General features: G+C 35.9%; 4 protein-coding genes and 2 pseudogenes across 4 annotated transcripts; 1 reads left to right on the top strand and 5 right to left on the bottom strand.

Annotated features, from left to right (window-relative positions):
* Window positions 1–8,150: 8,150 nt before the first annotated feature.
* On the top strand, window positions 8,151–9,077 carry LOC113195114 (olfactory receptor 5B3-like; annotated as a pseudogene).
* A 4,825-nt stretch (window positions 9,078–13,902) lies between these two features.
* On the bottom strand, window positions 13,903–14,844 carry LOC113195092 (olfactory receptor 5B3-like). Its single transcript, XM_026406507.2, has one exon. It carries the CDS (start codon window positions 14,839–14,841, stop codon window positions 13,903–13,905), a length of 939 nt encoding a protein of 312 aa, XP_026262292.2. The 5' UTR covers window positions 14,842–14,844.
* A 10,197-nt stretch (window positions 14,845–25,041) lies between these two features.
* Window positions 25,042–32,119, bottom strand: LOC144254187 (olfactory receptor 5B3-like). Its single transcript, XM_077797206.1, has 2 exons — window positions 32,080–32,119; window positions 25,042–25,931 (listed from the first exon to the last, which is right to left on the bottom strand). Exons 1-2 carry the CDS (start codon window positions 32,117–32,119, stop codon window positions 25,042–25,044), a joined length of 930 nt encoding a protein of 309 aa, XP_077653332.1.
* A 1,268-nt stretch (window positions 32,120–33,387) lies between these two features.
* On the bottom strand, window positions 33,388–40,277 carry LOC113195113 (large ribosomal subunit protein uL30-like 1 pseudogene; annotated as a pseudogene).
* Window positions 40,278–55,516: 15,239 nt separating this feature from the next.
* On the bottom strand, window positions 55,517–58,428 carry LOC113195112 (olfactory receptor 5B2-like). The gene is made up of 2 exons (XM_026406527.2): window positions 58,412–58,428; window positions 55,517–56,483 (listed from the first exon to the last, which is right to left on the bottom strand). The coding sequence occupies exons 1-2, from the start codon at window positions 58,426–58,428 to the stop codon at window positions 55,517–55,519; spliced, it is 984 nt and encodes a 327-aa protein (XP_026262312.2).
* Window positions 58,429–66,389: 7,961 nt separating this feature from the next.
* On the bottom strand, window positions 66,390–67,334 carry LOC113195148 (olfactory receptor 5B17-like). Its single transcript, XM_026406569.2, has one exon. The coding sequence runs from the start codon at window positions 67,329–67,331 to the stop codon at window positions 66,390–66,392; it is 942 nt and encodes a 313-aa protein (XP_026262354.2). The 5' UTR covers window positions 67,332–67,334.
* Window positions 67,335–72,089: the final 4,755 nt, after the last annotated feature.

The raw sequence follows: 72,089 nt of genomic DNA, 5'->3' as shown, positions 1-72,089 counted from the left end.
TTCTCTTCCTTTCTTTTTGTTTCTTTTTTTTTTGGTCCTTTATGGGTTTTTTGTTTGTTTGGGGGTATTTTGTTTGTGTTCTTGTTATTGTTTGGGGCTAGGGCCTCTGGTCTGATAGCCACGTACTGAGGTTCTCTACCACTGAGCTCCATCCCCAACTTTGCCATTTGTATATATTCTTTAAAGAAATGTTCACTTAAATCTTTTGCCCATGTTTTGGTTGGGTTGCAAGTATTTTTCTTGTTCCTTTGTGGAGGTTCTTTATATATTCTAGACATTAAAACCTTTCAGAGATGAGAGCTACAAATAGTTTCCCTTATTTTGTAGGCTGTCTTTGCTATGCTTGATACCCAGTGATGAACAGAAGTTTTGAGTCTGGATGAAGTCCAAGTCATCATATTTTATCTTTTGGTTCTTACTATTTTTTAAAATGTTTTTATGAGTGCATTATAGTTATATGTAACAGTGAGGCTGATTGTGACGTAATCATAGATGCATATAACACAGCTTTTTCCATATACCAGAGAAAACATTTGGCATTTGTTTTTTGGGATTGGCTAACTTCACTTAGTATTATCTTTTCTAACTCCATCCATTTACCTGCAAATGCCAGGATTTTATTCTCTTTTATTGCTGAGTAATATTCCATTGTGTATATATGCCACATTTTTTATACATTCATCTATTTAAGGGCATCTAGGTTGGTTCCACAATTTAGCTATTGTGAATTGTATTACTATAAACATTGATGTGGATGTGTCCCTGTAGTATGCTGTTTTTAAGTCCTTTGGGTATAGACCAAGGAGAGGGATAGCTGTGTCAAATGGTGGTTCCATTTCTAATTTTCCCAGAAATCTCCATACTGCTTTCCATATTGCTGCACCAATTTGCAGTCCCACCATCAGTGTATGAGTGTACCTTTTCCCTCGAATTCTCGCCAAAACTTATTGTTGTTTGTTTTCAAAATAGCTGCCATTCTGACTGGAGTGAGATGAAATCTTAGAGTAGTTTTGATTTGCATTTCTTTAATTGCTAGTGATGATGAACATTTTTTTCATGTGTTTGTTGATTGATTGCACCTCATCTTCTGAGAAGTGTCTCTTCAGATCCTTGGCCCATTATTGATTGGGTTATTTGGTTTTTTGGTGCTTAGCTTTTTGAGTTCTTTACATACCCTAGTGATTAGTGCTCTATCTGATATGTGAGGGGTAAAGATTTTCTCCTAAAAATGTAGGCTCTCTATTTACCCCACAGATTGTTTCTTTTGCTGAGAAGAAACTTTTTAAATTTGAGTCCATCTCATTTATTGATTCTTGATTTTAATTCTTGTGCCACAGGAGTCTTATTAAGGAAGTTGGGGCCTAATCCCACAAGATGGAGATTAAGGCCTCCTTTTTCTTCTATTAGACGTGGGGTCTCTGGTTTTATTCCTAAGTCCTTGATCTATTTTGAGTTGAGTTTTGTGCATGGTGAGAGATAGGGGTTTAATTTCATTTTGTTGCCTATGGATTTTCCAGCACCATTTGTTGAAGATTCTATCTTTTCTCCAATGGTGTTTTTGGCACCTTTGTCTAATATAAGATAACTGTAATTTTGTGGATTAGTTTCTGTGTCCTCTATCCTGTACCATTGGTCTACTAGTCTGTTCTGGTACCAATACCATGCTGTTTTTGTTACTATTGCTCTTTAGTATAGTTTAAATTCTGATATAGCAATGCCACCTGCTTCACTCTTCCTGCTAAGGACTGCTTTAGCTCTTCTGGTTCTCTTAGTTTTCCAGATGAATTTCATGGCTGCTTTTTCTATTCCTATGATTCATAGGGGGTTAGTGATAGGGAACATGGGATGAATAGACAAACTAGATAGAGCAGAGGGGTGGGAGGGGAAGTGAGGGGGCATGGGGTTAGAAATGATGGTAAAATATGATGAAAATTATTATCCAAAGTGCATGTATGAAGACACAAGTTGGTCTGAATATACTTTGTAAACAACCAGAGATATGAAAAATTGTACTCTATATGTGTAATAAGAGTTGTAATGCATTCCACTGTCATATATAAATAAAAATTAATTTAAAAAAGATTACAAGCATAATAATAAAAAATAACACAGCTTGCTTTTTTCCCTCCCAGTACTTTCCCTGTTCTTCATTTCTCCAATCAGCTTACTCTATTCTATTGGTATTCCTTCTATTTATTTTTAAAAGTGTTTAATTATACTTGTATATAAAATCAGAATGCATTGTCATATATTCATACATGGACACAGAAAAATATGGTCAACTTCATTCCCCAGTTTGTCCCCTTTCCTCCACTCCTTCGTCTCCCTTGCTTGTATTCTCTATGATTTTACAATTTTAGGAATGTAATTTCCTGTTTTAACCACTTGATACATTATCAGCATTACTCCATCATATGTGGTAAAGTGCTAGCCTCCAGCCAGTAAAAAAATGGATTTCTACACATTCAGGGACCTCTAAAAATTTTCTGTTGGAAACAGTCAGACACCTCCCCTCCCTTAAAACTGAAGCTGTAATAAAGTAATTAAGAATATTCAGGGGGCTTGGGGTGGGGCTCAGCAGTGGACCACTCGCCTAGCATGTGCGAGGCGCTGGGTTCGATCCTTAGCACCACATAAAAATAAATTTTAAAAAATAAAGGTATAAAAAAATCACAATATTAAAAAAAAAGAAAAAGCTCCAGCAACATTGCTGAGGTTTCATCTCTGAAACAGCACAACCACATCTCCCATAGCAGAGGTCATTGTGATACACTGTTGGGGTTGGTTCTTATCATTTTAGTTTGTATCCTAGAATCCATTACTAAATCCAAAGTCATGAATTTTATCCATGGTTTCTTCTAGCAGTTTTATGGTTTTAACTTATTTTTTTCTTTCCTGATATATTTTGAGTTGATCTGGTATTTCCACTTGTCCTAATGCTATTTGCTAATGAGAATGTTTTTCTCCATTGAGTAAACTTGTTACTCTTGTCAAAATCCAATTGACCATGAACATGTACTTTCCTGGACTCAGTTCCATTCCATGGGTTCTATTAAGCCAATCCACATTGCAATGACCATGGTGGTTGAGGAATACATTTTGAATTTTTTTTTTTCGAGAGAATTTGTTTTTAATATTTACTTTTTAGTTTTTGGTGGACACAACATCTTTATCTTATTTGTATGTGGTGCTGAGGATAGAACCCAGCGACTCGCACATGCCAGGTGATTTGCTTCCGCTTGAGCCACATCCCCAGCCCCTACATTTTGAATTTTTAATAGTTATATGCACCTACTTTGTTTTTCTGCAAGTTTACTTTAGTTGTGGAGCATTCATTGAAATTCAATATAGCTTTTTGTATTGGCTTTTACATTTCTGAAAACAAGCCATTAGGATCTTGGTAGGGATTTCCTTAAATCTATAGTTACCTTTGGAAAGTATTGCTATATTGCTGCAGTCTGTCTGGGCACAATTCAGGAGCCACTTGTCAAAAGAAACTAACTTTATTTTTAGAACTACAAACGCCAAACAAAACAGCTCCTCAGGAAAAAACCCTCAGAGCCCAACTGCCACCACTGGCTTCCACAAGCCTCTCACCCACACCAACCTCCCCACCTCCCACAATCCTCCTGCTCTTGAGGCAGATTGGCTGGGTCCCATGGGCGGAGCCAAAGAAGTCCCCCAATGAGCAGCTCCGTGGTCTGAAAGGGCAGGGAAACAGCCCAATGAGCAGCTCCATGGAGGAGCCAATCAGCTAGATGTTGCTGGGGCCGCTGTGAGCCAATCATCAGCTGGCAGTCTGAAGGGCAGGGAAACAGCCCAATAAACATCACCGCAGAGGAGCCAATCAGCTAGATGTTGCTGGGGGCTGTGAGCCAATCATCAGCTGGCAGCTGGAAGTTTGCTGGCAGCTGGAAGTTTGCTGGGGCCCCTTTGGCTGTGGCTCTCAACACTATATGAAAATCTAACTCTTAAAGCCCATGAAAATTTAAAGCGTAGGGGTTTTGAATTTCAGCAATTTTTCTTTTGTATGTTCAAGATACATGTGTGTAACTTTGGGGCAAAATCCATTTCTGAATATTTGATTGGCTTAGATGCTGCTATAATTGTTTTCTATTTCCCTGTAAAATTTTTTATTGCCTGTATGTAGAAGTGCAAAAGAATTTGGTTGATGATCTTCAATCCTGTGACATTACTTATTATGTTTATTAGGGAACACTTTTTACATACACACTTAAATATTTTTGTTATAGAATTTCATGTCATCAGAGAATAGACATAGATTTCTTTCTTTCCAATTTGGTATCTTTTATTTCCCTGACCCTTGGCCTGCCTTCAACTTCTGGTACAATTTTGAACATGAGTGATGAGAGCAGCAATCCTTGTATCTGATGTTTGGGGAAGTCTTTAGCTGTGGTTTCTACAAGTTCTCTTTAGTTTGTGGATGTTCTCTTCAGTTCCTAGCCTTCTGAGTATTCTTTTCAAGAAAGAATTAAAACTTCAGCAGGTGCTTATTCCAGATTACAGAAATGATCTTGTTGTTCTCTTCACTATAATAATATGGTTAATTACATGGCTTTCTTTTTCTTTACCTAAGCATCTTTACATTCTTGGAGTAAATACAACACAGTCATGATTTATAGTTATGTTAATTTATGGATTTGTCCTGTGAGTGTTTTTAACATCACTATATTAAAAAGGGGTATTGGTCTATAGTTTTATTTATTAATTTTTTTGGTCTAGCTTTGCTGTGAGGTTACGCTGACCTCACAGGACGAGTGAGGCAGTGTTTCCTATGTATTTGCTCAATTAAATGAAACATATCTTCAAAACAAAACAAAATAAAAGAAAATAAAACAAAAAACTCTTAGGGAAAATAAAAGTAAGAAGTCCTTTATTTTTAACCTCCCAAACTGGAAACAGCATTAATGTCCCTCAACTAGGGAATGTAAATAAAACTCAATATGCGTAATGAAAATTACTGATATACATAATAGTATGAATAGTCCTTGGTTGCATTACACTAATTGAATGAAATATAGGTAATATATTCTAGAGGTCTAGGTTAGGACATTCTTGAAAAGGCAAAACCAAAAGGAAAAAATTGATGGTGTTTTCCAGGGCAGTAGGTGGGTGATATAATTGACCATCATGGTTAAGAAAATTTATTATGGTTGATTGTGATAGTAGTTTTACTATACATTTGGAAAATAATTAAAGCTCGATATTAACAATTGTGCATACTGGTCTTTCATTTATATACTAAAGATTGAAAATGAAATATAATAATATAATAATACTTGTGCACACTTAAACTATTCAGCTGATTCCAAAGATAGTTTAATTGCTTTTTTCCTTAAAAAGTGAGAGAAGCACTGAAGGTTCCCTCGTGGGAGGACATCCCAGGAGAGCTCTGTGTATGCATTGTTCCCTGCTGATGTACATGCATTCGTCTCTGAAGTCTGACATAATGCCAGGTGTTTATTTTAGAGAGAGAGGATGGCATGCACTGTCATTATTAATTCATCTGTATATTAATATCTGTTAGTGCCTTGCTGTGAGTGCACTACTGTAGTCAAGAGAATTACCCCAAGACTGAATTCTATTGATTTGACTCTGAAATCATGACCACTAAGCTAGCTGTGTTTAAATTTTATTATTTGCAAGCATACTACTGTAGATGATGTAGGAGATGTAACATTGTAATGTTTCTTTTACAAATCAGGAGGAGATGAATCCTCCATAGACACAGTAAGAATACATTGAAATCAGGACCCAAATGCTTACTGGTCTTTTCTCCACATGGGACCTTAGAATATGTTGTTCACTCCCCACAAGAGAGCTGCTCCCACCATGTGTTATTCAATGGAAGAATTTCTGGTTTCAGATTCTCTGTTCAGGACTGACTATCATTTGGGTTTGAAGAGCAAGGTAAGCTTCTATAATCAATGTGAAAGTTTATTGAAAATTGCTGTTCATGAAAGGTAGTGGGACAGCTGAAGCTTCCATGAGTTACGTGAGCACAGAAGTTGGGGTTCTGACCGTTTTTCTAAAACACTGAAGTGAGGCTGGAGTATAAATATCAAAAGGTCATCAGGACAAAATTTAGTGATATTTATCAAAGATCATCTTGCTGCTTTTTAAAAATATGTTTTAAAGGTTAGATCAAACTCTGAATAAATAGATGGTAATTTCAATTTGTTCACAACCTGGTGGTTTCTCACTAGAGATTAAAAGGCACAAACAGAGAGTTCAGTGGCCCTTCTTTAAACAGGAAGGGACCTAATGAATTAGCAAAATGTGAACTTCATTTTAACATTCTGCCCATAATCCCATTCTTATTCTTATTACTAGCGGCAGGTCTACAAATACTGATGGGGATATAGCTAAAGTTGTGAGCTTTTAACTAATATTCAACTCAGTTTAAGTATTGATTCTTGAATCTTTTCAATATACTTTTGGAATTTTAGAATATTGTTTAAATTCTTAAGTTATCATTTGTCTTAATAGTAAGAAAAAAAAAGAAATCCTACATATACAGAGGCACAAATGCACACACAGTCACACAGGTACTTATATCTAAATCTCCTGTCGCATACTGGAGAAAACTCTGAGTTAAAAATATATGGATATTAACATCAGTAATCATAAAGCCTACCTGGGCTGAACTTGTAAAGTTGCCAAGAAAATGATGGGAATAGTAGGGAATCATTGTTAGGAGGAAATTAGTGTCTTCAAATGTCTCAAATTAAAATTAAAAGATTTGAAAAACATGGTTGATATGCTTCACCAAATAAAAATATTTAAAGTTGGAGTTTTCCACCAAAACAGATCTGCAGGCTAAAGTAACCCTGAAAATACGAATATCTGACCACTAATATCTGTGATTCAACTATAGATTTACAGTGATGAGAAAATGAACACACTTCAACTCAAGAGAAAATATAGGGACTTCAAAGAAATTAAACAGAAGAGGGGCTCGATGGAATGCCTTCAATTTTATGGGCAGATCATGGACAGAGTGTGAACAGAAGGCACACAAAATAGCAGTGGACTTGGGGGACTAGTAAGAAAAAGAAACTTAAGGAAGAGGCTTTTAGATGACTGACCTGACCCAAGTTTGAAGCCCCCCATGTTGGTACCCACCTTTCTCAAACCACAGTGAGACCCTAAGTCCATCCTTTTAATAATAGTATAGATAGCACTTTTCAGGTTGTTTTAAACACTCTGCATTCACTTGTTTTTCATGTATTATCTCAATTATCACAATGATGACTTGAGGGAGGGTCAATACCATCTTCATTTTGTAAGTAAGAAAATCTGGTACAGGGAAGTTAGGTTATAGCAGTGATTCTTAGCTTGTAGATGTAGGGTTGATGTGCACCTCTGCCCAGAGACCAGCCCTGCACTGATGCTGTGCCCTCTCCTACCAGAACTGTCTCCATGGTCCCCGTTATCTCACCGCCTCCACCATGCATATATCTCAGGAAACTGCTGCAAAATCCAAACACTGAGCTTGGACCAATGGAGACAATGAGTAACTGTAAATTGCAACTCACTTCAAGTTTAATTTAGGCCATCAGTCATGGTAACCATTATGTATGAGACCAAAGCTTTCCAATTAATACTTCTATAAACACACATACATTACTCAGCCTCTGGTGTCACACAATCTAAATTAAATTAACAACTGTCCAACGTCATAAACCTTTTGAGAAAATCAGGGACTATAGATATAATGTCCAGAATCCAGACAAATTCCTGACACATGAGCTATACAGAAGGAATTTGTGAGTTCACCAAGACAGGAAAACAGGAACTGATTGAATTATTAATTCCAACACTGTCAAGTATAACCTACTAAATTTTCAAAAAGCTCTCACAGATATCAAATTCATAAATCATGAACATGATCCATGTAGACTCCTCATTCAACATTCTGGAGCTGTAGAGATAAGTAATACACTCAATTATATTGTTAAGCTCATTTTAAGTGATGAGAAATTTGAAGTACATAGTGTGGCTACAGTAATAAAATAATGCACATGGTACATAAACATTCCGATCTCACTGCAGTCTCTACTATGTTCAGTGCCTCATTTTTATTCCTCTCTGCTACAGTGCATCTCCTGATTTCCCCAGCAACATTGATGGAGAACAGAACAGAAGTGACCGAGTTCATCCTCCTAGGACTCACCAGTGCCCCAGAACTACAGGTGGCCCTCTTTATCATGATCATCCTCATCTACTTCATCAATGTGGTTGGGAACCTGGGGAATGATCATACTGATCCTCTTGGACTCTCGTCTCCACACTCCCATGTACTTTTTCCTGGGTAACCTGTCTCTGGCAGATTTCTGTTGCTCCTCAGCAGTCACTCCCACAGTCATGGCTGGACTCATTTTAGGAAATTGCCAAATTTCCTACAATGCCTGTGTTGCTCAGGCCTTCTTGTTTGGAGGATTTGCCAGTGTGGAAAATTTATTCTTGGCCGCAATGGCCTATGACCGCTATGCTGCAGTGTGTAAGCCCCTGCACTACACCACCACCATGACAACACATGTGTGTGCGTGTCTGGCTGCAGGCTGCTACCTGGGAGGTTTCCTGAATGTCTCCATCCATGTTGGGGAATCATTCAGTCTCTCCTTCTGTAAGTCCAATGTGGTCCATCACTTTTCTGTGGTGTTCCAGCAGTCATGGCTCTGTCTTGCTCTGATAGACACGTCAATGAGCTGGTTCTTGTTTATGTAGCCAGCTTCAATGTTCTTTTTGCCCTTCTAGTCGTCTTGGTATCCTACTTATTCATATTCATCACCATCCTAAAGATGCACTCAGTTGCAGGATATCAGAAGGCTCTGTCCACCTGTGCCTCCCACTTCACTGCAGTCTCCATCTTCTATGGGACAATTATCTTCATGTACTTACAGCCCAGCTCCAGTCACTCCATGGATACGGACAAATTTGCCTCTGTCTTTTATACGATGGTCATCCCCATGCTGAATCCAGTGGTCTATAGCCTCAGGAACAAGGAGGTCAAGAGTGCATTCGAAAAAGTTATTGGAAGCACCATTTATTGAAGAGGATGTTCCTTTGGCCATATGATCTTTGCACCTTTGTCAAAAATTGGCTCTGGGTATACATATGACTTAATTTCAGAGTTCCCAGGTTCTGACCCATTGGTCTACATGTAATGCCAGGAACATGATAATCTGCTAACTATCACCAAAGTTTTAGTTGTAACTTACATATTTTGAAGTCAGTTATTGTGATAGCTCCAACTTTTTAAACCCCCACCACCAAAGCTCAGGATTGTTTTGATTGTTCTGTTTCTTTTGTGGTTCTATCACATTGTTAGTTTTGAAGTCTAATTATTTATGCATATTAATTATGCAAACTTATGTTTTTTACCATGATATTTCAATAAATGCATATGTCGTGCTTTCATCTTACTCCTGCTACTCTTCTATATTCTCCTTACTCACCAGTCCTTTTTCTCTTCCCTAAGAGTCTCTCTACTGCTTTCAGGCTGTCTCCCCCGCCACCTCCCAGACTTCCACATTAAAAGAAAACAAGTATTTTTTTGTTTTCTCTTTCTGATTTATTTTGCTGACATGATAATCTCTTATTCTATCCATTTTTTTTTCTGCAAATGGCATGATTTCATTTATTGGTGGATAACACTCCTGTTTGTGCATGTGTCTATCATGTTTTCTTATTCATCTTTGATGGAACGTAGATCCTGATTCCATAACTTGGTAATTGTTAAAAGTCCACAGGAGACATGGATACGCAGGTACCTCTTTTGCATGGTGACTTTCCTTTGGGTATATACTGAGATGTTGTATAGCTGCATCATATGGTAGATCTATTTTTATTTTTCTGAGAAACAACTCACTCTACAGTTTTCCAGTTTTCGTACTGTTTTGCATTCTCACCAAAAATGTGTGAGAATTTCTTTTTCTCTAAATTTTTCTAGACTTCGTTGTTGTTACTATTATTATTTGTTCTAAGATATTCATGACTGTAGAATGCATTTTAACGTATTATACATACATGGAGTATAACATTCTTATTAGGATCCATTATTGTGGCTCTATGTGATGTCACTTGTGGAATATTCATATATGAACACAGGAAAGTTATGAACAATTTTTCATATCTGTTTATATATAAAGTATGTTGACATCCAATTCGAGTCTTCATACATGTACTTTGGATAATGATGGCCATCACATTCCACTGCCCTTTATGCAAAAGCTCTTTAACTTGGTGTAATCTCATTTTTCAGTTCTTGCTTTTATTTCCAGAACTATTAGTCCTGTCCAGGAAATATCGGCCTATATCAATAATTTGGGTCTTTCCTGTGTGTTTTCTTGTCATAATTTCAGAGTTTCAGATCTTACATTAAGGTTTTTGATCTAGTTTGAATTGATTTTTTGTACAGGATGAGACCTAGGGATCTAGATTCAAAATTGTGCAAGTGAATATACAATTTTCCCAGCACTAATTTTTGAAGACGGTGTCTTTAATCCAATGTATGTTTTTGTCACCTCAGTTGAGAAACAAATGGCTGTAGATTCTTGGGTTTATGTCTGTTACTTCTATTCTAGTCCATTAATCTACACATCTATTGTATGCCAATGTTATGCTATTTTGTTTTATGCCTTTATAGTATATTTGAAGTCAGGTATTGAGATGCTTCCAGCATTGCTCTTCATCTGTGTGGGATTGCTGTAGTCATTTGGCATCTCTTGTGCATCGGCACATTTCAAAGACTGTCATTGGTATTTTGATGGTAATTTCATTGATTTATTGATTCCTGTTGACAATATGATCATATGAGCAATATTAATCCTTCCCATTCATGAATAAAGGAGATCTTTCCATCTTCATTTATTCTTTCATTGTTTTGCAATTTTCTTAATTTTCATTGTGGTGGTCTCCCACATCCTTGATTAGGTTTATTCTTAGGTAGTATTGCTTTTTTGGAACAATTGTGAATGGGATTGTTTTCCTTACTCATTTCTCAGTCTCATTCACAGTTGGCATATGGACCAGCTTCAAATATTTATATGTTGATATTATCCTGCGACTTTGCTGAATTTGTTTATTATCTACAAGAGTCTTTTGGAGGAGTCTTTAGAGTCCTCTAAACACAGAATCATATTATCTGCAAACAGGGATAATTTACTACTTACTTTACAATTTATCTCCCCTCTATTTCTTTTTCAAGCCTCATGGGCTCTGTTTAAAATTTCGAGTATGATATTGTATAAGAGTGGTGAGAGTGGGGACTTTGTCTTGTTCCTGATATTAGAGGAAATGCTTTCAGGTTTTCTCCATTCAACATGATGACGGCTCTGGGGTTGGTCATATCACAGCCTTTTTTTATGTTAAGGTGTGATACTTCTATACTTAGTTTCTTCAGGGTTTTTCAGTATGGATGGAATTGTCAATAATTATGATAAGTACAATAAACAAAGCACAGAAAGACACATATCACTGGATATACTTGTATTCCATTTATATATGAAACCCCAAACTGTTGATCTCCTAGAAATTGATAGTGGAGTGTTAACTACTAGATGCTGGGGTGAGTGGGGAGGAGGGAGAGAGAAAGAGAGGTTAATCAGTGGGCACTAAGTTGCAGTTAGATGACAGCAAGAGCAGGTGACCATACAGAACAGTGATGTGCTGTACATCCCAAGAATCTAGAAGAATGGACTTTGAATGTTTATACTATAAAGAAATGACAAAATGTGGAGGAGGTGTGTTTAACCTGATTTAAACATTATACAGTGAATATATGTATCACAGCATCATGGCACTCATTAATATGTACACTTTTCATGTTTTTATTCATCATTTAAAAGTAAATGTAATTTATGAAAAAGATAAACACACTATATACTGTAAATTTGTGCAATTAAAAAAATTTATAATAAAGAAATGAAAAGACAGTTATTACAGCTAGTGAAAGATCACCATACAGACAGTAGTGAATATTTGTGTCATATCACACGGCATAAGAAGTACCAACCTCAGCACTTTAGCACATTCAAATGTCATCTTACAAGTACTGAGTAGTAAAAGGTACTGTGCAGAGAATGTAAATTAGACATGAGTGCCCATTCCCTTGAATCGTTTTGTGGTTTATAGGTTTTGTGCTATATAGAGCTCTCTGATGATTAAAAATTACAAATATTGTTCCCTACGTTAGCATATGGAATGTATGTTATTGATACAGCTGACAGATATTGTTATGCTCTGTTTTTCATGAATATTTGAAATAATTTCACTTGTTTAATTTATATGTATGAAGTAATTTTACAATGTGATCAGGTATTAAGCCTTTAATTTTATAATTCATATTTTTCTAAACAATTACCTAATAGTCATGTTACTTGTCAGTTAATGAGATCATTTCTAAATACAAATTATGAGATAGTTTCAAATGAATTAATTGAGGAGGAGATTTCCAAAAAAAAAAAAAATCACCATTTCAAAATGTGGGAAGGGAAAGAGGGGCTGGAAATGCAAATAACAATATTGCCACAAAACAGAAAAATCAATGTGCCTCCTGAACTTTTCTAGAAGTATACCTACATGGCTTTTCTTATTGCTGATAGCATATAACCATAAATGTTCAAAGATTTAAAAATATTGATACAATTGAATTCAAAGTTTAATTATTTTATTCATTTAACAGGTATTTGCTGAGAATCTACTATGAAACAAACATTCATTTAAGTTTTGAGAATAATGTAAATGGAACAGATAAAACCACCGTACTCATAGGATTTTAATTGTAGTGGGAGAAATAAACAATAGAACAAATAAACAGATACAATGTGTGAGAACTGTTAAGGATTATTAAGATAAATGTAGGGAGAAGGGACAGCTTACATGGTGAACAGAAAATGACGATTTATAAAGGTGGTTAGAGGAGGACTCTATGGTGAGGCAATATTTTAAAAGACCCAAGTGGAATAAGAACATTCCATGCAGTAACTGCAAAAGCCTTGTAGTGGTACATGGTTGGAGTTGTGAAGAAATAGCAAGGTTGGCAGTGAGAATAACATGAGGAAATAGAAGACTGGAGGAGTGTCAAAAGATTTGTAACTCAACTAAGTATAAATGAATGAACATCATTACCAAAGTGAAGTCATTTGGAAAGAAAAAAATGTCTAGCATTATCAATATCCAGTGTATTTTTTGAATAGTGTGAAAGTTGGTGTTTATATGAATATGTTGAAAATATTTTTATTTTCCTCCAATTTTCTGGCAATCTGGCTATTTTGATTTTGAAAATTAAACTTGAGTAGGTTGGTTATATAAAATGACTCAGTCAAGACAGAAAAATTAATTCATTTAATATATAATAGTTTTGAATCTCTAGGTAAAATGTCAATTTTATTCTTACACTTACTTAACTAAATGAATAAATAATATTAGTCAAATTAATTCGCTAATACCTCAGTTACTTAAATTTTTTTACCAAAATTAGTCACATTTCATTTATGTCTGGTAAATTTTCTCCTCATTTATATGTGCTCATATCAGTATATTTATGAATTAATAAACATAAATTTATGTTCACAGCCACAAGTTTGTTCTGGTAGAGTAAGTGAATACAGAACAAGTGAATTAACCAAATATACTTAATAAGATTTTTTTGATAAGCCAGAACCAAAACAACTTGTGACTCCTCTCACCATTGCTGTACAGGTATTATATTTCTGGATATATTTCCTTCTTTCTACACAATAAACTGACTTTTGAGGAGGTAAGTATTTGACTTCAGGAACTTGACTTCCATACACACCTTAATATGTGGTTCAGCACATGGAGCAGATCTGAGAAGCAAGATATTAAGTTATTATACATCCTACAATTTTAAAATCAAAATCTTAGAAATACTTTTCCCTTTAAAACTATCTTTTTGAGAGCACTCTTAACCTCCTTGTTCCTGAGGCTGTAGACCACAGGGTTCAGCATGGGGATGACCATAGTATAAAAGATAGAGGCAACTTTGTCTGTGTCCATGGAGTGACTGGAGCTGGGCTGTAAGTACATGAAGATAATCGTCCCATAGAAAATGGAGACTGCAGTGAGGTGGGAGGCACAGGTGGACAGAGCTTTCTGATATCCTGTAGCTGATCGCATCTTTAGGATGGTGATGAATATGAATAGGTAGGACACCAAGATAATTAGAAGAGCAAAAAAGACATTGAAGCTGGCTACATAAACAAGAACCAGCTCATTGACTTGTCTATCAGAGCAAGACAGAGCCATGACTGCTGGAACATCACAGAAAAAGTGATGGACCACATTGGACTGACAGAAGGAGAGACTGAACGTTTCCCCAACATGGATGGAGGCATTCAGGAGACCACAGACATGGCAGCCTATGACCAGACGGGCACACACACTTGTCGTCATGGTGGTGGAATAATGAAGGGGTTTGCACACAGCGGCAAAGCGGTCATAAGCCATAGAGGCCAAGAGGAAATTTTCCATAGTGGCGAAGGCTGCAAAAAAGAACATCTGAGCAGCACAGGCATTGTAGGAGATGACCTTGTGTCCTAGAAGGAGCCCAGCCACGACTGTAGGAGTGACAGCTGAGGAGTAGCCAAAGTCCACCAGAGACAAATTGCTGAGGAAAAAGTACATGGGAGTGTGGAGACGAGAATCAGTGAGAATCAAAACAATCATCCCCAGGTTTCCAACAACATTAATGAAGTAGATGAGGATGATCATGATAAAGAGGGCCACTTGGAGTTCTGGGGCACTGGTGAGTCCTAGGAGCATGAACTCTGTCACTTCTGTCCTGTTCTCCATCCGTGTTATTTGGGAGTCAGGAGATGCTCTTTAGCAAAGAGAATTGGAGGCCAAAATTGTGAAGAGTTTTGTGAAATAGATATTGCCTTGAAACTGAACCATGTATATATCATGTGAATTATTTTATTAGCATAATTATACACATTTCAAGATTTACTACATGTAAATGTAAGCTTAACCACAAATTTTAAAGCATTGATTATTTATGTAGTTACAAACTTTTGAACTTAAACCTTCAACCCAATTTAAACCCTATTTGTCAAATTTTATATAAGTTAATTTAACATTTGCTAAATTTTATGAATCTTATGACATGAGGGCAAGCATGTATATAATTAAACATACATAATTATAATATATATATAATATAGTATAGTATGTATCAGGCTTCACACACACATGTGTACACACACAGAGACACATATACAATTGTCCGCCAATTCTGTTTTCTTGCTCTAACTAAAGCTTATACTTTTGAATTGCTCACTTGATAGGATTGCTCTAGATCCTTTATATTGAATTCTTGTTTTAATAATTTAGTTATGTTTACATTGTGTTAATAACAAGTCAATCTTCGAATCCAGGCAGAGTGTTTCCCAAGTAAAATTGTCATAATCACATATGAATCTAATTTTTTTTTTAGCTGAATTTATAGTTACTCATTGTCTTCATTAGCGTAACTCAGCGTTTGGGGTTTCACAGTGTAGTCACTGAGGTATGTGCACAGTTCATGTCATCAGGCAACTGGGGCAGTAGGAGCATGCACAACCAGCAGAAGACGTGGCATCTGATGGATGTGTGGGTTCTAGAAAAAGTTACAAATTGGACCTGCTATTTACCACCTATGAGTCAATTTTCCTAATCCAACTCTGCTAAGCTCATCCTCTCAATGTGCAAAATAAAGAAGTGAATGGTATTTAACTCAAAATAGTATTGTGAGAATTAAATGTGAAAATACACAAAAATAACATCTCAATTCTGGGTGATTATGATTTTGTAAGTGTCAGCTATAATAATATTCAAATGCAATGATAGACTGTATGTATATGTTGGCTTAGAAGTAGGTGGTCATTTGCCAAGGTTCAGCGGTGGGTGATCTCTGTAGTCTTGGGGTCTCCCTCTTGATTTGTATTTTCTCTCACAGAGGTTGGCTGAGATTTTCAATCCTTCTAGTAACTCTTTCTCTGTTATTCTGCCATCCATATGATTGGCTGCCCTAGCACTATGACATAGATGGCTTTTCTGTTGGTGTTCAATTTCTTCCTTGAAACCCATATTTTAGCTTAAGCTGAAAGAATATCCATTTCTTATACCAATTCTTTATCTCTATGGTGTATTCACATAGTTGAATCACTGAGATTGAGGGTTGAAAGTTCATAGTTTTGTCTTGATGTCAACCTGCAGAGCTTTTTTTTGTAGCAAATTGAATGTTGTAAATTAAAGCACCTCATGTACTCCTTAATTTGTACACAGTTATATGTTCATTAAAATAAAATTTTAAAGAATATGCAAACTTTAAAGAATGTTCTTTGAATCTCTTTCATGTAGGAGCAATGTTTTAATTCTTTGTATTTAAATATAAAATCTTTGGAAGGTAACCACCCAATGCTAACTAGTATTCCCTACCATCTTCTTCTTAACCTTCAGCAAACTTACTGCATCAACTAAACACTTGAAGGCATTGTGTTTGCCAGTTTTAACACATGTGACCACTCTTTAGCATAAGTTTTGTTCTATGACAAGTGAGGGGGTCTTTTTACAGGAGTGTGTGTGTGTGTGTGTGTGTGTGTGTGTGTTGTGTTGTGTGTTATGCATGTGCAAGTACTTTTATTTTACAAGTAAGGCAAAAGTATATTTGTGCAATTTTGTGATGTGAGGCTCTATTATTATATATCTGGAATGAGGAAGATTTAAGATTTAACCCAGTTTGGACCTAATCATCAGTCTGTTGTTTTAGTCACATCAATGTCAATGTGTATAGATGTGTTAGAAATAATGACAGTTATGGAGAATATATTAAAACTAAAAACACAACTTACTTAATTTGTCTGGCTTCTTCTGTAGATAAAATAGGAGCCATTTCACTTGTCTATTTTTTGTTTATCTCCAATAATAAACTTACATACACTGAAAATGAAATTACCACCTAATTATCCAGAGCATCATTCTATACTAATGTTTATGACTCAAATTTCTTAGTACAGAAAAAATAATGATATATCCCAAGTATCACAAATCTCTACCAATGTGACTTTTGACACATATACCCTACATCCACATCAGTTTTAAAGAAAAGCATTCAAAATCCATTTCTGTGTCAGTAAGTCATAGTGAGTATAGGTGTCCTATGATTTTGTTAGAATTACAGTTTTTGCTGAGTCTTTATTGAATATAGAAGCTTACCTTCCTCCTTGGAAACATGCAAGAATCTTGAACAGGGAGCTTGAAATCTGAAATTCAACCACAGATTAATGCTTCCATTAAGTTAGAGAAGCTCTCTGTCTCAGGTAATGGTTAATGGTCCCAAGCTGCCTAAGGCAGGAAGGAAACAATGGAAGCAATGGTATTAACAGGGATTCAAGTCCTGAGTCTCCTATGCATTTTTTCTAGGTTTTTGGAGGAGTCCTTACGTCCTTCTCAATTGTAAAATAAATGCACTAAAATGACCTCTTCCACAAAATTCATGGAATTGTGCTTTTAAGTAGAAAAGAAGGAGCTGTTTATAAAATAACTTACCATTTCAAGTCATTTAATATAATTTTTATTTTGAGGTATTCCCTTAGTCATGTTGCAGGCTCATAGAGGATCCCCAAATTAGGATAAGGCCTATGTGCATGAGAAACTGTCAACATTAAGATAGATAAATAATGGATGGTCACAGGCAGTAGAATTGGAATCTAGTCCCCCTGAAATGAAGTCACCTGAAGTCATGTTGAATTTCAGAAACTAATATACAGGGACCAAGAGTAAAATATGAACACATGGATGTCTCAGAGGATGCCCCTCAGGGAGCATTTGTAACTCCTCTTTCCTCTTTCCTAGGGAAGAAACAATTAAACTGTCTGTGGGGACCAATTTGGATTTTTGAGCATGCACCTGAGTTTTCTATTACGCCTTAATGTATCAATAAACGTGATATGCATGCTTTTTAGCATAGAGTTTGTACTTTTTGTTAAATATATAGTTATGTTACCACTACCCAAATCACCTGAACTAATTCTCCAAGCTTCTTGGTGGCCAACCTCTCCTTTCACCCAGTGTCCTGGAAACCACTCAACAAATTTTCCATCTGATTTTTCTTTTGCAAGAATGTCTTTCGCTAGAACACGTGGGTTTTGATTCTGGCATCTTTCACTTAGCAGAAATTCATTTGGAGGTCCATGAATGTTGTTGACTATATCTTTAGTGGCACTTTTAACTTTTATGGACTTATGTTTCATAAGATCAACTGTGCACATTGTTTTTATCATTTCCTGATGCAGGACCATTTTTGTTGATTCCACTGTTTAGTGATTATGAATGAAGTTGATCTAAACATTTGCTGACCTTTCTTGTGCAAGCATAGGCTTTTATTTCATTAGGGAAAATACCTAGGATTTGGATCTCTTCATCATATGGTAAATATATTTAATTGAATTTCAATTATTAGCATTCAGATAAATGAAGGATGGTCGAAGGGAGGGGAATTGAAATCTAGTCCTTCTGAAATGAAGTCACCTGGAGTCATGTTGAATTCCAGAAGCTAATACATAGGGACTAAGAATGTTTACAGAAAACCCCAAATAGTTTAACTGGACTGTTTCTATCAGTTTTAATTCTCAAGGGCAATTCACTCCAATTTCATCATATCTTTTTTTGCACTTAATTTAGTTTTTATTTCACTTTCGTGTTTTTTGTTTCTCAAAGATGGCTCAAGCTTTCCCAGAAAAATCTTTATTTTGTGTCTTTTTATTTTTTATTTGACAGATCATAGCTGAATATCATTTGGGGTATGTAGTGTGATGTTTATATTTAGACATTGTGTCTCAAACTTATAACATTTAAAATAATTGTTATTTCTTTGTGAAGGGTAATATGCAAAATATCTTCTACTAATTATTTTTGTATTTTTATTTGTTCTAAATTAGTAATATGACAGTAGAATGCACTATGATACATCATACATAAATGGACTGTAATTTCCCATTCTTCTGCTTGTACACATGTAGACTCACACCAGTCGTGTACTCATATATGTACATAGGGTAATAATGTCTGATTCATTCTACTGTCTTCTACTGCTATACCCCTTCCCCTCCCTTCACTCCCTTTTCCCTCATCTAAAGTAACCCTCTTCTTCCCTAGTCCCCCACCACTTATTGTGAATCAGCAGCCGCATATCAGAGAAAACATTTGGACTTCGTTTTTGGGGGATTGGCTTATTTCACTTAGCATGCTATTCTCTAGCTCCATCCATTTACTAGCCCTGCCATCATTTCATACTTCTTTCAGGCTGAGTTATATTACCTTGTGTACATAAGTCAAATGACACGATTCTGTATTTAGAAGATCCGAAAATTTTCACTAGGAAACTCCTGGAACTAGTAAATGAATTCAGCAAAGTGGAAGGATATAAAATCAACACCCATAAATAAAATGCATTTCTATACATTAGTGAATGTCATTCTTCAACTCTACTGGTCTTCCTTCTGCATATTTATAGTTTTTTTTTTAATTAGTGCCTTTTAGACACACAAAAGGTGAAACTCTCTGTGGTATATTCATATACGTACATAGGATTGCTGGGTCTGCATCATTACACTCTTCCTCCCTTGTCTCTTCCCCCCTCCCTTTTTCTATCTCTCAACCCTCCTCTGGATCCCCTTCCTCAGCTCCACTGGTGTTCTTTGTAGTTTCATGGGAGTCCCTTGCCCTTTCCCCCTATTTTGGTTTAGTTCCTTATATAAAAAAAATTGACCCTTGACTTTCTTTCTTTTTTTCAGACAATCTTAGTTGTCTTTTATTGATTTACATTTACAAAAATAATTTTAAGCAAATCTATTTGTTACATTTATGTGAGTCATAAAGCTATAAATCTAACAAAAAAATCTCATGTTCATGTTTCTTAAATATCAGACCATTTCATTAAAAATGTGATATCATCTCACTTCAGTTCAGAAGAATGCAATATATTGTGGAATCTAGAACCAGTGGAGTCCTGCACTTCTTCTTATTAGGGGACTGTAGTTAACACATAATACTGGGGTTCATTTTGAGATAATCATACCAGCATGGAATATGATTTGCTCCAATTCAGCCCCCACTATTTTCACTTTCTCTCTTCTCTATATAGTAAATAATATAGAACATATATAATAATATATAAATAATAGAGACTTATATAATAAAAATTATAGAACCCTGGAGTGAGATGGAATCTCAGTGTAGTTTTAATTTGTGTTTCTCTAATGTGTGTTAAACTTTTTGTGTTCTTTGTATATCCTGTAAATCAATACCCTCTCTGAGGTGCAGGTGGCATAGATTATCTCTGATTGTGTAGACTCTTTCTTCATGCATTTGATTGTATCTTTTGCTGTGAAGAAGCTTTTTTGTTTGATGCCATACCATTTGTTGATTTTTATTTTATCTTTTGCTTTAGGAGTCTTATTCAGGAAGTCATTTCCTGTGTCATATGTTGAAGCATTGGTCCTAGCTTTTGATCTAATAGGTGCAGTATTTCTGGTCTAATTCCTAGTCTAATTCACTAATGCATAGTGATGCCACCATTATGCCCAATCACAATAATGGTATCCTAATTAGTATAAGATATTTTCCATGCTTATATAATTTTATCAAAGTGGATTCAACCAATAAGGAATCTCCACACTTAATGGCTCGCTGGTGTTACTTCACAAACCACTCCCTCTGGCAAAATGCCAGGCGCCATCCAGACTTGTTTACAGACTCTAACATTTGCCAGGTGCCATCCTGACTTGTTTACAGACCCTAACAAATTTTGGTGCCAATACCGTGCTGTTTTTGTTACTGTACCTCTGTAGTGCAATATAAAGTTTGGGATTGTGATACCTCCTGCTTTATATTTCTCACTAAGAATTGCTTTGACTATTCAGGGCCTCTTATTTTCCAAATGAATTTGATGACTGCTCTTTCTACTTCTATGAAGCATGTCATTGCAAGTTTGATGGAAGTTGAGCATTGAATCAGCAACCCCTCTGGAAAGAAGCATGGATATTCCTCAAAAAACTAGGAATGGATCTACCAATTGACCTGGTTATCCCATTCCTTGGCATATATCCAAAAGATTTAAAATCAGTGTAGTACAGTGACCAGCTTGTTTATATCAATGTTTATAGCAGCACAGTTCACAATAACTAAACTATGAAATCAACCTAGATGCCCAGCAACACATGAATGGAAAAAGGTATTGTGGTATATATACAGAATGGAATATTACTTATCCATAAAGGAGAATGACTTTATGACATTTCCAGTAAATGGATGAAACTGGAGTCTATTATGCAAGTAAAATTAGCCAATCCCCCAAAACCAAAGGTCAAATACTTTACTGATATGTGGAAGCTAAACCATAGTAAAGGCAAGGAGGGGAAGAGAAGAAATTCAGTAGATTAGACAAAGGAAAATGAAAGGAAGGGAGTGGTATAAGAATACCAAAGATAGTAAAATGAATCTAACATTGTTTTCCTATGTACACATATGAAAATACCTAAGTGAATTCTCATATTCTTGAATAGAAAGAATTAATTATTGGGCTGGGGATGTGGCTCAAGCGGTAGCCTGGGTTCAATCCTCAGCACCACATACAAATAAAGATGTTGTGTCCGCCGAGAACTGAAAAATAAATATTAAAAAATTCTCTCTCTCTCTCTCTCTCTCTCCCTTTCTCTAAAAAGAAAGAATTAATTATTTTTTAATGGCATAAATTAAAAATGATGCATAGATTCAAAGCAAATCTCCATCAAAATACCAATGTCATTCTTCAGATTAAGGAAAAAAAAGAATCCTATCACACAAAAGATTCAAAGACTCAGCAAAGCAATCTTGAGCACTATGAACCAGACTTCGCAAGACTTCACCTTGAGTTATACTGCAGAGCTATAAAACCAAACCAGCATGGCACTGGTATTTCAGCAAACATGAAGACCAGTGGAGTAGAGAAAGAACACAGAGACAAAGCCTCACAGATATGTTTGTCAGGGTCTTTAGCCCCCCATTCCCTCCTGACCTGCAGGAGAGATTGGGGGAGCATGCCCCGACCAGGATGGGCCAAGAAAGGTAAAGGTCGACTGGCCGCCATACCCAGCCCTCCCTCGCCAGAGGACAATCAGACACGCCAGGGAGACCAGTCAAAGCAGGATCTCGTTTATTGAGAAAATACACACAGCTAATATGATGTACAGGGGCCAATCAGGGTAAAGGTCAGCAGGGTGGGGAGAGTTCACGTGTACACCCATCCTACAGGTAGTAATGGGAGACACGAGCTGTCCGTGAGGGCAGAAGGATTCTGAGCCTATCCTAGAGGTGGTCCGATTCTTCATCACAACCCATGGCAATGTCTTCTGGCTAATCGCCAGGCGTTATCTTAGCCACATGTGGCCCCAGGACTGGGAAGCAGGAAGCAGCCAGCAAGTTAAGTTTCCTCTTTTCTGATGCAACATGTCCCACGTTATATCATGCCCTACAATGTTCACTTTGTCACTGATAATGTTGCCAAGAACATAAGGTAGAGAAAAACCATCTTTTTAACAAATGGTGCTGGGAACTGGGTAGCTATTTGTGGAAGAATGAAGCTGGGAAGCTAGATTCCTATCACCCTGCAGTAATGTCAACGCAAAGTGTATGAAAGACCTGGTCACAGATACCACAAAACAGAGGTCCCACACTGCAACATAGAGGCACAGTAATCATCTTCATCTTCACCTTCCTCAGTAAGACACCCAAAGAATAAGAACAAAACCAAGAACCAATGAGTGTGATAACATCCAAATGGAAAGCTGCCTATCTCTTGAGTTGTTTTTGTGTTTCCATACCTTTGCTTTCTAAACTGTATTTTGAAAGTTTAAAAATCTAACTTGTATATGATAATTCTAAATTTAGTTTCATCTAGTTTAATATTTATGCTTTCCATCAAGGTATTTTATATATTTTATATAATTGTTAATATGCATATATTAGTTCATGATTTCTCATTTATAACCTTTTAATATATCATGTTTCATGTTGTTCACTAAGAATATATATAAACATATATATATTTATGTATATACATATATATTTATGTGTATATATGTACATATATACATACATATATATTTATGTGGTATATATATTTATATGTACATATATACACATATATATTTATGTTAGCTTATATACATATATACATATATATTTTGGTTGTACTAAGGATTGAACGTAAGTGTGCTCTAACACTGAGAAACATTGAACTCAGAGGCACTCTACCACATCCTCAGCCCTATTTTGTATTTTATTTAGAGACAGAGTCTTACTGAATTCTTAGTGCCTCACTTTTGCTGAGGCTGGCTTTGAACTTGCAATACTCCTGTCTCAGGCTATAAGCTGTTGGGATTACAGAAGTGCACCACTATGCCTGGCTTATTATTATTTTTTTGAGACAGGATTTCATTAAGTTGAGGCAGATCTCAAGTTTGCAATCCTCCTGCTTCAGCCTCCTGAGTCTCTGGGATTATAGACATGTGACACCACACCTGGCAAGAACAATATATTTTGTTTCATTTATTTTCACAATTTAAGTGAAACTATGTTTTAACCAGCCTTTTCACTGCTGTGATTGAAAGACATGATCAGAGCAATTGTAGAGGAGGAAACATTTATTTGAGGGCTCATGGTTTCAGAGGTATAAGTCCGTAGAAGGCTTACTTCATTCCTCTGAGCTCCAGGTGAGTCAGAACATCATGGAAAAAGAATGTGGTAAAGGGATGCAGCTCACATGATGATCAAAAGAGCAGAGAGAAACAGAGACTCCACTTGCTGGATACAAAATATATGCCCCCAAAGCATGCCCCCAATGACTCATCTCTTCCAGCCACATGCTACCCACCCTCAGTTATCACTCAGTTAATCCCATCAGGGAATCAATTCACTGATTGGGTTAAGGCTGTCACGACCCAATAATTTCTCCTCTAAAACTTATTGCATTGTCTCACACATGAGTTTTTGGGGTATACCTCACATCCATCCCATAGCAAGTTAAAACTCACGTAGCATGCTCTAGAATTCACAGTCTTTACCATTGTGTCTGTTAATTTTTTGTAGCAAATCCACTAGGATAAAGTATATCCAGAAAGCTGGTAAAACCAAAGATCGAATACTTTTACTGATATGTGGAAGCTAAACCACAGTAAAGGCAGGGAGGGGAAAAGGAAAAGTTCAGCAGGATTAGACAAAGGAAAATGAAAGGAGGGAGTGGTATAAGAATACCAAAGATATAAAATAAATCTAACATTATTTTATTATGTACACATATGAAAATACCTAAGTGAATCCCACCATCATGGTAATACAACCAAAGAAAGTGACATCAGAATGTCAGAAACATCTGCACACCTGTGTCCATTGCAGCACAATTCACAACAGCCAAGAAACGGAAAAAAGTGCCCATCAACTGAGGAAAAGCCAACGAAATGTGACATACATACACAATGGAACACAATACATTCATAAAAAAACACGTTTCTGTAATTTGCAGCAATATTGATGGAATCGTAGATAATTATGGTAAGTCAAATAGGCAAAGGCACAGAAAGAGAAATATTACTGGAGACACTTATATTCATATTAGTATATTTATGAATATGGTCATAACCCAAGTTTGTTCTTGTTTTACATGTGTGCTTTTTACTGGTGTGTGTTAGAGAAAATGTATATAGATCAAGTGAATCAATCAAATATCCTTAATGAGTTATTTTTTTTTTGATAAGCCAGAACCAAAACAACTTGTGACTCCTCTCACCATTGTTGTACAGATATTGTATTTCTGGATATGTTTCCTTGTTTCTACAATAAAGTGACTTTTGAGGAGGTAAGTATTTGACTTTAGAAACTTCCATACGCACCTTAATATGTGATTCAGCACATGGAGAAGATCTGAGAAGCATGACATTAAGTTATTGTGCATCCTACAATTTTAAAATCCAAATTTTAGAAACACTTTCCTTGTAAAACTATCTTTTTGAATGCGCTCTTGACCTCCTTGTTCCTCAGGCTGTAGACCACAGGGTTCAGCATGGGGATGACCATGGTGTAGAACACAGCGGCAAATTTGTCTGTGTCCATGGAGTGACTGGAGCTGGGCTGTAAGTACATGAAGATTAGAGTCCCATAGAAAATGGAGACTGCAGTGAGGTGGGAGGCACAGGTGGACAGACCTTTCTGGTATCCTGCACCTGAGCGCATCTTTAGGATGGTGATAAATATGAATAGGTAGGATACGAAGATAACCAAAAGAGCAAAAGAGATATTCAAGCTGGCTACATAAAAAAGAACCAGCTCATTGACTTGCCTATCAGAGCAAGAGAGAGCCATCATTGCTGGAACATCACAGAAAAAGTGATGGACCACTTTGGACTGACAGAAGGAGAGACTGAATATTTCTCCAACATGGATGCAGGCATTCAGGAGACCACAGACATGGCAGCCTATGACCAGACGGGCACACACACCTGTAGTCATGGTGGTAGAGTAATGCAGGGGTTTGCACACAGCTGTGAAACGGTCATAAGCCATGGATGCCAAGAGGAAATTTTCCACAGTGGCAAAGGCTATAAAAATGAACATCTGAGCAGCACAGGCATTGTAGGAGATGACCTTGTCTCCTACAAGGAGCCCAGCCATGGCTGTGGGAGTGACAGCAGAAGAGTAGCCAAAATCCGCCAGAGACAAGCTACCAAGAAAAAAGTACATGGGAGTGTGGAGACGAGAATCAGTGAGAATGAGAACAATCATCCCAAGGTTTCCAAGAACATTAATGAAGTAGATAAGTGTGATCATGATAAAGAGGGCCACCTGTAGTCCTGGGGCATTGGTGAGTCCTAGTAGGATGAATTCTGTCTCTTCTGTCATGTTCTCTATCCATGTTATTTGGGAATCAGGAGATGCTCTTTAGCAAAGAGAAATGAAGGACAAGAGTGTCAATTGGTGTTATGAAATAGATATTTTCCCCAAAATGAAACATTTATACAACAGGTGAATTATTTTCTTACAGCAATAATGTAGATTTTAAGTTCAAGAATATGTTAATATGAGCTTAACCACAGAAGTTAGTGCATTAATTATTTTTGGAGATACAAACTTCTGAATTTGAAAATTCAATCCAAGTCAAACGGTATTTGTTAAATTTTATGTAATTTAAATTAATATTTGACAAATTTTATGAACATACAACAACATATGTTGAGAAACATGTATATAATTATATATATGTGTATAATTATATCATATCATATGATGTAGGATATATATATATATATATCCTTCATCAACACAAAAAATGAAGAAAGTGATGGTATGTAACTCAAAATATTATTGTGAGAATTTAATGTGAAAATACACAGAAAATAACATCTAAATTCCTGGTGATTAAGACCATGTAAGTGTTAGCTATAATGATATTATCCAAATGCAATGATGGACTGTATTGGCATTGGCTTAGAAGTAGGTGGCTGTATGCCAAGCTTCAGGGGTGAGTGATCTTAGTTTAGCAAAATAATGATAATTTCCAAGTATCATGAAACTCAACTGATGTAAACTTTGACACACACACATCCCAGATCTATTTCAGTTTTAAAGAAAAACATTCAAAACCCATTTCTGTGGTCAGTAAGTCATAGTGAGTATAGCTGTCCTACTATTTTGCTAGAATTACAGTTTTTTTAACTAAGTTTTATTGAAAATAGAAGCATACTTACCTCCTTGGAAACATAACAATCTTAAACAGGGAGCTTGAAATCTGAAATTCAACCATAGATTAATGGTTCCACTATGTTAGAGAAGTTGTCTGTCTCCCGTAGTAGTTAATGGTCCCAACCTGTCTATGGCAGGAAGGAAACAATCAAAACAGTCCTATTCTCAGGGATTCAAGTCCTGAGTCTTTCATGCATTCTTCTTGGTCTTTGGAGGAGTTAACTAACCCCCTTTTCAATTGTAAAATAAACACAGTAAAACTATCTATTCCACAATATTTGCAGAATTGTGCTCTTAATAGCAAATAAGGGAATGGCCATGAAACAACAATCTAACAGGGGGTTATCATTTTCAAGTCACCTAATATAAATTTTATTTTCAGGTATTCCTTTAGCCATGTTGCAGGCTCAGAGAGAATCCCCAAATCAAAAGAATTCCTGTGTGCACAAGGAACTATCAAAAATAAGATAAATAAAGGATGGTGGAAGGGAGCAGAATTGAAATCTTGTCCCTCTGAAAGAAAGTAATCTGGAGTCATGTTGATTTTCAGAAGCTAATACAGAGGGACCAGGAGTGAATTATAAAGACATGGATGTCTCAGTGGATGCCCCTCAAGGGAGCATCTGTAACTCTTCTTTCCTCCTTCCTAAGGAAGAAACAATTAAACTGCCTGTGGCGACCAATTTGGAAATTTTGAGTATGCATAAGTGTTTTGTATCACATGTTAATGTATCAATAACAGTGGGTTTTTTTTTACAGTTTTGACTACATAAATACATAGCTATGCAACCATTACCAAAATCACCTGAACTAATTTCCCAAGCTTCTCTTTCCTGGAAACCACTCAAGAGATTTTCCATCTAATTTTTCTTTTGCAAGAATGTCTTTCACTAGAACATGTGGGTTTTGATTCAGGCATCTTTCATTTAGCAGAAATTCATTTGGAGGTCCATGTGTGTTGTTAACTGTATCTTTAATGGAACTTTTAATTTTTTGGACTTGTGTTTTATAAAATCTACTGTACACATTGTCTTTGTCATTTCCTAGTGCAGGACCATTTTGTTGATTCTAGTATTTTGGTGATAAAGGTTGATATAAACATTGGGTGATCTTTCTTGTTCAAGCAGAGGCTTGTATTTCATTAGGGCAAATACTCAGGAATTGGGTCACTTTATCATATGATACATATATTAAATTGAACTGTTTGATTTATCAATGTTCATATTAATAAAAGATGGTCAAAGCGAGTAGAAATGAATTCTATTCTCTCTGAAATGAAGTCACCTGGAGTCATGTTAAATTTCAGAAGCTAATACATAGGGACAAACTAAGAATGTTTACAGAAAATCTCAAATAGTTTATAGAAGTGGTTCTATCAGTTTTAATTCCCAAGAGTAGTTCTTTCTAACTTCATCGTATCTTTTTTTGCACTCAATTTGGTTTTTATTTTACTAAAATAAATTAATTTCCTATTTGAGGTTTCTGAAAGATGACTCAAGTTTTCCCAGCAAAATCTTTATTTTGTGTCAAGTTACTTTTATTTTTTAATGTTTCTTTTTATTTTTTAACTGAGAGATCATATTTGAATATCTTTTGGTATATAGAGTGTGATTTTTATATCTTGACCTTGTTTCTCAATCTTAGAACACAAGTTATCCATCATTTAAAATATTGTTATTTCTTTATGATGGAAATATGCAAACTCTTTTCTTCTATCTTTTTGTATTTTTAATTTGTTCTAATTAGTTATACCTGACAATTGAATGCACTATGATACATCATACATAAATGGAGTATAATTTCTCATTCTTCTGGTTGTATATGTTATAGAATCATACTAGTCATGCAGTCATATACAAATATAAAGTAATGATGTCTGATTCATTCTACTATGCTTCCCACCTCTATATGCCCTCCCCTCCCTTCACTTACCTCTCCTTAATCTAAAGAAACTCTATTCTTCTCTAGACCCCATTGTTGTGAATTAGCATCTGCATAGCAGAGAAACATTTAGGTTTTGTGGTTTTTTGGCGGGGGGGATTGGCTTATTTCACTTAGCATGATATTTCTCAGCTCCATACATTTACAGGCAAATGCCATCATTTCATTCTTCTTTAAGGTGAGTAATATTACATGGCATATATACACCTCATCATGTGATTCTTTATTTAGAAAATCCAAAAATTCCACCAAAAATCTTCTAGAACTAATAAATGAATTCAGCAAAGTAGCAGGATATAAAATCAACACCTATGATTAAAACCTGTTCCTGTTCATCAATAATGAATCTACTGAAAGAGAAATTTGGAAAATGATCCCATTCACAATAGCCTCAAAGAAAATAAAATATTCAGGAAGAAATCTAACAAAAGAGATGAAAGACCTCTACAATGAAATCTTCTAGATATTTTTAATGATATGATATTGTTACTTATTAGCTCTAATTATCCCCAGGGTAATGCATTTTCCATTTTTCTCAAAGATATCTAAAGACTCTTTTCATCCAAATATAAAATCACACGGACTTACCATATCATCCCATTCGAGATCTGGGAGTGTTTTTATTTTATCATATATTTTTACCATAAAGAAAATTGATCCATTTTCTCTTTTACAGTGTACTCTGAGCCTTTAATTATAGGCATGTGCCATGGTTACATGTTTTTCTTGTTTGTTAGATTGCCTGAATTCATACTAAGTAATTCAAATTTATCAAATTTCAGTGTCTTATCAGTAATGAAACTTATAATGTCAGATCTCATACGATGGTTAAGAAGATTATCGGATCACATATATATCAGCTGCAGAACAATTTCTTGCATGTATCAGATGTTCCGAAAATTTCAATATATTAATATTTTATTGTTTATAAAAATTGAGGTAGCAGGGGTCATAAAAATATTGTTGCCCAAGACTTTCAGCTACCTCTCTGCACGTTCTTGCCCTCTGCAGTATGACAGAGACAGGTACTAGCTGTAGAAAATGAACCGTAGGAGGGATTAGTCTGTGTCATTTCTGGGTAGGTTGGAGCACATGTATTACCTCCAGGTGTCTCTCTTCTGTCATGTATATTGAAAAGGCTTCATAGTCCAGCAGGTGTAATTGCAGATGATGAAGCCCTTATCAGCCAATGTCTTTGAATGAGCCTTTATTTCACTACAAAACCTGTGTTCAAATTCTAATAATTTTTTTTCATCAGTGGAAAAGTTAACAATAAAATTTACATGTAAGGGCCAAGGATCCTGAAGAACCAAGATAATCTTGAAAAAGATTTCTTGATTTCAAAGCTGAATACAAATAAAAACAAATTAAAGCAATTTAGTATTGTCTTAAGAATATAGGTCTAAGTCAATGAAATACAATTGATGCTCTTAAACCTGTATGACTGTGGACAATTGATTTTTTTATATGGCTGGATTTCTATTATATAGGAAAAGAATAATTTTCAACAAATAGTTCTGGGGCAACTGGATAATTGTGTACGAAAGAATGAAGTTGGTTATTGTATACTGAATATTTTCAGAGAGTAGACTTTGAGTAGCCTTAACACACACACAAAGGAAAAATGACAGTATCAGATGATGAATAGGTTAATTTTCTTGATTATAGTAATCACTTCACAATGTGCTTATATACACTGTGCATATAAATCACATTGTATGATTATATCATATACATCATATTATATACCTTAATGAAATAAAAACAATGAAGCTTCATTCCTACTTCATATCATTTACCAAAATCAACTCAAAATGAACAAAACTTAGATTTGAAAGCCACAGACCTAAAACATTTACAAAATTTTGGTAAATATTCTAGACTTTAGGCTTGGCAATGATTTCTTGTGTATGACACCAAAACCCAAAATAAAAAATACATAAATTTAACTTCAACCTTACATGTTTCTGCCTCAAAGTATACTATCAAAAATGTGAAGATGAAACTATGGAATAGTAAAAGAGATATTTGTAAATCATACATCTAAAAAGGGTTTATCATAGAGAATATATAAAGAATTTATAGACCTCAGCAGCAGCAATGACAAAAGAAACTTCAATTTAAAAATGGGCAAAGCACTTAAATAGACATTTTTGCAAAGATTTGAAAAAGACCAATAAGTACTAGAAAAGATTTTCAAAATCATTGGTCAAGAGGTAAATGCAAATCAAAACTACAGTCTGATACCTCTTCACACCCATTAGAATAACTATTTATATGTATAAGCCCCAACAGAACAGAAACTAAAAAGTGTTGGCAAGAATGTAGAGAAATTAAAATACTTTGACATTACGGATGGAAATACAAAATTTCCCCATTGCTTTGGAAAACAGGATTGACTGTAATAGTCTTCAAAACAAACAGAATTACCACATTCATGAGCCATTATACCCCTAATTATATATCCCCAAAGTGGGAGCAGTTCATAAACAATATTTGTATGTAAATGTTCATAGCAACATTGTTAACTATTGACAAAATATAAAATGACCCAAACATCCATCAAGTAAGAATACATGTAGAAAATGCATCACAACACAAATCAAAAGAAATCAGAGCAATTTGGTATTGCTTTAAGACTAGAGATATAGTTATAAAACATATTAAAAGTCCAGAAACACATGCATTTATCTATGGACTATTGATTTTTCCTAAGTGTGGCATGTTTCAATAATGGGAAAGGAACAGGAACCCAATACAATGGAACACTGACACCCACTATAATACAGATGAACCTTGAAAGCATTATGCTCGGCTGTGATATGGATCAGGGGTAGAGCACTTGCCTAGTATGTGTGAGGCCCTGGGTTTGACCCTCAGCATGACTAAATAAATAAATAATAGGAATAAAAAGGAAGAAAACATTGTGTTAAGTAAAGGACATAAAAGTTTACATACTGTATGATTTCTTTTATGTGGCATATCCAAAATAAGTAAATCCATGGAGATTGAAAGTAGATTATTTGTTCACAAGATTAGGTGGAAGAGGGAGTGAGAAGGTATGATATCTTTTTGAGTGAAAAAAAAAACTTTTGGAATTAGAAACATGTGATGGTTAAAGGACATTATGAATGCAACACAAACTACTAAGTTGCAAACTAGTAAATTTTATTTTATGTAAATTCTATATAGGCCATTGCAGTCAAAAGGTAACTTTCCAAAGTGGCAAAGAGTACAAAAAAGAAATCTGAGCAGCACAAGCATTGCTGGAGATAACCTTGTCGAGTGAAGATTATGGAGAGGGGAAGCTGCAGTTCTGGGGTGCTGGTCAGTAACCCAGGAGGATAAACTCACTCATTTCTGTGTTATTTTCCATGGATGGTATGTTAGAACCACCAGGTGTTGTGTAGCAAGAGGAAAATTTTGATTTTGAAGAGAAAAACATATTTGAACAGAAATGGAAAAGTGTAAGCATTACTTTTTATGATAATCATATTTTTCAGTATTCTCTCTTTCCTCTGCACTTTGGTAAAAGCATTATCCTTTCAGCAGGAAAGGACATAATTTTTATTTCGGCACGTTTCTCCTGGCTATGGTTGCTGAATCACTCAAAATACTCCATTTAGGGAAAGGCCAGGGTGTGTACTTGAAGTTTCAGCAATTCACTTGGGTAAATGATGGCCAAAAGGGCTCTAATTAGATTTTTCTCTCCTTAAAATAATATCATGTGGGACTATGACATGATTTCAGAGCTGAATGGATACAACTAGGAAACTTTTTGCAACCATGGTCTTCTCTGGGGAAGACTCCCTTTTTAACATCTTCATCTCCTTATCATTACTTATATGTTTTAAGCTTTTGAGCTCTTCTAGCTCTTGGTGGACACATGATGGGTTATTGTGAACTACACTCATGCCACAGTTCTGTAGGACATTAGACCTTATGACTTCTACTCAACATGTTTTGGCAATACTGAACCTCAAAATCATCAAACACAATTGAAAGATATTCAGTAAAATCTAAATTAGGAAAAGACACCTTTTGTTCATGGCTGAAAGTCCTAAAGTTGGAAATACTCTTCAATGTGTCTTCCGTGTGGATGTTGTCTCTTTCCACCCTCAGCTGGCTTTGCAGAATATAGTAAACGGATCATAAAATTCATATTGGAAAATTGGGGTTACAGGTGTGCTCCTCTGTGTCTGAACACTTTTTGTTTGTTTGTTTGTTTTGGGCTTTTCTTCTTAAGTGTTTCAAGCCTTTTCAAAACAAGCCTCTTGGGACCTCTAGATTCAAGTATGCTCCTGGACTTGGTCACAGTTGCAAGAGTCTAGGGAGCATTATATACGTGCTTGGGTTATTTATTCACCAACATTAAACCCCAGGACCAAAGATGTGAGAAAGCAGGACTCCTTTCTCTATGTTGATTGTAGAGGCAAAGGTGGTCAATGTGGAAAGCAATGGAATTTTCCTTGGAACTGAGCTGTAATGAGAGGCGCCTACCATGATCATAACCTACTGTTTCTTCCCCAATCCCTTCCTTCCAGTTTCTGCAGGCAGAAAATAATCTTCTCTGAAGACACTTGATAACACTCCCGTCAAATGAAAATACATCCTTCCAATGCACTGCTTTCAGATATTCTGGGTTTAGTTTAGCTGGTGGATGTGCTGATTGATGACTTCACCCCAATATCCAGGCAAGCCCATCTTCTTAAGGAAGCCCACTCTATTTTTGGTAACATCATGGGCCACAGAGAGGTGGAAAGGGCCCAAGAACATAGTGATCTCCCAGAAATACTCCTCCAGGAAAGCAATTTCATGAATGAGGTCTTCCAGACAAATGACATCAAACCCCTGGTGCCGCTCAATCAATGTGCTGTCTCTTAGCGGGATGTTTGTCCATGCTTTGTCTTTGCTTGTCCTTGTTTCAAGATGAGCTCCTGGGCAGATCTCAGATTTGGAAATCCCCAGGTCACATAAGGTTCTACTATACTTAGCATTTTTAGGCTTTGAGAGGTGACTTTAAGAAAGACACCACTAAAGATTTTCTTCAAAGTAAGTCTTGCAATGGTCTTCTGCACCAGTAAACTCACCCCATCAATCCTTTGGATGCCTACAGCAAAGGCCAACAAGTGTCTATCAGGCATTTCCAAAGCACGAGATTTCACTTCTAGTCATGTGATACGCACTTGGTCGCGTTTCTGACTCCAGGAATCATGTAGGAATGATTCCAGTCACTTAAATCTGAAGCATTTTCCTTTTCTCTCCTTCTTTATCCAAAGTGCCTACTTTGCCTGGGTAGCTTTAAGGGCCTGCTAATTGTTCCTCTTTTTCAAGAGATTTTCTGGAACCAGGGAGGTCTTTTTACTTCGCTTTTCTTCCACCCATTTTCCCAGGGCTGTGATTACTGCTCATGTGTCCTGAACCCTTTTTTAATGTAAAAAAAGGCTTACTTTTTTAATGTAAAAAAGCCATAGAGGAGTCTTATAAAGGCACAACAAGAAGTATTGGCTCATTTGCCATATGAAGTAGACTTTCAAGCTATGATCCAAGTACATCCTATAGGAAAAAAGAAATTGGAAAATGGGAAGGGTCAAGAGGGATGGAAGATGGCCAAGTAGAGGACAGCTGCCTTCCAAGTTGTGCTGAGGCTCAGGACCAAAGCAGGAGGGTGCAATTTTTCAACGAGATGATTGAAAGATGGATTTTACTACAATTCAATATGGGACATTCCAAGTGGCTTAGAGACTCAGATATTTGGGTACAATAAACAGAGAAGAAATAATACATGGGAGCCAACCCAGATGCCACATCAGCACTGAATAGCAGATGTTCGCCACAGACAGAGGGAGGGAGAACACAGATTTCCTATGGAAAAACCTGAGATAAAAAAATGCTGTGTAATCTTAGCTGATCCAGAGGCTTTGCTGTGCACTGGTGCTTGCAAAGGACACTGTGTATCTCTACTCCCTTCATGGAGCTGAGGTGGGAGCCATCTTAGGGCAAGTGGGCCACAGAGGTGGCTCTGGGAGATGGGAGGTCAGAGAAAACACTGCTACAAATCCAACCAGGACTATCACGTGACCTAGGGTGTGCCTAGTGGGATGTGAGTGAAACAGGTGCCGAGTGGACTCTACCCACTGGGATGTGAGTTGGAAGAGGGAAGGGAGCGTGATTCACTTCTCCTTTGAGTCTGCAGCTCACATGAGCAGCTGAAGCAGGCCAGAGGTCTGAGTGGGCAAGAGGAGACACTCAGGGACTAAGCCAGGAAAGGCTGTGCTTGTGGGCAGCCGTGAGTGGAGGACTGGCCCCACCCTGCCCCACAGTTGGAATCCTTGGAAGCTCCTGAGGTCCAGACCCACATAAGAGATTGGTTACTGTCAAGCCCTAGGGATGGGTCAATCTATTCTCCCCAAAGAAGGAACCACCCCACGATGTTCCTGAGAGCTGTCTAAGCCTCACCTACTGGAACTCCCCTCACAGAACTCAGAAGCTGTACCCTGGGAGCTCATTGAACTGGTCTCAATGGACAAAATAACAATTCATACTGGTGAGAAGGGAAGTTGGGTCTTATAGCAAACAGCTTCAATTTTAGGCCACTCCAGCTGAAAACTCAGAGAGCAGCAGAGAAATGGAAATGGGTTCAGAGCTCCCACTGCTTGCTCTCTTAATGATACAGAACTGAAGAAGAATTAGAAAGAAAACCTGCTGGATAGAGACAGTGCCACCCAAACTGGCTGACTGTTTTATCCACCTTCTTGGAGGGTCCTTTCATTCTTTATTAAGAATTTTTTTCTCTCTCTCTGTATGTTTGTGTGTACACATGTGAATTCTTGCTGTGCTGATTACTTCAGGGACATAAATACACACATTTATTTGTTTCATTTTTAGAGTATTTAAAAGGTAGTCAATTTTCCTTGCCTTGTTTTTGAGGATTCAGGATTTGGGTATTTGGTTTTGTATTGTTTTCATTTGTTTATGTCTCTTGTTTTTCTTCTCCTGCTAATGGCCAAATTCTATTGTTCTCTCTCCCTCTCATGCAATACTTGATTCTCCTGTTTGTCCCCCATTTTCCATGTAAACATCACCTGCTACATCTCTTTATCATTCTGTTTACTTTTTGAAATCATGTACTGCTTTTAAACTTCCTAACACATTTTCTCTTTTCCTAATTAACCGTACTTTTACCATGTTTCAGAACTAATTGGTTTATATAACTCTGCCCCCATCATCAATGCTGATGAAACCATTACTGTTATGGATGAACATAATTGACACCTGCTGTTTCCTTTAAAGTCTGAGCTAGCTCATGGTTATTATTTTTACTGTGGACAATTGCTGAATCCACAATTCCTGTTTAGTGGTGGTAATTAATAATGAGGGTGTCATAGTAGGGACTGGGTATTCACTGTAATGCTGTGTATTGTTTGCAATGGTTCTTTCTATTCTTTATTTCTCCCCATTATGTGAGGTGCTGGAAACCTACAGGGACAGTAAAAGTTCACATATCACAGATGCACTAAACTCAACCGAAAGACAGCACACATTCACACACAAATGAATGACACCCAATTTCCAGCTGTACTTTAATAAAATAAATACAAGAGACAAAACCCCCAACTACTTCCTAGACTATATAATTCCCACCCCATTCAAGTTGGGGAGATCATTAATACACTAGACATCTTCTTAGACACCTATTGCTGAATTCATGTTCTAGTTCCCAGCTTTTTGTTGTTGTTGTTGGTAATGTTGTTAAATGCTGACCCCACCATTCTTATATGGGTGACAAATAGTATCACAGACATCAAAGTAGACACCAGACCTTTAACACAGACCTGTTCATTTGTTGAAAGCCTTAGCACCACCCCTGGCTCCTCCTCCCTCTGCAGGGGCTGGAAAGAGATTGGACACTTAAGGATCCCAGAGTAGAGACCTTGCAGCTAAGATATACATGTCAGTTAAACCACAGTGAATCTCACCCCTACACAGTCCTATTCCAAGTAGAAGAAGGGAGGAGACAAAAACGTCAAACCAACAACAAGGAACCAAAGACGAAGAACTGGAGGGGGAACTCAGGTCACATCCCTTGGTATCAACACATATGTCAAAAGCAGAAGCCCCAGAACAAATGAAATAATTGCATACATAAGGACAAGTGTAAAAAAATTGGAAGGGGGATGAAGCTCCATTGATGCCCAAGTCTAAGACCTCTGAAAACATGAGGAAATGGGCAAACAAATCTCCTCCCCCAAATCCACAATTCTCCCACAAAGGATCCCACTAATAGAGAGGTATATGAAATACTAGAGAAAGATTATAAAAACCGATTACTAAAATGTTCAATGAACTAAAAGAAAATCTGAAAAAAGAATTAAGAGAACAATTACAGGAGATTAAAGGCCACTTCCATAAAGAACTAAACATAGTGAAATGAAACCAAGCAGAATTCCTAGAAATGAAAGACACCATCAGTGAAATGAAAATCTCTCTTGAAGGCATCACCTGCAGATTAAAATATGTAGAAAATAGACCCTGAACCCTTAAAGATGGCACTTCAGGCCTTGAAGACAGGTTGGCTATATGATCTTGAGAACACAGAAGGCAATAAAGAAAAAATAATGTATAGAACCTGACCAGAACATACAAGAACTCTGGGACCACATTAAAAGATCAAATTTAAGAATCACTGGGATAGAAAAGAACACAGAGATACAAATTAGAAGCATAAGGAACAATTTCAAAGACACCCACAGGCTAAAGGTAAAAGGATGGAAAAATATTTTTCATACATTCAGACCATGAAAATAAACAGGATTGGCTACTTTCATATCTGACAAAGAAAATTTGAAGGAAAAATTAATCAGAAGAGACAAAAAATGCCACTACATGCTAATAAAGGAAAAATTAAACAAAGACATGTAATGATAGAAAGGATTTATGCCCCAAATGTCAGTGCAACCAAATATATAAAAAATCATATTCCATGACATTAAGTCCCACATAGACCACAACACAATATTGGGGTATTTTAATACCCCCTTATCACCAATAGACAGGCCATCAAAACATAACATCAATAAAGCTACTTCCAACCTAAACAACACTATAAATCAAATTAACCTAATGGGCATCTACAGAATACTCCATCCCTCAAAAGTTGAAATTATCTTCTTCTGAGATGTGCATGGGACTTTATCCAAATTAGGTCATATTCTAGGCCACAAAGAAAATCTTATTAAATATTAAAAAATCAATATAATCTCATTTATCCTATCAGATAATAATGAAATAAAACTGGAAATCAACAGCAGAAAGATAATAGAGACTATGTAATGGCAATGTGGGTATGTTAAATATCACTAAAGAGTACACTTAAAATTGTTTAAATGATGTTTACTGTGTTTATTATACCAAAATCAAAATAAACGAATGGAATACAGATATATATATATATATATATATATATATATATATATATATATATACACACACACACACACACACAAATTCAATTTGAACTCATTCCAGTCCAACTTTCTCAAGGGAGATCTGAGGACCAGATGTCCAAAATCAGTATCACTGAGCTGAAATCAAAGAAGAGGGCAGTGCTCCTTCCAGAAGCCTCTGGGTGAATTGGTCCTTGTCACCATCTTGAGGTGGCTGCCCTCATTCCTTAGCTTCTGCCAGTGCAAATCCGATCTGTCTCCACTGACACCTTGCTTTTTTCACTTTGTCTTCTTTGACTTCCCTTTTCCTTGATCTTTTTAAATGCCCTGAAATTCACAAAACGTATGACTCCCTTTGAATGCACAATGTGATGACATTTAGCGTGTTCACACTGAGGTGCAGCTACCTCTATCTATCGAATTCCAAACATTTTCATTACCTATACAATGTACACAGAATTGCACATTTAAATACATTAGGATGTAACTGTTTTACCCCCTGTCCTCTGTCCAAGGTGACCACTAATCTGCTTTTGTATGGATTCATCTATTCTGAACATTTTGTAAAAAAAAATATTTAAATAGGTGACTTTTATCTAACATTTCAATTATTATGATTTCAAGGATCACCACTACTTCAGCATTTTATGGATACTTCATTTTTTATGACTGAATAATATTCATTATATGGATATACCATATTTGTTTTTCCATTCCTCAGATGACAAGTATTTGGATTTGCTTGTACTTTATAACAATTGTGAATAATTCTATGAACATAATGTACAAATATTTTTGTAACTACTTTCAAATCTTTGAGCACATAATTAGGATCTTAATGGTTCAGTCATGGTAATTTAGCTTTTTTGTGGAACTGCCAAACTGTTTTCTACAGAGGGTGCACCATTGTATACCCCTATCAGCAATACACGAGGTTTGTTTTTTCTCCACATCTTTAACAACATATGTGCCTCATTTTTAAAATATAAGTCATGTTAGCAATGGAAAAGTACTATTTCATTGATTAGAAATTTCATAGTGACTACTTATGTTGCTTATTGGCCATTTGCATATATCTTCTTCCTTTTTTGTTTATTTGTGTTTTTTTGTTGTTGTGCTGAGGTTTTTTTTATTTGTTTGTTTGTTTGTTTGTTTGTTTGTTTGTTTGTAGTGGTGTTGAGTTTTGGGCTGGGGTCTCTGGCCTTCTAGCCAGGTTCTCAGGTACCACTGAGCTCCATCCCCAGCCTGGTCATTTGTATGTAGTCTTTAAAGAAATGTTTATTCAAGTCTTTTGCCTATTTTTTAGTAGGGTTGCAAGTCTTTTTGTTGTTAATTTGTGGAGATTCTTAATATAATCCGGACATTAAAACCTATAAGACATAAGATTTGTAAGTAATTTATCCCTTATTTTATAGGCTGCCTTTGCAATGCTTGATACCCAGTGATGAAGAGAAGTTTTAAGATTGGATGAAGTCCAAGTCATCAAATTTTTTCTTTCGGTTCTTACTCTTTTTAAAAATGTTTTTTATGGGTGCATAATAGTTATACATAACAGTGGGACTCATTGGGCTGTACTCATAAATGCATATAACACAGCTTCATTTCACTCCCAGTACTTCCCCTCTTCTTCCCTTCCCCATCCTGCTTCCTCTACTCTTCTATTGGTCTTTCTTCTATCTAATTTTTTAATTGGTTAATTATATTTGTATATAAAATCAGATTACATTGTGATATATCCGTATATGAACATAGAATAATTTGGTCAAATTCATCCCCCAGTTCTTTTCCTACTTCCCCTCCTCCCTCCCCCTTGCTTTGTGGGAAAGTGCTAGCCTCCAGCAAGTGAAAACTGAATTTCTACACATTCAGGAGTCTCTTAAACTTTTCTGTTTAACACAGACCGACAGCCTACCTCCCACAAATCTGAAGCTAGAATAAGGTAAATAAGCGTATTCAGTGAAACTCCAGCAACAATGCTCTGACAATCCATCTCTGACACTCAGCACAACCACATCTCCCAGACAGAGGTCATTATGATATACTGTTGGGGTTGGTTCTCATCATTTTAGTTTGTATCCTAGAAACCATTGCGGAATCCAAAGTCATGAATTTTACCCATGGTTTCTTCTAACAATTTTATGGTTTTTCACTCTTGTTTCAGTACCTGATATATTTTGAGTTGATCTGGTATTTCCACTTGTCCTAATGTTATTTGTTGGTGAGAATGTTTTTCTCCATTGAGTAAAATTGTCACCCTTGTCAAAATTCAATTGACTATGGACACATGATGTTTTCCTGAACTGTTAATTCCATTCCATGGGTTCGCATAATCCAGTGCCACATTGCAATGACTGGGGGTTGAGGAGTGCATTTTGAATTTGGAATGAGTGTGTGCTCCTACTTTATTCTCCTGCAAGATTATTTTGGCTGTTGAGTGTCCTTTGAAATTCAATATGACTTTTTGTATTGGCTTTTACATTTCTGAAAACAAGCCATTAGCATCTTGGTAGAGATTTAATTTAATCTATAGATTACTTTGGAAATTATTGCCATTTAAAATACTCTTAAAATCAATGAAAATTTAAAGTGTAGAGGTTTTGCACTTCAGCAATTTTTTTTTGTACATTCAAGATATATGTGTGTAGCTTTTTGGTAAAATCCATTTCTAAATATTTGATTGACTTAGATGCTGCTATCAGTGGAATTATTTTGTATATTTTCTTTTTAAGATTACTTATTGCTAGTATGTAGAAGTGCAGTAGAATTTGGTTAATAAATCTTAAATCCTATGATATTACTGATTAATATTATTAGGTAATACTTTTTAAATATGTATTTAAGATTTTTGTTATAGAATTTCATGTCATCAGAAAATAGATATAGTTTGCTTCTTTCCAATTTAGTTTCTTTTATTTCCCTTGCCTATGGTCTGGCCTGAACTTCTGGTACAAATTTGAGTATAAGTGATGAAAGCAGAAATACTTGCATCTGATGTTTTGGGGAAGTCTTCAGTCTTTCATTTTGGATTATGATCTTAGCTGTGGTTGTATATGTTCTTTTTAGATTGTATATGTTCACTTCAGTTTCTATCTTCCTGAATATTCTTTTATGAAAAGAACATTGGCAAATGCTTATTGTGATCATTATTACAGAAATGATCTTATTGCTCTCTTCATTATAATAATATGGTTTATTACATGGATTACTTTTTGTATACTGAAGAACCTTTACATTTTTGGGGTAAATTCAACTCAGTCATATTCATAGTTATGTTAATTCATGATGGATTTGTCCTGTGTTTTTTTTCAACATTGCTTCACTATATTAAACAAGAGTATAGTTTTATTTCACGAATGTTCTTGTCTAGATTGGTTATGAGGTTATGCTGACTTTGAAGAATGAGTGAGGCAATATTTCCAATATATATATCCAGATGATATGAAACATACATTAAAACAAAAAAATAGTGAAATGAAGAGTTAGATTAGCTTTATTTGTAATCTCCAAAACGGAAAACAGCGTAAATGTCCCTCAATGAGCAAATGTAAAACTTAATATGCATAATGGAGATTACTGGTATGCATAACTTGGTATGAATGGACCTTAGTTACATTACACTAATTGAATGAAACAAATGTGTAATATCCTAGGGGCATCATCAAGGATATTATAGGTTAATGTAAAACCAAAAGGAAAAAGTTGATGGTGTTTTACGGAGCAGTAGGTGGGAGATACAATTGACCATCATGGTTAAAAAGATTTATTATGGGTGATGTGATGTGGTAGTGGTTCCATGAATATACATTTGGAAAACAAAACTTTAAAGCTCTATACTAACAAATATGCATACTGGGGTTTCAGTTATATATCGAAGATTAAAAATGAGAAATAATAACACAGTTATACTTGTGCACACTTAAACTATCCAGCTTAATCCCATAGGTAGTTTAATTCTTCTTTCCTTAAAAAGTGAGATGAAACACTAAAGATTCCCTCATGGGAGGACATCCCAGGAGAGCTCTGTGTATTCATCGTTCCCTGCTGATGTACATGCATTTGTCTCTGAAGTCTGACAGAATTCCAGGTGTTTATTTTAGAGGAAGAGGCTGGCATGCAGTGCCCCTGTGGTCATTATTAATTCATCTGAATATTATTATCTGGTAGTACAGGCAGGTTTTCTTCCAGCCACCAGCCTTGCTGTGAGTGCACATGGTCAAGAAAAATACCCCAAGACTTAAATTATATTGATTGATTATGACATCATAACCACTAAGCTAACTGTGTTTAAATTTTATTATTTGCAAACATACTACTGTGGATGATATTGAAGTTGTAACATTATAATGTTTCTTTTACAGAAAAGGAGGAGGTGAGTCCTCCACAGACACAGTAAGAATGCATTGCAGATTCAAGACTCAAATGCTTACTAGTCATTTCTCCACGTGTCCCTTCCTGCCATAGGGACCTCAGAATCTTTTGACCATTATCCACCAGAGACATGCTCCCACCATGCTGCCACAGTCTGGCTGGGCACAAATCATTAGCCACTGAAGCAGGAACAAACTGTATTTCTGAACTCCACCAGCACACTCTACACACGCTGCCCGGGAATTCTTCCGCACGCCACGCAGCTCCTCCAGGAACCAGCAACCGGAAATATCCCTCCTCCGGTACTTCCCCAACCAATGGGAACTCTCCGGGAATCCCGGAGAGAGAGCAACTGGAACTCAAGGGAACTCCTCTCAACCACTACTTCCGGCAAAAATGCCATGCGTCATCCCAACTCGGCTGTGGCCCTCAACACCATGTGTTTTTCCATGGAAGAATTTCTGGCTTCAAACTCTGTTCAGGACTACCATTTGTATTTGAGGAGGGAGGTAAGCTTCTATAATCAATATGAACGTTTTGAAAATTGATGTTCATGAGAGGTAGTGGGGCAGCTGGACCTTCTATGAGTTACGTGTGCACAGAAGTTGGGAGAGGGACCATTTTTCTAAAACACTGAGGTGTGGCTGGAATATACATATCAAAAGGTCAGCAGGAAAGAGTTTAGTGATATTTATCAAAGGTCATCTTGCTGCTTTCTAAAAATGTTTGTTAAAGTATAGGTCAAACTCTGAATGAATATATCATAATCTCAATTTGTTTACCACCTGGTGGTCTCTCATTAGAGAGTAAAGGGCACAGAGAGTGCAGTGACCCTTCTTTAAACAGGAAGGGACTTAATGAATTAGCAATATCTTAACTTCATTGTAACATTCTGACCAGAATCCATACTCATTCTTATTATTTTTGGCAAGTCTACAAATACTGATATAATGCAGCTAAAGTTACAGGCTTTTGATTAAGATTCAACTCAGTTTAAATGTCGATTCTTATATCTCTCTCAATCTACTTTTGGAATGTTAGATTATCACTAAACTTCACAAATTCTCAGTTGCCTTAATAGTAAAATAATAATAATAAGAAGAATACCTATGTATACAGAGGTACAAATACAAATAGAATCACACAGGTACTTACATGTATATCTCCCATCATGCATTGTAGAAACTCTGTATTAAAAGTGTTATGTATGTTAATGTCAGCAGTCATAAAGCCCGCATGGCCTGGACTTGTAAAGTTGCAAAGAACAGGATGCGAATATAGGGAATCATTGTTAGCAGGCAACGAGTATTTTCAAATGTCTCAGATGGAAGGAGACCCTCATGGTTTCACAAAATACATATACGATAGTGTGAGAGGGAAGAAAAGAAAGAGAGAGAGAGAGAGAGAGAGAGAGAGAGAGAGAGAGAGAGAGAAGTGTCACAGTTGAATGGATAGAGAGAGGTTATAGGAGGGGAAGGGAGGGGAGGGGGGAATAGGGAGGGCAGCAGAATATAACTGATACAACTGACACTAGGATTGCTATATGTATACACATGGATGTATATCCAATGTGATCCTGCAATCTGTACACGTGGGAAAATGAGAATTCATACCCTATTGGAATCAAATGTACGATATGTCAAGATCATTGTATTGTCTTGACCAACTAATTAAAAAAACAGAAAAAAGATTTGTGTGCATGAAAAAAATCAAAAGTTTAAAATATGGGGTCAATGTACTGAAAAATAAAATATTTTAAAGTTGGAGCTTTCTGCTGAATGTTTTCTGTGATATAAGGAGGCTGATTCATAGTGGGGTTGGGAGGTAGAGTAAGGGAGGATTAGACAAACTTTAGATAGTGCAAAGAGGTGGGAGGGCAAGGGAGGGGGCATGGGGGTAAGAAAAACGGTGGAACGAGATGGACATCATTACCCTAAGTACATGTATGAAGATATGAATGGTGTGAATATACTTTGTATACAACCAGAGAAATGAAAAATTTTGCTCTATATGTGTAATATGAACTGTAATGTATTCTGCTGTCATATATAAAAAATTAGAATAAAAGAATTAAAAAAAGAAAAAAAAAGCAGGAGCTTTCCACCAAAATAGATTTGAAGGCTAAATAAACCCCCAAAATATGAATATTTGACCATTGATATGTGTGATTAACTATAGGTTTATAGTAAGGAGAAAATAAGCACTCTTTCAACTCAAGAGAAAATATGGACTTCAAAGAAATTAAACAGAAGATGAGCTCACATGGAATGCCAAAGCCTTCAACTCTATGGGTGGATCATGGACAGAGTGTGAACAGAAGGCACATAAAATCTCAGAGGACTTGGTGGACTAGTAAGAAAAGTACCTTGAGGATAAGGTTTTCAGATAGATGACCTCACCCATCTCTAAAGACCTCCATGTTGGCACCCACATTTCTCAAACCACAGAAGGGCCCTAAGTCCATCCTTGTAATGACAGTATAGATAGAACTTTTTAGGTAAACACTCAGAATTTACTTGTGTTTCATGTATCACCTCAATTTTCACCATAGTGTGTTGAGGACGTAGAGTCAATACTATCTTCATTTTCAGATAAAGAAAATCTGGTTCAGGGAAGTTAGGTTATAGCAGTGATTCTTAGCTTGTAGATGTAGGATTGACATGCACCTCTGCCCAGAGACCAGCCCTGCACTGATGCTGTGCCCTCTCCTACCAGAACTGTCTCCATGGTCCCCGTTATCTCACCGCCTCCACCATATATATATCTCAGGAGACTGCTGCAAAATCCAAACACTGAGCTTGGACCAATGGAGACAATGAATAATTGTAAATTCCAACTCACTGCTAGTTTAATTTAGGCCATTGATCATGGTAACCATTATGTATGAGACCAAAGCTTTCCAATTAATACTTCTATAAACACACATACATTACTCAGCCTCTGGTGTCACACAATCTAAATTAAATTAACAACTGTCCAACTTCATAAACTTGTTGAGAAATCAGGGACTATAGATATAGTCTCCAGAATCCAGACAAGTTCCTGGCACATGAGGTATACAGAAGGAATTTATGCCTCCACTAAGACAGGAAAACAGGAACTTATTGATTTAATAATTCCAGAACGGTCATGTATAATCTAATAAATTTTTTAAATCTCAGCTCACACAGATATCAAATTCATAAATCATGAACATGATCCATGTAGACTCCTCATTCAACATTCTGGAGCTGTAGAGATAAGTAATACACTCAATTATATTGTTAAGCTCATTTTTAGTTATGATAAATTTGAAGTACATAGTGTGGCTACAGTAATAAAATAATGCACATGGTACATAAACATTCCGATCTCACTGCAGTCTCTACTATGTTCAGTGCCCCATTTTTATTTCTCTTTGCTACAGTGCACCTCCTAAATCCCCAGCAACATTGATGGAGAACAGAGCAGAAGAAATAGAGTTCATCCTCCTAGGACTCACCAGTGCCCCAGAACTACAGGTGGCCCTCTTTATCATGATCACCCTCATCTACCTCATCTATGTGGTTGGGAACCTGGGGATGATCATATTGATCCTCTTGGACTCTTGTCTCCACACTCCCATGTACTTTTTCCTGGCTCTGTCTTGCTCTGATAGACACGTCAATGAGCTGATTCTTGTTTATGCAGCCAGTTTCAATGTCCTGTTTGCCCTTCTAGTTATCTTGGTGTCCTACCTATTCATATTTATCACCATTCTGAAGATGAGCTCAGTTGCAGGATATCAGAAAGCTTTGTCCACCTGTGCCTCCCACTTCACTGCAGTCTCCACCTTCTATGGGACTGTTATCTTCATGTATCTATGACCCAGCTCCAGTCATTCCATGGACACAGACAAAATTGCCTTTGTCTTTTATACTCTGAACCCTGTGGTCTACAGCCTCAGGAACAAGGAAGTGAAAAGTGCATTCAAAAGAATTACTGGAAGCACTATTTCTTGAAGAGAATGTGCTTTTTGCAATTTGTTCTTTGCCTGTTGTAAAAAATTGGCTCTGTGTATGCATATGACTTAATTTCAGAGTTCTCTGTTCTGGTCCATTGGTCTATGTGTTATACCAGGAGCATGATAATTTGGAAACTACCACCAAATTTAGAGTTGTAACTTATATTCTGAAGTCAGATATTGAGATTCTTTTAACTTTTTAACACCCTCCTCTACAGCTCAGGGTTTTTTGTTTGTTTGTTTGTTTTTACTTTTCTGTATCTTTTGTGGTCCCATCATGTTGGTAGTTTTGAAGTATAATTATTTATGCATATTAATTATACAAACTGATGGTTTCACTATAACGTTTCCATACATTCATATTTTATGCTTTGATCTTACTCTTAGTCCTCTCATATAGCCTCCTAACTCACCAGTCCTCTGTCCCTTCCCTAGTAGTTCCTCTATTGCTTTCAGACCATCCTCTTTTTGCCCTTAGCTTCCACATTAAGAGAGAACAAGTAATATTCTTTTTCTGAGTATGACTTATTTTGCTAACATGATGAGCACCTATCCTGATTCCATACTTCCCTTGACATACCTGCATGTGGTGACCTCCCTTCAGATATATACACAGGAATTGCATAGCTGTATCATATGGTAGATCTATTTTTAATTTTCTGAGAAAGAATTCTACAGTTTTCTCTAGTTTTTGTGCTGATTTACATTCTCACTAAGAGTGTGTGAAAAAATTCTTTTTTTTCCCCCATGGTGCTGGGGATTGAACCCAGGGCCTTGTGCCTGCAAGGCAAGTACTCTACCAACTGAGCCATATCCCCAGCCCGATAAATTCTTTTTTTCTACGCTCTTGCTAGCATGTGTTGCTGTCATTATTATTATTTTATTATTTATTTGATCTATTTAGATACACATGACTATAGAGTGTTTTTTTGACATATTATACATACATCAAGTATAACCTATTCTAATTAGGATCCCATTATTATGGTTGAAAGTTTAGTGTCATTGGTGGTGTATTCATATATGAATATAGGAAAGTTATGTCTGATTTATTTGTCTTTCCTATAAACATTCTGACTAGGGTGACATGGAATCACAATGTCGTCTGGATTTGCATTTCACTGATGACTAAAACTTTTGAGCATTTTCTCACATATTTATAGATAACTTGTACTTCTTTTCAGAGGTGTCTGTTTAGATCATTTTTAGATCATTTATTCTTTTTTTTTGATTGGAATACTCAATCTTTTATTGATATCTTTTAAAAATGTTTTGTTAGAGCATTATTGTTATACATGCATGGAATATAATTTGCTCCATTTCAGTATCCAGTACTTCCTCTTTTCCTCAATTTTCTTTCTCAGTTTTCCCCTTCCCCTTCCTCTACTCTACCTGTCTTACTTCTATATATTTATATTTTTTAAAAAAATATTTAGTCCAATTTAGACCTACAAAAAGGTGAAACCCTTTGTGATATATTCGTATATGCACACAGGATTGCTTGGCCACTTTCATTACACTGTTCCTGCCTTTCCCCATCCCTCATCCCTCCAAATATTTCCCCTTCCTCTGCTCCACTGGTGTTTCTTCTATTTCCATGGAGTCTCTTCCCCGTTTCCTCCTTATTTCCATGTAATTCCTGCATATGACAGTAACAATTTAATGCTTGGCTTTCTTTCTTTTTTTCAGACAATCTTAGTTCCCTTTTTATTGATTTACATTTACAAAAATAATCTTAAGTAAATCTATTAGCTACATTTATGTGTGAGTTTTAAAACTATAAATCAACAACAAATTTTATATTCATGGTTCTTGAAATAAATATCAGACAGTTTCATTAAAAATATGACACAATCTCAGTTCAGTTCAGGAGAATGGAATATACTATGAACTCCAGAACTAGTACTTCTTCTTATTAGGGGACTGTAGTTACACACGATACTGGGGTTCATTTTTTTTAAAGTTATTTATTTGTAGATGGACACAATACCTTTATTTAATTTATTTATTTTTATGTGGTGTTGAGGATTGAACCCAGTGCCTCACACCCGCTAGGTGAGCGCTCTCATACTGAGCCACAACCCCATTTTGACAGAATCATACCAGCATGCAGTATGATTTGCTTCGATTCAGTCCCCAGTTTTTCTCTTTCTCTCTTCTCCTCTCCCCTCCCCCCTATTCATTTTCCTCTACTTTACTGGTCTTCCATATAGTTATTGTTTTTAAAATTAGTGTTTTATAAATATACATTCACTGTGAAATTCACTGTGGTATAATAAAGGTGAAATTCACTGTGGTATATTCATATACACACATAGGATAGATTGATTCATTTCATCCCACTGTCCCTCCTTCCTCTTCCACAACCCCCTCCTTCTCATCCACTGATTTCTCTTCTAGGTCTGGCTTATTTCATGTATCATAATGTTTGGCAGTTGTGTATATTTGTCAGCAAATTTCATTATTTTTCATGGCTGAGTAAAACTCCAATATATATATGCCACCATTTCCTTTTCCACTCCTCTGTTGACCAGTACATGGGTTGATGCCATTACTTGGCTACTGCGAAGTGTACTTCTATAAACACTGATGTGCCCGAATCACGATAGTATGCTGATTTTAATTCTTTTGGATATATACCAAAGTGTAGATTAGCTGTGTCATATGGTGGTTCCATTCCTAGTTTCTTGAGGAATGTCTATAGTGCTTCCCAGTGTGGTTGTAGTCCCACTAAAAAATGCTTGAGTGTACCTTTTTTTCTCCACATCCTCAACAGCATTTATTGTTATTTGAATTCCTGACCGCCTTTCTCAATGGAGTGACATGAAATGTCAAGGTAGTTTTGATTTACACATCCATGATTGTTAGAGATGTTGAACATTTTTTCATATTTGTTAGGCATTTGTATTTTGGGAAAAAATGCCTGTTTGGTTCTTCTGTCCATTTATTAATTAGGTTATTTTTTTGGTGTTAATTGTTGATAACATTCTTGAATTCTTTATGTGTGTCGGACATTAATCCATTGCCTATCATAAAGGCAGCTGGCAAAGATTTGGTCTCTTTCTGTAGGTTATCTCTTCACTCTGTGGATTGTTTCCTTTGCTATGCAGAAGCTATTTAATCTGGTGTAATCTCCTTTGTCAGTTCTTGCTTTTATTTCCAAAACTGTTAGAGTCCTGTCCAGGAAATAATGGCCTATGTCGATATCTTGAGATCTTTTCTCTGTGTTTTTCTTGTTATAATTTCAGATCTTACATTCAGATTTTTGATCTATTTTGAACTGATTTTTCTTTTGTACAGGATGAGACCTAGGGATCTGTCATGACACATGACTAAATCAGTCAGGGATACTCCAGGTGAATTTGGGATGACTAAATAAAGATACAGACACAGAAAGCACCTTTTTTTTTTTTTTTTTTTTTAGGTTCAGTGGCTGTTCCTCAGCCAAAGTTCTCACAAGGGGGGCCAGGCCAGGGAGGCAAGAAAGAGGAGGAACACACCTCAAACCTGGGTTTCATTGGGGAGAAGCCATTCAAATGAGCAAGGGGTAGGGTTACAACAAACAAGTGGGTGTGATCCAACTCCATCCAGTGATGCCCACTCCTGGAGCTGGACCTCTCATCCGAGTGGAGGTAAGGTCCAATTGCAGTGCAATGGGTGCAATACCAGTTCAGTACCTCTTGACTCGGGACTTAAAGGTGTGTACATAGCTCCTGTCCAGAGAAGCTCCTGACAGGGGTCTAGTTTCAAAATTGTTCAAGTGAATATAAAATTTTCCCAGCACTGTTTTCTTTAAAGAAAGAGGATGTCTTTAATCCAATGTATGTTTTTGGCACCTCAGTTGAGAAGCAAATGGCTGCAGATGCATGGGTTTATGTCTGTGCCCTATTTTCTAGTTCATTGATCTACATGTCAGTTTCCATGCCAATAATAAGTTATTTTGTTAATGTGCCTCTATAGTATATTTGAAGCCAGGTATTAAGATGCCTCCAGCATTGCTCTGTCTGTGTGAGATTTCTGTGGTCATTTTGCAGATTTTGTGCTTCGGCATCTTTTGAAGAACGTCATTGGTATTTTGATGGTAATTTCACTGACTTTATTGATCCCTATGGACAATATGACCATATTAGCAATATTAATTCTATCAATCCATGAACACAGGAGGTCTTTTCATCTTCTAGTGTCATCTTTAATATTGTTTTTGAGTTTCTTTTTATAATTTTTATTGTAGTAGTCTCTCACATCCTTGGTTAGGTTTATTCCTAAGTATTGCTTTTTGGGACAATTGTAAATTGGATTGTTTTCCTTATTTATTTCTCAGTCAATTCATTGTTGGTATATGAACCAGCTTAAAACATTTGTATGTTGATATTATCCTGTAATTTTGCTGAACTTGTTTATTATCTTTAAGAGGCTTTTGGAAGTGACATAGAGTACTCTAAACACAGAATTATATTATCTGCAAACAGGGATAATTTAACTTCCTTCTTTAGTATTAATATCCCTTTTATTTCTTTCTCAAGCCTGATTGCTCTGTGTAAAATTTCAAGTATTGTATTGTATAAGAGTGGGGAGAGTGGGAACTTTGTCTTGTCCCTGATATTAGAGGAAATGCTTTCAGATTTTCTCCATTCAGAACTATGATGGCTATAGGGCTTCTCATATCACAGCCTTTATTATGTTAAGGTGTGATCTTTCTAAGTTTCTTTAGGTTTTTTTCAGGAAGGGATGTTGAAATTTGTCAACATCTATTTAGATCCTCATGTTGTTTACATCCTTGATTCTCCTTATATGCTATATTACATATACCTTTCCCTGTCATGAAATAGTTTGAGGAACCTTAACATTAGATCTTCTTTAAAAGTATGGTAAAATTCAGGCCTTTATTGTAGGGAGACTGTTTATTACTGCTTCAATATCCTTGCTTGATATTGATCATTTATGTTTTCTAAATCTTGGCTCAATTATGGCAGTTCATACATACTCAAGAATTTGTACTTTTTTTAGGTTTTCTGATTTATTGGCACATAATTTTTCAAAGTATTCCCTTATGATTTTGTGGATTTCAGTGATACCTGTTGTAATATGCCCTTTTGCCACCACCACTCAAATTTTGTACATTTGGGTCTTCTCCCATTTTCTTTTGGTGATGTTTTCTAAGGACTTGTCAAGTTTGTTATCTTTTGGAAGAAACAACTCTTCATTTCATTGATCTTTGTATTTTTTTAGTGTCTATTTCATTTATTTCTTCTCTATTCTCTTTAAAAAATTCTACTGTTCGGGGTTTGGCTATTTCTTGTTTTCTAAGACCTGGAGATGCATCATTGGGTTTTTTTTTTATTATTGGAGATATTTCTGATTTTTAAAATCTAGGCACTTATAACTGTAAACTTCCCTCTTAGTACTGCTGTAACTATCTCATAGGTTGTGTGTTTCCATTTGCATTTGTTTCTAGAAATTCAAAACTTTCTACCTTGTTTTCTTCAATAGCCCACTGGTCATTTCAAAGTCATTATTCAAAGACAGAAGGATGTCCATACTCACTCCTCTTATTCAATATATTTCTTGAAACTCTAGCCACAGCAATCAGGCAACATAAGTAATTTAATGGAATACAAATAGGAAAAAAAATAAGTCAAAGTATCTCTGTTTTCTGATGACAGGGTGCTATATTTAGAAGATCCGAAAAACTCCACCAGATTCCTACCCTGATGAATTTAGCAAAATAGTACAAGCTCAAACTGCAACATCTTTTCTACACACCAACAGAGAACCCAATGAAAAGAAATCAGGAGAACAATTCCATTCATAATAACATTAAAATAAATAAAAGCCTTGGGAATAAATAAACAGGACCAAAGAGGAGGAAGACTTCTACAATTAAAATACGTAGAATACTGAGGAGTAGAAATTGAAGACCTTGGAAGATGGAAAGGCCTCCCAGGTTCTTAAATAGGCAAAATTCATTTTGTCAAAATGGTCTTGTACAAAATGTGATATACAGATTCAATGCAATCTCCATCAAAATACCAATGTCATTCTTCACATATCTAGGAAAAAAAAAGTCCTAAAATTACACAGAGGAATCAAAGACCCAGAATAGACAAAGCAACTCTGAGCAATACAGACAAGGCTGGAGGCTTCATAACTTCCAACCTCGAGTTATACTGCAGAGCTATAATAACAAAACCAGCATGGACTGGTATATAAACAAACATGAAGACCAATGGAATAGAAGACACCAAGACCAAGCCTCATAGACATGTTCAGCTTGTCTTTGATAAAGTTTCCAAGAACATAAGATTGGAAAAAGACAGTCTTTTTAATAAATGGTGCTGGGACAACTGGATAGCCATTTATAAAATAATGAAATTATTATTATTAGGCACTAAATTCAACTAAATTCAACTAAATTCAACTCAAAGTGCCTAAAAGTCCTGGATGACCGACCATAGATTACAACTGATACAACAAAACACAGGTTCCACACTCCTACCTACCTATAGGGGCAGTGATCGTCTTCCTTAATAAGAGACCTACAGCCTAAGAAATAAAACCAAGAATCAATAGCATCAAAATGCTCTTGTGATAACATCAAATGGTAAAGCAGTCTTTCTCTTCGTCCTCTTTTGTATTTCCATCTCTAGCTATGTTTTGAAAATTAAAAAATCTAACTTGTATATGTTAATTCTAAGTTCAGTTGTGTGTAGTCAATATTTATCCATCAAAGAATTTTATATAATTTTTATGTATATTAGTTTCATGATTTTTCATTTATTCCCTTTTAATATTTCATATTTCATGTTGTTCATGAAATAAGAATATATATTTTTATGTGTGTACACACACACACACACACACACATATACTTATGATGGTACTAAGCATTAAAACATATGCACTCCCATGTCCATTGCAGCACTATTCACAAAAGTTAAGAAGTGGAAGCAAAGTACCTATCAACTGATGAAAAGATAAAGAAAATGTGGCATATATAATATACTTTATTCAGCCATAAAGAGCATGTTTCCATAATTTTGGTGCAATATGGATGGCACTGTAGATCATTAGGCCAAGTAAAATAAGCAAAACACAGAAAGACAAATACCACTGGATGCACTGGTATTCCATTAATATGTGAAACCCAAACAGCTGTTCTCATACAAGTCGAGAGAGCAGTAGGTCCAGATGCCAGGATGAGTGGGGAGGATGGAGAGACAGAGAAAGGTTGACCAGTGGGAACTAAGTTGCAGTTAGTTGAGAGCAAGAAATTCTGCCGTGCAGAGCAGGTGATCACACAGGACAGTGAGTGATGTGCTGTACATGCCAATAATCTAGAATAATTGGCTTTTAATATTTATACCATAAAGAAATGACAAAATGTGGGGCTGGGGTTGTGGCTCAGTGGTAGAGCTCTCACCTAGCATGCAAGAGGCACTGGGTTTGATCCTCAGCACCACGTAAATGTAAAATAAAACTTAAGAATAATTATTTAAAAAAAAAGAAATGACAAAATGTGAGGATGTGTGTTTAATTATCATTTAAACACTATACAGTGTGCATATGTATAAAAGCATCATGTTACTCTATTAATATGTACAGTTATGTATCTTTTAAAAATTCATGTAGTATATACAAAAGATAATCACACTGTACATGATAAATTTGTGCAATTAAATGATGATTTATAATAAAAAAGACAGTTATTACAGCTTGAGAAAGATCACCTTACAGACAGTAGTAAATATTCGTGCCATATCACATGGCCTCAGAAGTACCAGCCTTGGCACTTTAGCACATTCAAATATCATCTTACAAGTACTGAGCTGTAGAAGGCACTTACTGTGTAGAGAATGTAAATTAGTGCACATTCCCTTGAATAGGTTTTGTGCTATATAGAGCTCTCTGATGATTAAAAATTACAAATATTGTTCCCTATGTTAGCATATGGAAAGTAATTTATGGCTGATGGATACTATCATGCTCTATTTTTCATGAATATTTAAGATAATTTCACTTGTTTAATTTATATGATTGAAGTATTTTTCTAAATGTGATCGGGTATTAAAACTTTTAGTCTTATAACTTATGTTTTTCTAAATAGTTACCTAATTGCCATGTTACTTGCCAGTTAATGAGAGCATTTCTAAATACAAATTATGAGATAGTTTTAAATGATCTAACTGAGGAGGATATTTCCAAAAAAATCATCATTTCAAAAAGTGGGAAGGGCAAGAGGGGCTGGAAATGCAAATAACAATATTGCAATAAAGCAGAAAAATCAATGTGCCTCCTGAACTTTTCTAGAAGTATATCAAAATGGCATTTCTTATTGCTGATAAAAGTATAACCATAAATGGTTTAAAGATTCAAAATATTGATACGATTGAACTCAAAGCTTAATTATTTTATTCATGTAACAGATATTTGTTGAGGATCTACTAGAAACAAACATTCACTTAAGTTTTACACTAACACTCTTAGAACACTCAACTAAATGAATAAATAATATTAGTCAAATTAATTATCTAATACCTCAATTACTTAAATTTTTTTCACCAAAATTAGTCACATTCCATTTATGTCTGGCAAATTTTTCAACTCATTTATATGTACTCGTATGGGTATATTTATGAAAATGTTCACAGTCACAATTTTTTTCTAACGTTACATGTGTGTTTCTACTAATGTGTGGTAGAGAAAGTGCATATAGATGAAATGAATTAATCAAATATCCTTAATAAATTCTTTTGATAAGCCAGAAGCAAATAACTTGTGATTTCTCTCACCATTGTTATACAGAATATTATATTCTGGATATATTTCCTCGTTTCTACAGAATAAACTGATTTTTGAGGAGGTAAAGTATTTGACTTTAGAAACTTGACTTCCATTCGCACCTTAATATGTGATTCAGCAGATGGAGAAGATCTGAGAAGCATGACATTAAGTTACTATGCATCCTACAATTTTTAAATCAAAATTTTAGAAACACTTTTCCCTCTAAAACTATCTTTTTGAAAGCGCTCTTGACCTCCTTGTTCCTGAGGCTGTAGACCACAGGGTTCAGCATGGGGATGACCATCGTATAAAAGACAGAGGCAACTTTGTCTGTGTCCATGGAGTGACTGGAGCTGGGCTGTAAGTACATGAAGATAATTGTCCCATAGAAAATGGAGACTGCAGTGAGGTGGGAGGCACAGGTGGACAAAGCTTTCTGATATCCTGTAGCTGAGCGCATCTTCAGGATGGTGATGAATATGAATAGGTAGGACACCAAGACAATTAGAAGAGCAAAAAAGGCGTTGAAGCTGGCTACATAAACAAGAACCAGCTCATTGACTTGCCTATCAGAGCAAGAGAGAGCCATCATTGCTGGAATATCACAGAAAAAATGATGGATCATGTTGGACTTACAGAAGGAGAGACTGAATATTTCTCCAATGTGGATGGAGGCATTCAGAAGACCACAGACATGGCAGCCTATGACCAGACGGGCACACACACCTGTAGTCATGGTGGTAGAGTAATGTAGGGGTTTGCACACAGCTGTGAAACGGTCATAAGCCATGGATGCCAAGAGGAAATTTTCCACAGTGGCAAAGGCTATAAAAATGAACATCTGAGCAGCACAGGCATTGTAGGAGATGACCTTGTCTCCTACAAGGAGCCCAGCCATGGCTGTGGGAGTGACAGCAGAAGAGTAGCCAAAATCCGCCAGAGACAAGCTACCAAGAAAAAAGTACATGGGAGTGTGGAGACGAGAATCAGTGAGAATGAGAACAATCATCCCAAGGTTTCCAAGAACATTAATGAAGTAGATAAGTGTGATCATGATAAAGAGGGCCACCTGTAGTCCTGGGGCATTGGTGAGTCCTAGTAGGATGAACTCTGTCACTTCTGTCATGTTCTCTATCCATGTTATTTGGGAATCAGGAGATGCTCTTTAGCAAAGAGAAATGAAGGACAAGAGTATCAATTGGTGTTATGAAATAGATATTTCCTTGAAAATAAAACATTTATACAAAACAGGTGAATTATTTCATTGCGGCAATAATACACATTTTAAACTCTTCCAATGTGTGAATTTGAACTTAGCTGCAAAATTTAGTGCATTAACTATTTATTGAGTTAGAAACTTTTGAATCTGAAAATTCAATTTAAGTCAAACACTATTTGTCAAATTTTAAATGATTCAAATTAATGCATGCTAAATTTTATGAATAAAACAACATAACATGTCAGGTAATGTGTATATAATTATATATGTATAATTATAACATATAATGTAGTATTATATATATGTATATCATGCATCACATACACAAAATGAAGAAAGTAATGGTATCTAAAGCAAAATATTATTGTGAGAATTCAATGTGAAAATAACATCTAAATTCTGGGGGATTATGACGTTGTGTCAGCTATAGTAATATTATCCATGTACAATGATGGATTGTATTGGTGTTGGATTAGAAGTAGGTGGCCTTATACGAAGCTTCAGGGATGGGTGAGCTCTGCAGCCATGTAGTTTCCCTCTTGATTTGCATTTTCTCTCACTTAGGGTTACTAAGATTTTCTATGTCTTCTCTTTGTTGTTCCTCCATCCATGATTGGCTGCTCTAGCACTACCAAGTGGCTGTTTTTTCTTTTGCTGTTCTTGTTCAATTTCTTCCCCGAAATCCATATTTTGGCTTACACTGGAAGAATATCCATTTCTTATACCAATTCTTTCTTTCTATGGTATATTCATCTATTTAAATCACTGAGATTTAGGGCTGAAAGTTCCTAGTTTGTGCTTTACTGTAGCCTGCAGATCTTGCATCTCATGTAGTCCACAAGTGTACACAATTATTAAATTAAAATGAAAATGTTAAAGATATGCAAGCTTAATTGTTTTTAAGTACGAATTGTTTGGTAGTAGTGCTACAAACTGGTAACCCATCTTTTCCACTTAACAATAAATAATGAATATCCATGTTAATAAACATTTACCTACAACATCAAAAAAATGCAAACTTAAAAAATGTTCCTTTGAATCTGTTTCTGTGTAGAAGCAATGTTTTAATTCTTTTTATTTGAATATGAAGTCTTTGAAGGTAAGCACCAAAGGCTAACTAGAATTCCCTAGCATCTTCTTCTTAACTTTTAGCAATCTTACTGCATAAACTAAACCCTTGGAGGCATTATATTTGCCAGTCTTCACACACATGAGCACTTTTTGGTATAGTATATGATCTATTCTATGACAATTGAGAGGGTCTTTATACAGAAATGTTAGTGCATGTGTTATGCATGTGCAGATATTTTTATTTTACCAGGAAGATAAACTAATATTTGTGCAGTTTTGTGATGCTCTATTATTATATATCTAGAATGAAGAAGATTCAAGATTTAACCTAGTTTGGTCTTAATCACCAGCCTATTATTTTATTCACATAAATGTCAATGTATATAAATGTGATAGAAATAATTACAGTTATGGAGAAAATATTCAAATAAAAGTCGGAACTTTATTCTTAATTATTTATAACTTAATTTTGTGTGCTTTATTCTCTGGCTTAAATGAGAGCCATTTTACTTGTTCATTTTTTGTTTATCTCCAATAATAAGCATACATACAGAGAAGGTGAAATTACCACCTAATTATCAGAACGTCATCTATACTCTTGGTTTTGACTGAAATTTCTTAGTTTAGCAAAACAATGATATTTTGTAAATATCAGGAACTCTGCTGATATGACTGTTGACATATACACCCCATATCCACCTCAGTTTTAAAGAAAAACATTCAAACTATTGAGTGGAGCTATCCTACTATTTTGCTAGAATTTCAGTTTTTACTGAGTCTTTATTGAATATAGAAACTTACCTTCCTCTTGGGAACATGCAACAATCTTGAACAGGGAGCTTGAAATACGAAATTCAACCACAGATTAATGCATCCATTATCTTAGAAAAGCTGTCTGTCTCAGGTAGTGGTTAATGGTCTCAAGCTGCCTAAGGCAGGAAAGAAAATGGAAAGAGTGGTATTAACATGGATTCAAGTCCTGAGTCTATAATGCATTTTTTTCTAGGTCTTTGGCAGAGATGGTCTCCTCCTTCTTAATTGTAAAATGAAGACAATATAAAGATTTCTTCCACAAAATTTGCAGAATTGTGCTTTTAGATAGCAAATAAGGGACTGCCTATACAACAACAAGCTAAAGATGGGTTATATTTTCATGTCATTTAATATAAATTTAATTTTAGGTATTCCTTTAACTCTATTGCAGGATACTAGCAAATCTCCAAATCAGGATAAGGCCTGTGTGCATGAGCAACTATCAACATTCAGATAAATAAACGATGGTCGAAGGGAGTAGAATTAAAATCTTGTCCCTCTGAAATGAAGTCATCTGGGGTCATGTTGAATTTCAGAAACTAATATACAGGGACCAAGATTTAAATTATGAAGACATGAATCTCTCAGAGGATGCCCTGCAAGAGAGCATCTGTAACTCCTCTTTCCTAAAGAAGAACAATTAAACTGCCTGTGGGGACCAATTTGGAAATTTTGAGTATGCACATGTGCTTTGTATTACAGGTTAATGTATCAATAACAATGATATGCATACTTTATAGCATACAGTTTTGACTTTTTGTTAAATATGTAGCTATGCAACCACTACCAAAATCACCTGAAATAATTTTCTAAGCTTCTTAGTGGCCAACCTCTTTTTTCACCCAGTGTCCTGAAAACCACTCAACAAAATTTTTAATTTTTTTTGCAAGAATATCTTTTACTAGAACATGTGGGTTTTGATTCTGACATCTTTTACTTAGCAAAACTCATTTGGGGGGTCCATCTATTTTGTTGACTGTATCTTCAATGGAACTTTTATGGACTTATGTTCCATAAGTCAACTGTAGACATTATTTTTGTCATATCCTGATGCAGGACCATTTTTTGGATTCCAGTGTTTAGGTGATTATTAATAAAGTTGATCTAAATATTGGTGACTTTTCTTGTGAGAGCAGGGGATTTTATTTAATTAGGTCAAATAGATAGGAATTGGATTGCATCATCATATAGTAAATATGTTTATTTGAACTGTTTCAACTATCAACATTCAGATAAATAAAGATGGTCAAAGGAAGTAGAATTGAAATCTAGTCCCTCTGAAATGAAGCACTGGGAATCAAGTGGAATTTCAGAAGCTAATACACAGATACCAGGAACATTTACAGAAAATCCCAAACTGTTTAAGAAAGTGCTTCTATCAGTTTTCATTCTCAAGAGCAATTCATTCCAATTTCATCATGTCTTTTTTTGCACTTAGTTTTTATCTTACCTTCCTGTTTGCTATTTCTCAACGATTGGCTCAAGTTTTCCCAGCAAAATCTTTATATTGTGTCATTTTATTTTTATTTATTTAGTGTTTCTTTTTTTTTTTTTAATTGTCAGATCATAGCTGAATATCCTTTGAGGTATGTGGTGTGATGTTTAAACATAGTTAGTCACTGTGTATCAAACTTAGAACACTTAAGTTATCCATCATTTTAAATTTTTATCATTTCTTTGTGATGAGAATATGCAAAATTCTTTCTTCTAGATATTTTAAATTATATAACACAACATTGTTAGCTATAGTTATTCTCAGGGCCATGCATTTTTCTTGTTTTTCAAAGATATATCAAGGGTCTTTTCCTCAAAATCTAAAAACACACAGAGACTTAACATATCATCACATTTGAAGTCTGGGAATGTTTTTATTTTATTATAATTTTTTTCCTATAAAGAAAATAGATCCATTTTCTTTTCTACAGTCTACTCAATTTCCAAAAGACTCATCGCACCTCTCTCATTGCAGCCATGTGTAGTAGTAGTTAAATGTTTATTCTGTTTACTAAGATGGCCTGGTTTCATATCAAGCAAATTAATTCTACCAAATTTCAGTGCCTCATCTGTGAATGAAAGTTATAATAACATCATCTCTTCCTTATAGGATGGTCAAGAAGATTATCATTTCACTTATATACAAGCTGAAGAACAATTTCTAGCATGCATAAAGTTAGATACATTAATATTATACTGTTTATAAAAATTGAGGTAGCATGGGTAGCATGGCTCACAAAAATAGTGTCATTAAAGCCTTCCATCTACTTTCTTGCATGTGCCTACCCCATTGCAGTGTGACTGAGACATGAGCTACCCATAGAAAATGAACTATAGGAGGGCTGAGTACGTGTCATTTCTGGGCAGGTATATTGGAGCATATGCATTGCCCTCTAGGTATCGCTCACCTGTCATGGAGATTGAAGAGGCTTCATGTTCCAGTAGGTGCAGGTAAATATGGTGAATTCTTTATCAGCCTATATCTTTAAATGACTACACAGGGAAAGCCTTCATTTTGCCAGAAAACCTGTGTTCAAATTCTAATAGATTTTTTCCATAAGTAGAAAATAATTTATATGTGAGGACAAAAGACCCTGAAGATCCAAAATAATCTTGATGAAGAACAGAGTTAGACCCATACTTCTTGATTTCAAAGCTGAATACAGATCAAAAGGAATCAAAACAATTTGGTATTGGCTTAAGAATACAGGTCTAAGCCAATGAAATAGAGTTGATGTTTCCAAAATAATCCCATATATGTATGGCTAATTGATTTTTCATGAGGCTGAATTGTCTATTTAATGGGAAAAGAACAATCTTCAACAAATGGTTCTAGGACAAATGGATAATAATATATAAAAGAGTGAAGTTGGGTATTGTATATTGAATATTTGCCAACAAAGTAGACTTTGAGTAGCCTTAACACACACAAAAGAAAAATGGTGGTATAAGATGATAAATAAGTTAATTTGCTTGACTGTAGTAATCACTTCACAATGTGCATGCACATAAAACGTCATATTGTATACCTTAAATGCAATATATGCAGTGAAGCTGCATTCTTCATATTATTTACAAAAATCAAAATGATCAATAACCTAAATGTGAAAGCCACAGCCATAAAATTGTTGGAAATATGGGCAAATCTTTTAGACTTTAGGCTTGGCAATGATTTCTTGTGTATGACACACCCACAAGAAAAAACAAAGTCATTCAACATTACACTTTTGTGCCTTAAAGTATGTTATCAAGAAAGTGAAAAGGAAACCCATGGAATAGTAAAAGAGATATTTGTAAATCATACATCTAATAAGGGTTTACCATAGAGAATATATAAGGGATTTATACAACTCAGGCAGCAATGAAAAAAGAAACTTCTATTTAAAAATGGGCAAAGCCTTTGAATAGACATTTTTGCAAAGATTTGTAAAAGACCAATAACTACCATGAAAGATTTTCAAAATCATTGGTCAAGAAGCAAATGCAAATCAAAACTACAGTCTTAAACCTCTTCACACCCGTTAGAATAACTATTTATATATATAAGCCCCAACAGAACAGAAACTTAAAAGTGTTTGCAAGAATGTAGAGAAATTAAAATATTTTGACATTGCGGATGGAAATACAAAATTTTCCCATTGCTTTGGAAAACAGAATTGCAATAGTCTTCAAAACAGAATTACCACATCTATAAGCCATGCTACCCCTAAGTATATATCCCCAAAGTGGGAGCAAGTTCATAAACAATATTTGTATGTAAATGTTCATAGCAACATTGTTAACCATTGCCAAAAAATAAAATGACCCAAACATCCATCAAGTAAGAATACATGTAGAAAATACATCACAGCACAAATCAAAAGAAATCTAAGCAATGGGGTATTGCTTTAAGACTAGAGATATAGTAATGAACATAAAAGTCTAGAAACAAACACGTCTATCTATGGACTATTGATTTTTCCTAAGTGTGGCATGTTTAAATTAATGGGAGAGGAACAGGAACCCAATACAATGGAACATTAATACCCACTATAATACAGATGAACCTTGAAAGCATTATGCTTGGCTGTGATGTGGCTCAGGGGTAGAGCACTTGCCTAGTGTGTGTGAGCCCTGGGTTTGACCCCCAGCATGACTAAATAAATAAAAGGAAGAAAAATTATGTTAAATAAAAATCAGACATAAAAGTTCACGTACTGTATGGTTTCTTATATATGGCATATCCAAAATAAGTAAATCCATGGAGATTGAAGGTAGATTATTGGTTCACAAATTTAGGAGGAAGAGGGAGTGAGAAAGTTGTAAGTGAAAAAAAAAAACAACTTTGTAATTAGATACATGTGATGGTTATACGACATTATGAATGCACAACAAACTAATAAGTTGCAAACTAGTAAATTTTATTTGATGTAGATTCCATATAATTAAAAAAGAGGAGAATCAGATAAATTATGTGAACAAAAGAGCAGAAAGTAATGTGACCAGAAGGCAGAGATTACATTGATGCAGATAAAATCCAGGAAAGGCTGGCAGGCACCCAAAACAAATGTGGGACAAATTATGTCACAAAGCGTGGTGGTACAAAATTCAAGTTGAGCTTTCTTCTGTGTCCAAAATTGTATCAATTTTATTTGTGCTAGCCATTTTATTTATGACTTGAGGATGTGTGAGGATTCCCAAATAAACAATTGTGGCACTCAACTGTGAAGGAGAAATACAACAGTGTTTCAATCATGTATTCCCCATACTCTATCTTGTACCAACAGTGTGCAGATTTTCCTATGGCACCTATGAGCAGGAATGAGAATAAATAATACTATTTACATAGAGGCAAACTCCAAAGTGGCAGTGGCATGACCATAGAGGATTTTCTTGCTCATCCACGTGGGAACTTACACAGAGGTTCAGAGACCCAGGGTCTTTCCACTTAGTGCCTTCATGCTCCCCCGTGGTCTGGGCTTTCTCCATACAGCTGATGGGGAAGAAAGCCAGCAGAGGATCATATGGTGCTGGTAGTGGTGGGTGTTCACAGGCCAATCTTGGAAGTGGCTTATGTGACTTGTGATCACATTTCAGTTACAATAAGACATGTGGTCACGGTGAACTCAGAGAAATGGAGTCTAGCTGTGTGTTCCAGCTAAAAGGGAATATTTTAAAGGAAAATAACTGACCAGTCTTTTCCATTATATCACTTATGGTTACCAAATACCCATTTTACACTTCCTCCCAAACGGAAAACATATTATTCACCTCCACCACGGAGACAATCTAATTCCCAACTAATCACTGTGGAAGTCCAATGTCCAGGCTTCAGAAGTTTAGGTACTCTCCATGCCGCCCAGATATAGTTCCTGTGGTCCAATAACTTATGAACCAACACGAAATTTTGCTCACTGTACATTCATACCTATTGTACAATATTGGGCCAGAGTAAGATAAATGGGGGGAAAACCTTTCCCATTCATAAAGGACCATCATGAAACATGTATTGGTTAACTTTGAAATCTTGCTGAGTTGATATTACAAAGGCTCCTCCACCCTGGTGTTGGAAATGGCTCTTGATAAGTCTGAATTTTTCTCGGGGAAAACACTGTTTTCTACTCTTTTCCATGAGTTTTAGTGAGGAGAGAATTTTAAAATAAAAGTCTCATTTATAGTTCAATGGCCAGGTGCAGCTATTGCTCACAAGGAGTTTCCATTCAATTTGAGAGACGTAACTGGACCTAGAGTTGCATGTCAGTCTATGACTGTGAAGAATGAAGCAGCCTGAGGGAAGGAGGCCCAGGCGAGGGTGTGACTGTCCTAGAAATAATTCAAGGAAGGTACCTGTGACCTGTCTGAAATGAGTGTGGGAGTACTCAGGACAGAGAAATCAGCTCTCAGTCAGGGGCATGTTGAAATTCTCCAGGAACAGAGAGGAATCAGAGGGAAGGTGGTATAGTGGAAAGGTAGAAGAGTGATAAGACAGAAGTAGGTGGCTCCACTGAAGTGTGATAAAGGTAATAAACTTTTCAAAGCATTTGCTGCTTAAAAAAAGAATAGCATTACTATGAACATCACAACATTTAAAAAAAAATAAAATTTGAGACAGTCTGGGGATGTGGCTCAATGTAGAGATCTTGCCTGGCATGTGTGAGGTCCTGGATTTAATCTCCAACACTGCAAAATAATCAATACATTTTTAAAATGTGAGGAGTAAGTAATAATAAGGTTAAGGTAAGTAAAGACAATATTTTCTCCATACTTATTTTAATATGCCTGGACAATGCATGGCTACCATTTTTTTAACCAAATCCCTTACTACTTGATCTTGACCAAAAAATTAATTTATTAAATTGCTGTAATTATAACTCCATAAATGGTGTTAATGCAAATCTCATGGACTTCATTAAACAAACTTAATTTAAATTGTTACTATCTTTTTCTTTTTTTAATTGATTTTATTTTTTAAATACACCACAGCAGAATGCATTACAATTCTTATTATACATATAGAGCACAATTTTTCATATTTCTGTATATAAAGTACGTTCACACCAATTCATGTCTTCATACATGTACTTTTTTTGCATTACAATTCTTATGACACATAAGTACCACAATTTTTCATATCTCTGTATATAAAGTTTGTTGACACCCAATTCGTGTCTTCATACATGTACTTTGGATAATGATGTCCATCACATACCACCATCCTTGCTAATCCTCTACCCCCTCTCTTTCCCTCCCACACCTCTGCCCTATGTAGAATTCATCTATTCCTCCCATGCTCTCACTCCCTACCCCACTATGAGTCAGCCTCCTTATATCAGAGAGAACATTCGGCATTTGTTTTTTGGGCTTGGATAACTTCACTTAGCATAATCTTCTTTAACTCCACCCATTTACCTGAAAATGCCATGATTTTGTTCTCTTTTATTGCTAAGTAATATTCCATTGTGTATATATGCCACATTTCTTTTATCTATTCATCCACTGAAGGACATCTAGGTTGGCTCTACAGTTCAGCTATTGTGAATTGTGCTGCTATAAACATTGATGTGGCTGTGTCCCTGTAGGATGCTGTTTTAAGTCCTTTGGGTATAGTCTGAGAAGAGGGATAGCTGGGTAAAATGGTGATTCCATTACCAGATTTCCAAGAAATCTCCACACTGCTTTCCATATTGGCTGCACCAATTTGGACAATGCATGGCCACCATTGTTTCAAACAACTTCTCAAGTAAAGAAAACTAACAAATTTGACAAAATTTTGTTTCAATTCCCCCCTATGTGAAGGAAGTCAGATCCTAGTTTGGTGAAAATTTAGACCTACTTTTTCTTCTAGTAGGCACCACAGGGTCTCTGTTCTAGTGCCTTAATCTCTGATCCACTTTGAGTTGAGTTGCACACAGCAAGAGAGAGAAAGGTTTAATTTTCATTTTGCTACACATGAGTTTCTGGTTTTCCCAGCGCCATTTGTTGAATAGGCTATCTTTTTCCAGTGAATGTTTTTGGTGCCTTTGTCTAGGATGAAATAACTGTATTTATGTGGGTTAGTCTCTGTGTCTTCTATGTGTCTGTTTTGATGCCAATACCATGCCATTTTTGTTACTATGGTCTGTAATACAGTTTAAGTTCTGGAATTATGATGCATCCTGATTCACTCTTTTTGCTAAGAATTGCTTTGGCTATTTGGGGTCTCTTATGTTTTCCAATAAATTTCATGATTGCTTTTTCTACTTTTATAAAGAATCTCATGGGGATTTTAATCATAATTGCATTAAATGCTTTTGGTAGTATGACCATTTTGACAATATTAATTCTGCCTATCCAAGAGCACGGGACATCTTTGCATCTTCTAAGGTCTTCTTCAATTTTTTTTTCTTCAATCTTTTGTAATTTTCATTGTAGAGGTCTATGGCAATACAAATTTGAGTTTTTGTCTTGAGTAAATAAAAGCAGGATGAGATATCTTATTGTGGATTCTACATAATTAAAAGACTAAACCTAGAGAATATTTTGCCTTCTCAACAACTTTTTTGAAAGCACTCTTGACCTCCTTGTTCCTCAGGCTGTAGACCATGGGGTTCAGCATGGGGATGACCATAGTGTAGAACACAGATGAAAGTTTGTCCCTGTCCATGGAGCGGTTGGAATTCGGTTGCAAGTACATGATGATGACAGTCCCATAAAATATAGAAACTGCCATGAGGTGTGAGGCACAGGTGAATAAAGCCTTCTGGTATCCCTCACCTGAGTGCATCTTTAAAATGGTAGTAAATATGAACAAGTAAGAAACCAAGATAACAAGAAGTGCCAGAAAGATATTAAAACTTGAGATAAGAAAAATAATCAGTTCATTAAGGTGTTTATCAGAGCAAGCCAGAGTCATGACGGCGGGAATATCACAGAAAAAGTGATGGATCACATTCACACAGAAAGAGAGACAGAACATGTCTCCAATGTCAATAGCAGCAGTCAGAAAACCAAGGATGTAACAGCTTACGGCCAGATAAGCACACACCCTTGTTGTCATGATGGTAGGGTAGTGTAGGGGTTGGCACACCGCTGCATAGCGGTCATAGGCCATTGCAGTCAAGAGGTAACTTTCCAGAGTGGCTAGAAGTACAAAAAAGAACATTTGAGCAGCGCAAGCATTGTAGGAGATGACCTTGTCTTCCATCAGCAACCCAGCCATGACCTTGGGAGTGACTGTTGAAGAGTAACAAAAGTCCACCAGAGACAGGTTACTGAGGAAAAAGTACATGGGGGTGTGGAGGCGGGAGTCCAGCAGGATCAACGTGATCATCCCCAGGTTCCCCACCAGAGTGATGAGGTAGACGACAGTGAACATTATGAAGAGGGGAAGCTGCAGTTGTGGGGCGCTGGTCAGTCCCAGCAGGATGAACTCCCTCACCTCTGTGTTATTCTCCATGGGTGGTACATTAGGACCACCAGGGGCTGTGTAGCAAAGAGAGCTAAAAGAATACATTGATGAACAAAAGTCAGTCGAACAAAAATTGAAATGTATAAGCATAGTTTAATTATATAAATAAAACTATAATCATCATTTTATTATAACAAAAATTTTCTTTCAATATTCTGGCACCTATGGTACGGAATGACAATGCAATTTAGTGGATAACTTATCTGTGCAGCAATAGACTTATGAAGAAGCAGTATCTTCTTGTTAAATTTCTCAACAGATTAACTAAATTGCAGGAAAGGAATGGGAGCTATCCAAGTTCACATGCTTAGAAGAAGTCTTTCTCTAGTTTAATATCTTTTTAGTCTAACTGCTTGCACTTACGAAGTTCTCACACATAAAGAACTGTGTACATATATGTGTATGTTCACTTAATCCTCTCATCAGTCCCACTGGATTGATTAGTTATGCCTATGTATATGTGAAGTAACTTAGTAGCAAAGAAGATGAATAAATTATTCATGATTACACACATATTAAAGGACAGACAGATCCAAGATTTAAAACCAACCATAGTGGTTCCAAACTTATATGCTATTGGTGAATTTGAACTGATTTTTTAAAAAATTTAAATTAATGTTTAAGTGATATATAAATATGTAGAATTATTACATATTGATGGGATAACATGATGTTTTGATACGTTTTGTAATTTTGACACGTTGAATATATCTACCTCATCAGTTATAAAGTGAATTTATTTTAATTTTATTAAGTTTACACTTAATCATTGTTTCTGTTGTAAGAAGCCTAATTATTGCATGGAAGAGAGATTCTCAAATTAATTCATGGTGAATGCAGTAGGGTTACTGCAGCATTAGAGACACGCACAGCCAGCAAAATTCTTTCTGAAGCTTGGCGTGGTGATGTATGCCTGTACTCTCAGCAGCTCGGGAAACTGAGGCAGGAGGATTGCCAGTTCAAAGCCAGCCTCAGCAACTTAGCAAGGGCCTAAGCAACTCAGCCAGATCTTATCTCAATATAAAATATAAAAAGGGCTGGGGATGTGACTCGGTGGTTAAGCACCCCTGGGTTCAATCTTGAGCTACAAAAAAAAACAATTAATTCTGAAGGAAAAATATAGTATCGTGTAAAATCCAGGGTTCTGAGAAAAGTGTATTTGCATCACATATCAGCTCTGTCCTCTATTCCCTGGGAGACATTGGTTTTTCAAGGGATCCTCAAAACCTCTTTTATTTAGTATCTTCCTGGAGACCCACATTTTAGCTTGTGTTAAGAGACCCCCTTGGATTCATCCTCATCCACATTGCTGTTAGTGCTAAGCTGGATCACAGACGTTTGGGGTTACAGGCTCACTCTTGGGGAGTCAACACTCTCACATTAGTTCTTGCCCAGGCATGATATTTAAATCTCTTCATTTGGAACTTCAAGAAGGATATCCATTCTTTTGTAACCACTATTTACTGCCTGCTTACTGGCTCCAAAACCCATCATTTTACATTTTGAGATTTAAATTGTTTGCCAATGACACAACTGCATTTGCAATACACACAAAAATGTAAGCTACGATTGTATCATATGCATGTGTGTGTGTGTGTGTGTGTGTGTGTGTGTGTACATACACATTTCCTATGATTATTAATGTGTTCCCTTTAGGCCCCACTCTATAATCTAGAAAAACTTACCATCTCAAAATATTTAACTTAATCACATGTAAACAGTCTCTTTTACCATGTAGGGCAACATACATATATGTTTTAACAGTTGTAATGTAGATATTTCAATGGTCATTATTCAGGCTACAACAGTCTAATGAAATCAACATGTAGTAGGTAAATTATCTCAGCATTAAAGATTTGGGGGTGGGGGGTATACTTGGGATTGAACTCAGGGACACTCAACCACTAAGCCACATCCCAGCCCTATTTAGTATTTTATTTAGAGACAGGGTCTTATTGAGTCACTTAGTGCCTCACTGTTCCTGAGGCTGGCTTTTAATTTACGATCCTCCTGTCTCAGCTTCCCGAGTCACTGGAATTACAGGTGTGCATCACCATGTCCAGCCGTGTTAAAGATTTTGAAGCTGAGGCATTGTTACAGATCACAGAACCAATTTCTTTGCATATCTGCAAAGGAGATTCAGAAAGAAGTCTAAACCTGTCCCTGTTCACATACCTAAAATGAATTCATCTTCCAAGGCAAATCTACCCAGTTTAGTAACCATTTAGACTTAAATGCTTATTTGAAATTTGTCTCATATAGATGATAACAGGCATCCAAGTGGTAAATAATAGATACAGTTGGATAGCAGTGAGAGAGGAGGTAGTGTTTATGAAGAATACTTTCACAAACATATGAATTTAACTTCATTTACGGTTAAGGAAAACAGAAGATTTAAGAAGTTATATGCTTCTCTAAAATTTCAAACCTAGTACAAGCTATTCAAGATACAAACCCATATCTGGCTGATTGCTTTGGGTGTGCCTAAGTCTCTGCCTGCCAGATTTACTAAGTGCACAAGCAATGAAAGGGTGAGATTTCACTTAAAATGAAAAGGAGTATGGATCTTGGTAGTTTCATGATGAATTTTCTGGTATTTAAGAATGTGCTACTTCAGTGTTCTGATGAGTTATCCCTTCAATGATAAGGAAAATATATTTAAGCAGAATGAATTTACCACCTGCTCAAGAAGAACATCATCTATCCTAGGTTCTGCTCTTCCTGTTAAGGATGGTAGTGTGCCGTTTTATAAATATCAATTGTATTATTTGTTGGGTAAAATATTCATTTTATTTGAACTCTCAGTTTATGTCAAGGTTTGAAATACAGTGTTCAGCTATATTTGAACTAAAACAGCTCACATAATAGTTGTTCCATTATTTGCATCAATTTACATTTTTTCACTAAAAATGTTTATTGAACATAAGTGCTTAGCTTACCTTGCAGGTTGATAAGGAAGGGAAAAGCAAGCTTGTGCAACTGAAATCAGAAACTCATCCCTGGAAGAATAAATAAATAATATTGAAGAAACTCTCCTTTTCTCATGTATTGGTCAAAAGGATCCAAATTCACAAATAGGAAGCCCATCTTTCAGTTTCATATCTACCATGGATTTGTTTTACTCAGAAGAGTGAAATACCTTCTGCTGAGCTCAGTTTCCCTATTTGTGATTTAAAAATAATAAAATTACTCTCCCATGTACATCACAGAATTGTCTCTGTATAGCAAATGAGGGTGGGGTGTATGGTCTTAGGAACCACCCTTTCCACAGGAACCAATACAGTTTTAACCTTAAGGCCGCTTTCCCTGCCTGTGGTTGCAGATTAACTATGAATACTCAGTTTGGGGAGAGTCTGCTGTATGATAAGAAAATAGCATTTATTTCAATAAATTGTGTCCATAGGCTGTGTTCAGAGTCTAGTCTCTTCAAAATAATGTCATGTGGGGTCACTGTGGGATCTCAGGGCCTGACAAAAGGGAGCCAGGTGAACCTGGCACAGCTGTGGCTCTCTCAGGAGAGCCTCCCTCTGAGGTCCACCACTTCTCACCCTACGTGTGGAGGGAAGAAGCCACTAAACTATGTGCAGGGACGCGGTATCCTCTGCGGAATAGCACACACATGGATTTGCATTACTGATTATTACTGGTATTTTTTTCTCCCACTTTTTATCATGGTGCCATTTGATTATACCAGGAGTGGACTTGTTGAAACCATGTACATTTATTGTGACTAATAACATTTAAAATATCCCAAACTTTATGATATTTTCTATCACCATGACTTTTTAACTTTGTTCGTATCCTTTTTACTCTTTTAGGTCTTATAACTAAATATTAGACTACTTGAAATTTTAGGAGATTGATAAATAATATCCTCATTTTCCTTTTCTGAGTATACAATGACCAGGCAAATATAACCCAGCTGTCAGGGAGATGAGGATTAAAATTTGCCCTAATCTTGATAAATCTATTAAAAATTTTTCTTCGTATATATTTTTGGCAAGTGAGCTTCTTCTTTATTTTTTAATACTGAAGATTGGATCCAGGGGTTATTGACCACTAAGCCCCAGCACCAGCCCTTTTATTTTTTTTTTATTTTGAGACAGGTTCTTGCTAAGTTGCTTAGGGCCTCACTAAGTTTCTAAGGCTGGCTTTGAACTGGTGATCCTTCTGCCTCAGCCTCCTGAGCTGCTAGAATTACAGATGGGTGCTACCAAATTGGGGTTGGAAGTAAGTTCTTTTCTTTTCTGAGTTATCCTCCTGCAGCCAAGACTATTGGTTCTCTATTCATAGACACTTAGCAAATGGTCTCCTTGTACCTGCCAATGCACATTTTGAATAAAATATTACGAGTCTGTAGCTCCTAAATTGAAGGCTTATTTTGATTAAAAAATGTGATCAGTCCATGCGTGGACCATCTTATTGCTCTGAAGGCAATACATGTCAGAAGAAGTGGTGCTTACTTCCTCCTTTATGACTTTCATACCTTTTATTTATTTTTTCTTATCTCATTTACCTGGTAAGAACTTCCAGCACTATCTTCTGTGTTGAATAGAATTGGTAAGAAAGGAATCTTTACCATGTTCCTGATCTTAGAAGAAAAAACTTTCAACTTTTCACCAGTGAGTATGATGTCACCTAGTGGCTTTTTATATCTGGGTTTTATTAGGTTGAGGTTCAATTCTGTTAAGATTTTGATCACAGAAGATTTGAATTTTGTCGAATGCTTTTGCTGCATTTATTGAG

Source organism: Urocitellus parryii, chromosome 4 (genome assembly GCF_045843805.1).
Source record: "Urocitellus parryii isolate mUroPar1 chromosome 4, mUroPar1.hap1, whole genome shotgun sequence".
NCBI classification, from domain to species: Eukaryota; Metazoa; Chordata; class Mammalia; order Rodentia; family Sciuridae; genus Urocitellus; species Urocitellus parryii.
The sequence above is the reverse complement of the archived record's forward strand: the minus strand, read 5'-3'. Positions and strand labels throughout refer to the sequence as shown.

Excerpts from the sequence above, each read along its gene's own strand:
- LOC113195092 (XM_026406507.2), bottom strand. The coding sequence starts at position 14,841 with ATGGAGAACAGGACAGAAGTGACAGAGTTCATGCTCCTAGGACTCACC.
- LOC144254187 (XM_077797206.1), bottom strand. The coding sequence starts at position 32,119 with ATGGAAAATAACACAGAAATGAGTGAGTTTATCCTCCTGG. Across the intron at positions 25,932-32,079 it reads GAGTGAGTTTATCCTCCTGG|GACTCACCAATGCCCCAGGA; the intron begins GTTACTGACCAG and ends TCATCCTACTAG.
- LOC113195148 (XM_026406569.2), bottom strand. The coding sequence starts at position 67,331 with ATGGAGAATAACACAGAGGTGAGGGAGTTCATCCTGCTGGGACTGACC.